Source organism: Penicillium canescens (genome assembly GCF_028828765.1).
Source record: "Penicillium canescens strain IBT 15451 chromosome Unknown utg000004l_segment0_segment0, whole genome shotgun sequence".
Classification (NCBI taxonomy): domain Eukaryota; kingdom Fungi; phylum Ascomycota; class Eurotiomycetes; order Eurotiales; family Aspergillaceae; genus Penicillium; species Penicillium canescens.
In genome coordinates, this window is record NW_026703966.1 from 1,849 (window position 1) to 62,796 (window position 60,948).

General features: G+C 47.6%; 14 protein-coding genes across 14 annotated transcripts; 6 read left to right on the top strand and 8 right to left on the bottom strand.

Moving 5' to 3' along the window:
* Positions 1–527: 527 nt before the first annotated feature.
* Positions 528–806, top strand: N7446_005396 (uncharacterized protein; the record flags this gene model as incomplete). Its single annotated transcript, XM_058514144.1, has 1 exon — positions 528–806. The coding sequence occupies one exon, from the start codon at positions 528–530 to the stop codon at positions 804–806; it is 279 nt and encodes a 92-aa protein (XP_058371322.1).
* A 14,851-nt stretch (positions 807–15,657) lies between these two features.
* Positions 15,658–19,440, bottom strand: N7446_005397 (uncharacterized protein; the record flags this gene model as incomplete). The annotated part of the gene is made up of 3 exons (XM_058514145.1): positions 15,658–15,673; positions 15,739–19,350; positions 19,400–19,440. The coding sequence occupies 3 exons, from the start codon at positions 19,438–19,440 to the stop codon at positions 15,658–15,660; spliced, it is 3,669 nt and encodes a 1,222-aa protein (XP_058371323.1).
* Positions 19,441–21,293: 1,853 nt separating this feature from the next.
* N7446_005398 (CAZyme family AA7) lies at positions 21,294–22,756 on the bottom strand (the record flags this gene model as incomplete). Its single annotated transcript, XM_058514146.1, has 3 exons — positions 21,294–21,931; positions 21,964–22,516; positions 22,583–22,756. The coding sequence occupies 3 exons, from the start codon at positions 22,754–22,756 to the stop codon at positions 21,294–21,296; spliced, it is 1,365 nt and encodes a 454-aa protein (XP_058371324.1).
* A 369-nt stretch (positions 22,757–23,125) lies between these two features.
* fgaDH (chanoclavine-I dehydrogenase easD) lies at positions 23,126–23,966 on the bottom strand (the record flags this gene model as incomplete). The annotated part of the gene is made up of 2 exons (XM_058514147.1): positions 23,126–23,319; positions 23,381–23,966. 2 exons carry the CDS (start codon positions 23,964–23,966, stop codon positions 23,126–23,128), a joined length of 780 nt encoding a protein of 259 aa, XP_058371325.1.
* A 177-nt stretch (positions 23,967–24,143) lies between these two features.
* N7446_005400 (CAZyme family AA7) lies at positions 24,144–27,205 on the bottom strand (the record flags this gene model as incomplete). Its single annotated transcript, XM_058514148.1, has 5 exons — positions 24,144–24,894; positions 24,960–25,190; positions 25,464–26,398; positions 26,481–27,007; positions 27,079–27,205. 5 exons carry the CDS (start codon positions 27,203–27,205, stop codon positions 24,144–24,146), a joined length of 2,571 nt encoding a protein of 856 aa, XP_058371326.1.
* A 598-nt stretch (positions 27,206–27,803) lies between these two features.
* dmaW (tryptophan dimethylallyltransferase fgaPT2) lies at positions 27,804–29,305 on the top strand (the record flags this gene model as incomplete). The annotated part of the gene is made up of 3 exons (XM_058514149.1): positions 27,804–28,960; positions 29,027–29,148; positions 29,220–29,305. 3 exons carry the CDS (start codon positions 27,804–27,806, stop codon positions 29,303–29,305), a joined length of 1,365 nt encoding a protein of 454 aa, XP_058371327.1.
* An 857-nt stretch (positions 29,306–30,162) lies between these two features.
* Positions 30,163–31,071, bottom strand: N7446_005402 (phytanoyl-CoA dioxygenase family protein; the record flags this gene model as incomplete). The annotated part of the gene is made up of 1 exon (XM_058514150.1): positions 30,163–31,071. One exon carries the CDS (start codon positions 31,069–31,071, stop codon positions 30,163–30,165), a length of 909 nt encoding a protein of 302 aa, XP_058371328.1.
* An 872-nt stretch (positions 31,072–31,943) lies between these two features.
* N7446_005403 (mitochondrial aldehyde dehydrogenase) lies at positions 31,944–33,554 on the bottom strand (the record flags this gene model as incomplete). The annotated part of the gene is made up of 3 exons (XM_058514151.1): positions 31,944–33,115; positions 33,172–33,371; positions 33,427–33,554. The coding sequence occupies 3 exons, from the start codon at positions 33,552–33,554 to the stop codon at positions 31,944–31,946; spliced, it is 1,500 nt and encodes a 499-aa protein (XP_058371329.1).
* Positions 33,555–35,168: 1,614 nt separating this feature from the next.
* On the top strand, positions 35,169–35,445 carry N7446_005404 (uncharacterized protein; the record flags this gene model as incomplete). Its single annotated transcript, XM_058514152.1, has 2 exons — positions 35,169–35,345; positions 35,392–35,445. 2 exons carry the CDS (start codon positions 35,169–35,171, stop codon positions 35,443–35,445), a joined length of 231 nt encoding a protein of 76 aa, XP_058371330.1.
* Positions 35,446–41,507: 6,062 nt separating this feature from the next.
* On the bottom strand, positions 41,508–43,602 carry N7446_005405 (catalase; the record flags this gene model as incomplete). Its single annotated transcript, XM_058514153.1, has 9 exons — positions 41,508–41,599; positions 41,670–42,074; positions 42,141–42,513; positions 42,578–42,701; positions 42,756–42,763; positions 42,818–42,910; positions 42,966–43,200; positions 43,261–43,387; positions 43,443–43,602. Coding segments are annotated over 9 exons (1,617 nt in total), but the record flags the coding sequence as incomplete, so codon positions are not given.
* A 567-nt stretch (positions 43,603–44,169) lies between these two features.
* N7446_005406 (uncharacterized protein) lies at positions 44,170–45,417 on the top strand (the record flags this gene model as incomplete). Its single annotated transcript, XM_058514154.1, has 2 exons — positions 44,170–44,457; positions 44,533–45,417. 2 exons carry the CDS (start codon positions 44,170–44,172, stop codon positions 45,415–45,417), a joined length of 1,173 nt encoding a protein of 390 aa, XP_058371332.1.
* Positions 45,418–49,458: 4,041 nt separating this feature from the next.
* On the top strand, positions 49,459–50,799 carry N7446_005407 (ferric reductase family protein; the record flags this gene model as incomplete). The annotated part of the gene is made up of 1 exon (XM_058514155.1): positions 49,459–50,799. One exon carries the CDS (start codon positions 49,459–49,461, stop codon positions 50,797–50,799), a length of 1,341 nt encoding a protein of 446 aa, XP_058371333.1.
* Positions 50,800–59,320: 8,521 nt separating this feature from the next.
* On the top strand, positions 59,321–59,533 carry N7446_005408 (uncharacterized protein; the record flags this gene model as incomplete). The annotated part of the gene is made up of 1 exon (XM_058514156.1): positions 59,321–59,533. The coding sequence occupies one exon, from the start codon at positions 59,321–59,323 to the stop codon at positions 59,531–59,533; it is 213 nt and encodes a 70-aa protein (XP_058371334.1).
* Positions 59,534–60,299: 766 nt separating this feature from the next.
* On the bottom strand, positions 60,300–60,665 carry N7446_005409 (uncharacterized protein; the record flags this gene model as incomplete). The annotated part of the gene is made up of 1 exon (XM_058514157.1): positions 60,300–60,665. The coding sequence occupies one exon, from the start codon at positions 60,663–60,665 to the stop codon at positions 60,300–60,302; it is 366 nt and encodes a 121-aa protein (XP_058371335.1).
* Between the last annotated feature and the right edge of the window lie 283 nt (positions 60,666–60,948).

Consider the following 60,948-nt stretch of genomic DNA (forward strand, 5'->3'; position numbering starts at 1 on the left):
TACATCCGACGCAACCAAACATACTCATGCGCTAACCGGGAATGCCTGGTGTCCACGGACTGCGCTAAATATGCTCGTACGGCGTCTAAATCCGTCACGCGGATATTGGCACTCTTCATCCGCTGGCGCCACCATTCGTACCCTCCCTGTCGCCCATCGGCCCATTGCCAATGGATTAACATCGCCATCATCGGATACAAAAACTGCCGGTATTCACATTGCTGCCCGGCCTCCCAACCGGGACAAATCGACTGCGGCATACCACACGAATAACAACAATAAAATCCTCCTGCTATATACTGTATCGAATCCCGAATCGCCCGCACCCATCGTCGACACTCTGCACTCTCGCCCGCGGGGCAACTCCACAAATCATGCTGGACATCATCCCGCTGCGCCTGCACGCATAACCAACATCGGTGGTTCCACTGCCGTGCCTCCTGCGCTAAAAACTCCTCGTCCGATAACTGCTGCGCTTGCAACGTCCGCACTCGCTCCGAAATCGCCGTCTGCACCATCTCCTGCTGATGGTACCGATGCTGCGCCTCAATGGGGACCCCGGCGTCCGACGCGCTGCTCGGGATGCTCGTATGGGGATCATCCATCTCGGTATCACTGTCCCTATCATCGGTCTCGGCCGCCTCCCAATCGGGGTCACATTGATCACACCGTTGCTCGACGAACCCGAACTGCCGGTCGTGGTCGCCGCACTGCTCGCGGGTATCTCCATCGATCTCCCCATCCAAATAACCATCCAACACCGCTCGACGACACTGATGATCACTGGCCATGTACTGCCGGACTAACTCGAACCCGCTTTGCTCGCGGGGCGTGTTCTGGTCAAACCATGCCGGGACCTCGTCAAACCCTTCCGGCTGGATGATAATGGCTTCACTGGGGAATTGATCCCGTCCGGCACGGCCACTTTCTTGTGCGTAATCCAACAACGACCGGGGAAACCCGATGTGAATGATGCATCGAATATCGGGAATATCCACGCCCATCCCTAATGCACTCGTGGCTGCAATCACCCCATTCGCCGTACGTCGGAACTGTTCCAATATCCCTAACTTACTGTCCTGGTCGCTGTAATATGCGGCACATCCTAATATCTGGGCCGCCTGCGTCACAATATTCCGGGTGCTGCCGTACACAATCACTCGTCCGGGCCGCGCGCGCCGTACGCGGTCACGAATGAACTGTTGGATACTGGGCTGCTCGATCCATTGCGTCTGGGATCGAAATGCCGATGCAATCACGGGCCGGTACACCCGGTATGCCACATGGTGACGGCTGGTTCGCTCGCGGTGGATACTGATGTCCTCCCGCTCCACTTGCATTCGCTTGAACAACCGGGTCTCCTCGCATGGGGGCAATGTCGCGGTCAAAAACACCATCTGCACGCCACACTGATGCAATCGACCTAATTGCTGTAACCGTGGGCGAAACGTCGTGGACTCGCTCAACATCATATGGCATTCATCGATAACAATCCGGTCCAACCGCATCAACTCGCGCTGGCGGTTCAAAAACGACTGGAACCCGTCCGTGAACACGGACTCGGGCGTGACGAACACAATGGCCGCATGATCGGGATGTCGATGGCTGGCCCACTCGACACATGGAATGCCGGCGGCCTGGCATCGCTGTTGCAAATCCGCCCGTAATGCCGTCAATGGCACTACTACAACGGTCAATCCGCCGCGCTGGGCCACCCACGCGGGCAACATAAACAACATACTTTTCCCACCGCCCGTGGGCATTACCACGACCACCCGGGAATGGCCCGCTTGAATCGACCGGATGGCGGCCCCCTGCACCCCGCGGAACTGTATCGTGGGCTGTCCGGTCATCCGCTGCAACGCCTCGGTCATATTGGTCTGCTCCACCAAATGCTGACGCTCGTCCCGCATTATAACCCCCTCGTCCTTCCACCGGGGCTGTGGCCGCTTACCCAATACGTGGCTCGGGATATCCTTGATGTTAAACCCTAAAAAATCATGCCAATGCACGCTGCTCGTCCGAAACCCGGCCTGCCGACCCGCTGTGGTCCCCTGCTGCTGGCTCATCATGCGTCCATACACCATCTCCGCTACGTGGGTCGTGTGCGCGGCTTGTAAATCGGCAATATGTCGGATCCATTGCTCGTCGTCCATGGCATCCTCGTTCTCCTCGTCGTCGGCTATAACCTCGGTTCCATCCTCGCGGACGTTGTGTGGGAACGGTTTGGCATTGCTGAAATACCGCCGGCTAATGGCAATGGCAATGTCCCGGTATGCGGCCAACGTCAATCCATGGTGTAACCGTATCTTACTTTCCCGGACCATCACATCCGTTACCCGCGCCGGCGTCCACTCCCGTCCACTACCGGCATCCACCCCCCACATCTTGGTGGCATGCGTGTCGGGAACGGCGTCTAAATGGCATGCCTCTTCATGGTATGCCTGCAACATCTCGACAAATGGCAACACTAACCATAAATACCACACCACCAACTCGCCCACTTCGCGGGGCACGTACCGATGAATCACCTTGGCATCCCCGCTGGCGTAAAACCCCTTGTGGTACCGGGTGATAAATGCCACCAATCCATCTTCAATAAACACATTGCGGTGTCCACCGGCGGCACTGTTGCGGTGACGGATACTCAATAACTCGGGGCCACGCGGGGGCTGCCCACTGGTGATATGCGAAACAATGGCTAACTTCTCCTTGAACTCATTGACGAACCCGAAAAACCGTTGAATCGCATCAATACTGAACCGATTGGTCCTGGCTTCCATAAACCACTGCTGCAATGGATGCTCCTCCCGTACCCGGTCCACCATCCACCGGGATCCATCGACGGGCCACGGCGTACGCTCGTCCTGCAAAAAACTCCACCCGGCCTTGGGTTGGTTGAAATCGTCGGCTATACGATCCCATGGGATGACGGGAATCTGGTCGGGTGGGCACCGCAAAATCTGGTTGACCATCAATTGTCGTGCGCTGGCCGTCAACCCATGAATGAACCCGCGGAATGCCCCCATGGTGAACCGCATCGTTTTGTACGACAATTCGTCCCCGTTGCCCCAACCGATATGCCCGACGGACGGGGTATTGTAATGGACCTTTAACCCATATCGGCGTAAATCCATCATCCATTCCATCGGACCGGCGGTACCGTGCACCATAAACCCGGTGACCATGATACGAATCCATTCGCGCCATGTCTTGGTGCCTTCTCGTGCCTGCTGGGTGAATGCAACGGGTGGTGGGGAACTGTTGGGCAAACTACCAAATGCGGGCGAACTGGATACTTCGGGCGTTGTGGCTCGGGTCTGGGGCGGACTGCGGCTATCCCGTTGATGTGAAAATATATAATCGACTGGACTGGGGTCATCCCACTCCCCCACTAACTTATTCTCCCCAACCTGTAATAACTCACGCGCATCCGGGTCTAACAAAAACGACTGATGCACAACGACGAACCGGGACACCTTGATTACGCTGGACAAAATCTGGGGGTAACTGTGGGGATCCTTCCATGGTCGACCGGTGTCATGGTCACTCACACCTAACACGGCCAATGCACACACCAACGCTAACTCGTACTCGGTCGATCGAATGCGCTGGTTTAACAATTCAATCATAAATTCCATACAATCGGCTTCCACGGGTTGTAATACGTCCGGGTTCGGGTCGGTACCGTCGGTGGGGATCGGCTCGGCCCGGTCCTTATAACACTCGGCGGAATGCCATAATGCGTCCCACGCCTTGCGTTGCCGTTTACTGAACCGGTACACCGGACTGTTCCAATCATGCTGAACTTGGGTGCGGGCGAAAAACATCAAAATGCGGCGCCATGGGTCGACATGGCGCTCCAACTCATCGTCCGTATTCATATATACCTGCAATGGCTTCGATGGGATCTTCTCTATGTCGGTACGGGCGGCTTCGATCCGTAACAAATGTCCTGTCCGTTTGGTGATACTCTGGCTTTTGCTGGCAACACGTAATATGGTATCCCAAATCACCCGTGTGGTACCCTCGTCACCCTCCGCATCTTCCGTCGGGCTTTCAATGCATATCCGTAATTCCCTGGGGTTACGCCCGCGTAAATATACCGCCCATCCCGTTCGGTCCAACCATGGATTGGCTTCGTCGATGGCGCCGGGCTGGATCTCGCTTTCTAACTGCATTTTCCGTGTAAACACCTCGCGTAACCGCTCCACGGCTTCGGCGACTTGCGTGGCCTGGGGTGGCGGTGCTTCGGGCTCGTACTGGGGACCGGGATGGCGTATGTGGATATAATGCGACCCTAACCCACGGGGAAAAAACCGCTGGCACACGACTCGCTTGGCTCGCTCCTCTTGGTTCTGCTTGCCTGCGGCGACCTCGGATGGTCGTGGCTTGCCCCCATGGCCGTACGCGGAAAACCGATGCTCCCTCGACCAATGCACTCGCAAACTGTCGCGACTGCGGTAAATCTGCTGGCAAAATTGGCACTGTAACCCATCTTGGTAAATGGGCAATACCGGAACGGGACGGTTTACGCTCGTGGGGAACCAACTGGTCTCTTCCTTGACGCTATCCCATTCATCGGCATGTCGGATAATATCCACTACCTGTTCTGCAACACCTTTGCGGACGCGGTGCTTGCCCTTGGGGTTGGTCAAATGACGGACTATCTCCTTGGGCTTCACTCCATGCTCGCACTGGCGACAAATGGCAACTCCCCACTGCTTATTGCAAATAAAATACCGGTCGGCAATGGTGGGTTCTGCCGGTTCACTCATACTAACCATGGATATATATCTCACAATGCGGATTGTCCACTGAATGTATGCTGGTGAAACCCTAACGCTGGGAACTGCTCGGATGTTGATAAAATTGAAACTGGGAACTGATCGGAACCCCTGAAATCCTCGACTGGGTTTTCAAACGAATCGAACCAATAATGCGTGTGTGATGAATCGCGCGGTGATGGGTGTTGGGGTTTCATGATATTGGTGATGGCGCGGCCGACCGTACCCCATCAAAATAATTCCCCAACTTTGAATCCCTGTAACAACCTCTCCAAAACGTTGCTTTGCCTGGTAACTCGGGATAATAAACAATTGACTGTTCAATTGGAATTGGTAAAAATTTGAACGGAAAAAAACCACGGGAACGTAACTGTAATGGCACCCTGAAACTAACTGTAATCTGCCCCCTCGGGAAACCCTAACCCTATATAAAAAAATGCTGACTAAACTGTAACGAGCCTCATTACAGTTCACCCCATGGGATAGTAATTATGGTCTAAACCTTAATCTCTACCCTCCTAAGCTTTTTATTACTAAAACCCTTACCCCTCTCACTATTAAAACCCTCACCCCTCCTATAATAACTATAACCCTTACCCCTCTTACGATTCTAGCCCTTACCCCTCTAATAATAATAAAAAATAACCTATTTACCTCTAAAACCCTACCCCCTTTGATAATTAAAACCCTTACCCCTTATACTACTACGAACCCTTACCCCTCTCACTATTAAAACCCTTACTCCTCTCCTTCTTCCTAAAACTAACCTCTTCTATAATTAAAACCTTCCCTCCTATCCCTACTAACCCTTACCCTTAAAATATTACTCCTATATCTATTATACTATCTCCCTATACCTTCGAACCCCCGTCCGAAATTACCTCTATTATCCTTACCCCTTTAACGACTAAAACCTACCCCCTTTCCTACTACCGACCCTACCCCTTCTACGATAATATCCTATACTATTCCTATAATACTAAGCACTATTATACCTATTATATTACCGATCATACTCACTAAACCTATCTCCTACTATGAATCTTCCCCCCGAGCCTAAACCCTTCTTACTATACAACTACTTCTCTATTATTGACCTTCTTATACCTCTCCCGATCTAAATATCTCTACTCTACTATACTATCTCTCTTAATGCCTACTAATATACCCGCCTCTTTTTGATATATCCCTTATATCCTACCCCTTTCCTACCTTCTTATACTTACCGTAATACTACCCACTACTTCGTAAACTATTCACTACCTTATATACCCTACTATAACTAATTACCCCCTTATACTACTCTATTATTGCTGTCCTACCCTTAGCTATATACGTCGGTCTATCTCTAATACCCTCTCTCCTATATAATACCTTAAATAATACCCCTATCCTTAAAATATACGACCCTATATTATCTACTAAAATTATGCTACTAAACCTTATACGTCTAATAATATCGTAATAAACAGCCCTATTCTCGACTACTAATAATATAACCCGGAAACATCGAGCCCTAACCCTTATAAATCATTAAAACCCTGACCCTTCCTATACCCTATGCTTACGTGTCTATAATATACTATAATAATATTATAAAACCTCCTCCGACTAGCTATTACTACTACCGATTATATAAAAATTATTGTGAAAAATCGCCCTATTTTTTATGAATAATGCTAATTCTATAAACCGAAAACATCGATCCCTAACCCCTTGAAATAATTGAAACCCTGACCCCTACGCTTCACTTATACTTCGATATATACAATACCTCTAATAATATTAAGCCACGTCCTACTACTACCGATTATATGGCCTATAATATAAAATACTAGCCTTCGTTTTCACTAATAATGCTAATTTTAAAACGAAAACCTCGAACCCTACCCCTTTATCTATTACACCTTACCTATGATATCTCTATATTATAATAACTATCTAATGCTATCCTGATACTTTGGTATATCTTATATAACCCCTATTACCTTATTTTAAACCTAGTAAATCGCTCCCTACCCCTCTATCCGTACGGGGGCATATATACCTTATACGGGCCGAAAACAACCTTTACGGGCTAAATCCTATTACTAATGCTAATAACCCTACGTTATACACGATATAATAATACTAAATATATATATCTAATAAAAATGTCAATAATTCAAATTTTCCTAATGCCTATTTCAAAATATATATCGTAACTTCGTCTAATGTCTTAATGACATATTTTCTCACTAAGCCCTTATAATCTATATTTTACCTTACAAAAATCCTAAAAAAATGAAATGTCTGACTCGCTAGTTAAATTACCTATATATTGGTCTATACCCCCCTTACGCTTATGCTTTATGCCTATACTACCCCCCTTACCCTTATGCTTCATACCTAAACCACCCCCCTTATAATGCTATACCCCCTAACTTACCTATAATAACCTATCTATTTCACCTTACCTCTCTTCGGCTATACTACCCCCCCCTCACCCCTACGCTTTATGCCTATACCACCCCCCCTCACCCTTACGCCCCCCGAACTTACCTATAATAACCTATCTATTACACCTCACCTCTCTCACTATACTTCACCTACCTATCTATTAAACTTCACCCTCTTATTATTAAAACCCTACCCCTAATATCATTTAAAACCCTTACCCCTTTCACTAATACTAACCCTCACCCTTTTATTAATACTAACCCTTACCGCTCTCACTAATATAACCCTCACCCTTTTATTAATACTAACCCTTACCGCTCTCACTAATATAACCCTTACCCCTTTCACTAATACTAACCCTCACCCTTTTATTACTATAATACTAGCTAATATATCTTATCTCTCTACCTATACTTTCTAACCTACGTCCGAATAAATGGCCCTTTCCTATATATAATAACCCTAACCCTAGCTTTCTAACGGACCTCGGAATTCATGGCTTCTCTACCTACTCCTATTATACCTATCGTACCCTACCCTATTTCTACGGCCCTCACAATTTATTGCTATTTCTACCTACTCTAATTACACCTATCATAAAATAACCTAATATTAACCTTCTACGGGCCGAATCCTACTCGCTATTATAATAAATATACGATATATACGATATAATAATGCTAAATATATATATCTACTAAAAATGTCAATAATTCAAATTTTTCTAATGCCTATTTCAAAATATATATCGTAACTTCGTGTAATGTCTTAATGATATATTTTCTAACTAAGCCCTTATAATCTAAATTTTACCTTCTAAAAAATCCTAAAAAAAATGAAATATCTGGCTAGCCAGTTGGATTACCTAAACATTGGTCTATACCCCCCTCACCCTTATGCTTCATGCCTAAACCACCCCCCTCACCCTTATGCTTCATGCCTATACCACCCCCCTTACAATGCTACCCCCCATACCTCACCTATACTAACCTGTCTATTACACCTCACCTCTCTATACTACCCCCGCACCCTTATGCTTCATGCCTAAACCACCCCCCTTACAATGCTACCCCTATACCTTACCTATAACAACCTACCTATTTCACCTCACCTCTCTTCGGCTATACCGCCCCCCCTCACCCTTATGATTCATGCCTAAACCACCCCCCTCACCCTTATGCTTCATGCCTATACCACCCCCCTTACAATGCTACCCCCTATACCTCACCTATACTAACCTGTCTATTACACCTCACCTCTCTTTAACTATACCCCCCTCACCCTTACGCTTCATGCCTAAACCCACCCCCCGCCTTACAATGCTATACCCCCCACCTCACCTATAATAACCTATCTATTACACCTCACCTACCTATTACACCTCACCTCTCAATTACACCTCACCTCTCTATTTCACCTCCTATCTCTTCGGCTATACCGCCCCCCTCACCCTTATGCTTTATGCCTATACCACCCCCCTTACAATGCTACCCCCTATACCTCACCTATAATAACCTATCTATTACACCTCACCTATAATATCCTATCTATTTGACCTCACCTCTCTTTAGCTATACTACCCCCCTCACCCGTATGCTTCATGCCTAAACCGCCCCCCTTCACCCTTATGCTTCATGCCTAAACCACCCCCCTTACAATGCTACCCCCTATACCTTACCTATAACAACCTACCTATTACACCTCACCTCTCTTCGGCTATACTACCCCCCTCACCCTTATGATTCATGCCTATACCCCCCCCCCCAATGCTGCACCCCCCTACCTCACCTAAAATAACCTATCTATTGCACCGCACCTCTCTTTGGCTATACTACCCCCCTCACCCTTATACTTCATGCCTATACCCACCCCCCTCTACCATATTATACCCCCCCACCTCACCTCTCTTCGGCTATACCACCCCCCTACCCTTATGCTTTATGCCTATACCACCCTCCCTTATAATACGACACCCCCCGCCGACCTTACCTATAATAACCTATCTATTACACCTCACCTCGCTATTACACCTCACCTACCTATTACACCTCACCTCGCTATTACACCTCACCTACCTATTACACCTTATCTCTCTATTACACCTCACCTATCTATTGTACCTCACCTATCTATTACACGTCAAATGACCTATTCCTAGCACCTAATCAATTAATGACGCTATTCAATACTCTCACTATATTACATCCTCTCACCATGCTCTATCCACATCCTTCGGACCCATATATACTCATGTACCAATTTCACCGTCTCACCATCATGCCGTGACCCTAAATATCGCACTAGCTCGCTCTCATTGCCGATTGATACCCCGAGCCCGTCTAATCTCCGAGCCCACGCCTCCTTTATCACCTCACTTCCCTCGCCGTATACCATAACTGCTAGCCCCGATAATAACAACCCTCGATACGTACAATACCCCTGGCTACCGGCATTCACGAATCGACTGCAAATGGACTGCGGCATTCCACACCCGTAACAACCACCGAATGGGTCATATTTGATCTGCCGGCGTACCCGTAGCCACCAGCCTTTCGGTGATTCATTGCCGTGCTGGGTCTGGGCCCCGCACTGGTATAAATCATGCTGGTCATCCAATCCACGCTGTGTACAAAACCAGCATCGTCCCATCCATAATTGGGCCTGTTGTTGTAAAAATTCGACCCCGGTGGCAATTTCTTGATGTCCTGCCTGAGCTACCTCTCGGACGACCTCTCTCTCACGGTCTAACCGCTGGAACTGGCTAATTGCATGCGTGGGGATCGATGGACGGGCCACGCGCGTTGGTAATGAATGGGTCAGCTGCCGTGCCGTCGAATTGGCCATTGGGGCTGGCATTGAATTGGCCATTGGGGCTGGCATTGAATTGGCCATTGGGGCTGGCATTGAATTGGCCATTGGGGCTGGCATTGAATTGGCCATTGGGGCTGGCATTGAATTGGCCATTGGGGCTGGCATTGAATTGGCCATTGGGGCTGGCATTGAATTGGCCATTGGTGCTGGCATTGAATTGGCCATTGGGGCTGGCATTGAATTGGCCATTGATCCTGGCAATGAATGGGCCATTGGTGCTGGCATTGAATTGGCAATTGGTGCTGGTATTGAATGGGCCATTGGTGCTGGCAATGAATTGGCCATTGGTGCTGGCAATGAATTAGCAATTGATCCTAGCAATGAATTGGTCAGTTGCCTTGGCATTGAAATTGAAATTGAAATTAAGCCATGGGGTGGTCTATTACCTGGTGGCTCAATACTATGACGATAAATCGGACTAATCGATCCGACCTGGGATCGAAATCCGACCGATTCACTCTCACTTCGCTGGGAAATCACTTCCGGTGGCCCCTGGCTATATTGAATACCCTCCATGGCTGAATCGACCGGGCTGTCGGCTGGCTGGTTCAAAACATGGGTTAAAACCATGGTATCGGACATCTGAAATGATGTATTGGAAACTCGGCCATTTCTCTCACTTCCTATCTCACTTCCTACCTCACTTCCTACCTCTTCATTTGCCTGCCAATGCTCGTCACACCTATCGCAGCGCTGCTCTGTCTCATCGGATTCTCCACAATATTGCCGTGGATAGCCATCTAAATACTCGTCTAGTATGACGCGTCGGCAGCTATCTCGAGACATATATCGGTCAAGCCTTGCTTGCTCAGCCTGTGCTTTCACGGGGTCTTCATGAATCGGGTCCCATTTTGGCCGTAAAAACCTAGCGGGTTGTATAATAATGGCCTCACTACGATGCCCGTCTCGGCCAGCACGGCCGCTCTCTTGCGCATAATCCAATAAGCTGCGTGGCAAGCTAATGTGAATTATACTGCGAATATTGGGTATATCAACACCCATGCCTAGCGCGCTAGTAGCTGCCACTACCCCGGTTATATCGGCCTGAAAACGGGCTAGTACGCCATTGCGATCGATGGTACGGCTGTGATATGCCTCACATTCGACTAACTCGGCTAGTTTCTCGACAGTCTTGGTGGTGGGCCCGTAAATGACCACCCGGCCGGTCTGAGCACGCGCGCGCGTAATACGATCTCTAATAAATCGTACGATCTCGGGGTTCTCTACCCAATCGTAGCTATTAGCGTATCGGCTTGGGTTCGGCACCGTAGGCTGCCATAGCCGGTAAGCGACATTCATGCGATGGGTGCGAGCTCGAAATAAATGGACCTTCTCTCGCGACGTACGTAGCCGTTGAAATAGCTGGTTTTCGGCCGTCGGTGGCAGCGTGGCAGTCAAATATATCATCTGAGCCTGAGCCACGAGCAATCGACCTAATTGAGCCATGGCGGGCCTAAAATGGGTCTGATCATTTAATACCACGTGGCATTCATCGATCACAATGCGATCTAGCCGATGACATAGCCGCTGGCGGTTCAAAAATGTCATGAAATCCTCCGTAATAGCTGATTCCGGCGTCACGAGTACAATCGATGCCTGGTCTGCCGGCCGACGGCTCTCCCACTCCACGCATGAAATGCCGAGCCGCCGGCATCGATATACCATGTCTCCCCGTAATGCAATTAATGGCACGACCACCACCGTCACCCCACGGGGGCTGATCCACGCGGGTAGCATGAAAAGTAAGCTTTTTCCACCCCCGGTGGGCATGACGGCCACCACCGGGCTCTGGCCTTGTTGAATCGCTGCTAACGCCGGTGCCTGCACCCCTCGGAGTTGAAGCTCGCTATTTCCTAGCATTCGCTGTATCTCGGGCTCTATAGCTGCCTGCGTCAATTGCCAGCGACGCTCCGTACGGCCGATCTCGGCTTCCTTCTGCCATGGTGAAAACTGGGCCATTCCTAACGCACTCTCGGCCCCGCCGTCATCCGTGGACATAAAGCCTAAAAATCGATGCCAGTCGGTGCTACTAAGCCGAAACATCTCACGCCGGTGGGCCGTCGTACCGGGCTGCTCGGTGATGCCACGGCCGTAGATCATGCCGGCCACGTGGGATGAATGGGCCGCCTGGAGGTCAGCAATATGCCCCATCCATTGCTCAGCATTCATGCCGTCTTCGTCATCCTCTTGTGAAGCATCGGCCCTTGCATCCTGCTGCGTATTATTGGGAAATACGCTAGATGGCCGCATAAAGCGACGGCTAATGCCGATAGCAATATCTCGGTAAGCATTCAAATTGATCGCTTGCCCATTAAGCCCAATGGTGGTCTCCCGTTTTAAGACCTCACGGAGTCTCTCAGATGACCAAGCTCGGCTAGTGCCAGGATCCGGACCCCAGAGGTAAGCCTGACGCTGCCTACTTGCCAAAATTAGTAAAAATCATGAAGAAATTGAAGAAATTGGAAATTGAGAAATTGGAAATTAAGAAATTGGAAATTAAGAAATTGAGAAATTGAGAAATTGAGAAATTGAAAAAACTCACCTCTTGATCTCTTCCACGCCGTCCGATCTCCGCACCTTCGCTACGTACGCTTCCAATCGTCGTATAAATGGCAATACTAGCCATAAATAATGGACCACAAGCTCGCCTACTTCCCGGGGTAAATAGCGATGAATCACCTTCGTATCATTAGATGCGTAAAACCCCTTGTGGTATTGTGAGACGAAGGTTACGAGCCCGTCCTCAATAAATATATTGCGACGGCCCCCGCTATCGGTATTGCAATGCCGAATGCTTAATAGCTCTGGCGCTCGAGCCGGCTGGCCACCACTCACGTGAATAGCAATAGCAAGCTTCTCACGGAAATGCGCTACCCGTTGAAGGTATACGTCAATTGCTGCCATCCGTAGCCGACCGGCACTACTCTCGATAAATCGCTGCCGTACGGGGCCGTGCTGCCGGACCCGAGAGATCAGCCATTGCTCACCGACCACGGGCCATGGCGTACGGGTGTCATTTAAAAAATTCCACCCGTGAGCTGTCTCCGTGGGATCGTCGTAAATTGCCTGCCATGGAATAGCTGGAACGGACCCATTTTCGACGAATAATAGCTCATTGTGAAGGATTTGGCGTGCCGAGGTTGTAAGCCCGTGGATGAACCCACGGAAGTCACCTATTGAGAAATTGAATTGCTGGTAAAGTAGCTGGTCCTGATTCATCCAGCCGACGTGGCCCGTAGTGGTGCTATTGTAATGGATCTTTAAGCCGTACGTCCGTAGATCTAATAGCCATTGAATTGGACTATTAGTTCCACGGACCATGAATTGGCTTACCATCTCAGCCACCCACTCTCGAAATGATCGCTGGGTCTGCCGAGCCTGGGTAAATTGAATGAATTGCGATGACTGCGTCGGTGGCAGAACTGGGCCATTTTCGAAATTGAAAAATGGATCATCTGATGTCTGAAATTCAGGCGTATCGAGTGGACTCTCGGTATCCCAATCCCCTGCCATTTGATGCTCCGCTAGCTGATATAGCATTGCCTCAGCCGTGGAATCCAATTTTAATGCCTTGTGGACTACCATGAATCGTGCAATTTTAATAAGCTTCGATAAAATCGGAGGATAGCTCTCTGCCGTACGCCAGCCTGTCTCACCGCGACCGAGCACTGCCGTGGCACAAATCAGCGCGCTCTCATAGTCCTCGACCTTAATTCGATGATTCAGAAGCTCAATACAAAAATTGAGACACGCTAGATCAATAGCAGCAAGCTGGAACGGAGAATCGGTGCTATTTTGCTGATTCGCTAGCGATTCGCTAGCAATTCGCTGCGTGGGATGATCCTCGGTGTCACTCTCTGAATGCTCGCTATTATCGCCTGAACTAGCCGTGGCTGAACTAGCCGTGGTTGAACTAGCCGTGGCCAGGCTAGCTGACCTAGCAATGCCTACGCTAGGTGATGCGCCCGGCTGAGCCAGTTTCCAAAGCGAGTTCCACGCGGCTCGCTGGCGCCTAGTGAATTTGTAATTTGGACTGGCCCATTCGTGCGAGGCCTGCGTACGAGTGAAAAACATCAAAATTTGCTGCCACGGTATGGTATGTCTCTCGATATTATCGGCATCCATGTAAGCTTGTAATGGCTGGTGCGGCAGTCGGTCACGCTCCGTCCGTACGGCCTCGGTGCGAATTGTATGGCTAGTTTTCGTACAAATCAACTGGCTAATTCTCGCGACGGCGGCCATTGCATCCCATATAGCGCTTGCCGCCATTTCCGTCGGATCGGATGAATCGACCTCGGGTGGTTGGACGCAGTCAATAAGGTGCTGTGGGTCGATTCCACGGAGGTAGACGGCCCACCGCGTACGACGGAGCCATGGATTCGCGTCATCGCGCTCGCCAGCTTCAATTAGCTGGGGTAGCTCACTTTCCTCTTTGAAAGCTAGTTCGATTTCATCAATAAGCCGGTCGCCGACCTCGGTCGCGGGCATTGAATCGGTCTCGGCAATGGCCTCCGCCCCGAGCGTACGCACCCGAATATAATGAGATCCTGGCCCCTGGATAAATGCGCGCTGGCATCTTACGACGCGGGTAAATTGCTGAATTTGCTGCTCGGCCGCCGATAAACCTTGCTGCCGCCGACGGCCGCTATAGTGAGCCGGTGCGACCCAACCATGCTGCTCACGCCAATGCTTACGTATAGTGCTAGCTTTCCTAGCGATAAATTGACAAAACTGACCCTTTTCGCATAAAATGCCATCCGAAAAAACTGGCAAATTAGCAATTGGGTCATTTACCGCGGTCGGAGCTTGCCATTCATCGCATTCTTGCGCGCGCTCGGAGGTCTGAACAGCTTTAGCAATTTGGCGTGCTTTCGGCATTGGAAAGCGATGGTTCGGAGATTGAAAGTGTCGAAAGACCTCTCTCGGTCTAACGACGTGCTCGCATGTCTTACACACGAAGACTGGGTCTGTCGAAGGTTGGTGAAAAAATTGGGTTTGCATAATAAAGGTGTAGATATATATCGTACAATAGTGAATTGCATGAAATTTGACGAATGTCTAATGCTAACTTTGGGGTGAAATAGTGTAAAAGAAAAGTGAGACAATAGCTAGGAAGCTTTCAAACCCCCTAAATTAATGGCTACCCCTCCTAATCATTATTGACTAGCATTATCGAGGTTGTTCTATTCGTCTAGAGTGCTGTGGTAGCGTCTTAGGTGCTAATCGTACACCGTAATGGTACACCCCAACAAAACATCTCTAATTTTTAATCGACATTTTCTCGATAACTAGTAGGCTGTGCATGCTCCGAAGCAAATGGGAGATATTTCACATAGTCTATTATAACTTATAAAAATTTGAGAACGATCGGAGTTCATTTGACCTCTGAACCCTGGCGAGGAAATTAACCTGAACTCAGGCGGGGCCCACTTTTTATGTCCCATAGTTAAGACAAAGCCCTAACCTGAACTCTGGCAGAGTTCACCCACCCCCGTGGGATAGGGGCCACCGGTACTGTTTTCGCTCCGCGGTAACTGCCACCCGCATTTTCGGTTCAAGCTCAAGGATGTTTGCCGCTAAGCGATCGCGTCGGTTGGCGATTGATTCTTCATCGGATGTGATCTCGTCTTCGGTGTCACACGCGGCCAACAGAACTTGTCGTCTGTGCCTCTTGCGGGGCCGGAGCATCCGTCCAGAATGTCGCAAGACCTCATATTCATCCAGGGCTTGGATCATTCGCATGCATAAGTCTTGCGCCACGGTGCCTTTAGCCTTGCGCTGGGCTTTCAACAACGACTCATCTCCAATTCTGATACCAAAGCGAAAGACAGTCTGCGGGGCTTTTCTCTTCCACGCTGGGGCATCGGGATTCTGGGAAAACTGATCGGCGATCTGTAACAATTTCTCATAGAATTCCCCTTCAGGCAGCCTAACCAGATCCATCTCCGGTTCCATGGCGTTCTCCATGTACTGAGATTCGCCAGACGAGCGGCCCCAGCCAGTCGTTGGATGGTGTTTGATATATTCGGCAGGGAAAGGGTCACCCCCTCGCGACACACCATACCATTGCCTGTAGTGTTCGTACAATCCGGCATTGAAGTTAGACCACCATACCTCCTGTCCTGTATCCTTAGACCTGCGCATAAATCCATTGCTATGTGGGTATGGAAGTAACCAGTGGCTTTGGAGGAATGAAGTCCTTAAGACTTTCTTCCACTCCCGCGCTCTATTCTTGCCCAGAATTTGGTGGAGAGCCTCGAAGCTTTGCTGGTATACCATACGATATGGCTTGTCCTTCCACCCCTTCCGATCAAAACGGCCATCTTTCCACTCCCATAGCCAAGCGAAGATAGTGTCCACGCTCTTTACCGCGATCCGACGCTGATCTAGAAGCTGTAACGGTTGGGCGCCCTCGATAAATACGCCGCTGATGCTGTCATAGCTAAGGGGAACCTCTCCTGCTAGAGCCCGAGAAGCATGGTCCGGGTGTAACAGTCGTTTGACCTGTAGAAACACGTCCTTACGAAACACACAAAGAGACAGTTGTCGTAGGAAGTCCGCGAGAAGATCGAGGCAAGGAGGAATGGAGCTAAATTCTTCCATCCAGCGGTGGGCCTGGTGCACCCGTAGGAAGTCTAGACGAACGTCTCGGATCTGCGCGTACCGTGCGTGGAACGCCGCCTGCATCGAAGGGCTGTTAAACATCATATATTGCGCGGACGGTTGTCGGAAGGTCATCGTATCCCAGTTGAGCTTATCCAGAAACCAGGCATATCCATATTTCTCCATGCTGCTTTGGAATCCGAGACCTTCACACCGGCGAAGGCCGTCCGTCCGCCGAGCATCAGGCTGGAACCAGACATCCCGCCAGCAGCCGGACACCCGCTGTAGAAGGCCACCCGCATAGGAAAATTGCAGGCAGCGCAGAAACATCATCATCACCCGAGTATGTTCCCACGTAACAAAATGGCGGTCATTGATGCTATAGACAGTCTCAAACCCCACGCAGAACTTGTTGATATTCCAGTGGAACCAGAAGAGGAGAGTGGAGGTAGGGAGGGAGTAAAAAGGCTCAACTTCAGACGAAATCCCTGGAAGTTGTGCCTGGTGAAGGTTGCGCTCTCGGAATTCCTGATCGATCATATAGAACAGACGGAGGGAGATGCGGTGCTCTTCGCGAAGACCAAATACTTTCATATAAGATCCTTGCAAGGCAGCGTGGCACCGCTGTTTCATGTTCAGATATGCCCGGATCAACGCGATTGGGTCATGGCTGAGACCGCCCCCGACATACTGCCAGGTCTTACGAAGCTGAGGATCTAGTGCCAAGGTTTCTAGGGCCGGATTAGAAAAGGGATAAGCATCCCCTGCCGCAAAGACCTCCTTAACACTGGAATAAAACTGCGTGTAGAGGAGACCGGCCTGCCGCTGCGGTGAGGATGGACGCGTTTCTAATGTGAGGCTGCCAGTATCGTGGAGCAGACTAATGGGATAAAACTGCTGCTTTGGACGTGAGGATCCAGGAGGATGCTGCTGCCCGATCCACTCGGTATACGACTCTAGGCAACATCGCCGCCAGAGGATGGTCTGTGGCACCACTGGGCTTGCACGGAGCTCCCCGTCCGAATGGAGCCTAGATGCGTGAAGTCCAACACCACCAACCCGTGAGGGCCCAGTAGGACAGGTCTCTTTCCCAATGTCGATGTAGAATTGATCGGAGAGATAAGACTCGTCGATCGTGTTACCCCAATGCTGGGCAAACTCCTGCATCATACCGTTCCACGTATTTGCTTTGGTCAATGTCTTTAGGTTTTTACCCTGGACCAGGATAGTCACGTCTAGGAAGTGCTGGAACCCAGCACGCTGAACAGTCTCTAAGATATTCGCCCATACAAGCGGGAGTGCATCTGGTGGTAGGAAATAAAATAGACGCTGCTCTCGAGCTACCGGATCCACTCGCCGGGAGCGCATCTCGACTCCCCGGGCCGTGGCATTGAACCGGCTGTGATCAAAGCTAGAAGGATAGTGCTGGACTAGAGATCCCTCGCAGTGCTGGTAGATCGCAGGCAGGAGGACTTGATCCATCCAGACCCGAAAGTCATCATCCCGGAGCCGGCTGGACTGCTGCTCCTCCCGGTATAGTCGCGGAAACAGAAAGTAGAGAGAAATATCTTCAAATCCAATCAACCGCCCGAAGGTATAATGCGGGATGTTATGTACTGGTTGTTGGACGTGGTGGGTGCGGCCATTGCTTCCAGTATGGTGTACACGAAGGGGATCAAGGTGGAGACTCGAGTGAAGATCAGAGACGGGCATCTGAGTTGGGTTCCACCGCACGCCAAGTTTCGCTACCGCGAGGCTCTCCGCAAACCCCACGATACTATCAATGTCAAAGGTGACCCCGGTCGGGCGTTCTCTTTGATGATCCACAGCGAGGCAAATATGGGCGGGAGGAGCGTCAGGCGTGACTGAACTAATCCCGGTATAAATCTCACGCTTTCGTTCTGCACTAGTCTGTCCTGCTAGGTTGTCCTCGCGTCTGGCAATGGTCGTATCGCTGAGAACATCCGGAAAGCCCCCGTCGACCTGAACCTGGTCTATATATTCTCCTAAGCTGATATGCTCGGCGTGCTTGAGTTCGTGCTCACTCTCCTGCTGCGTATGGCACTGGTAGCAGCAACCATGGTGTTGCTGGAGCTGATCAGCAAGTAGTCGGGCGAAGTCGCACATGACATTGGCCACGTTAGGTTCTAGTGTTTCCGGTTGTGCAGATGCCAAACGTTGTAGAGGCGGATCCACCTGCAACGAAGTCTCTGTGGTTTCTAACCTGGGGCTACGCTGATCAGGCCATGTTGGTTGGGTTTCCGGAGATATCGCCCGAAATGGCTCATCAGTTAGGTCAGTGGGCGGAGCTAACGGCCACTCATCGCTTGTAGGCGGGTTGTTATCTGTAGATAAGTCTAGTGGTCTAAGTCCTAGGCTGAGGGGCGGTAGGAGCTGCTCAATGTCCGTAGGAATCGTTAGTTCGCCGGGGGGAAAGTAGGTTGGCAAAGCTTCATCGACATAAACGGATGCTGGTATTGTAGTGGGATAATACCGGTCGAATTCTATCGCACGCTCCACAGCACGACCAGATTGTCGCTGGTTTCGCTGTGCTATGATCTTAGCCTCTTGTCTTTGCTCGGCGGATGCATACTTCCGAGGCCGCCCTCGTTTGCGCGTAGGGGCTCGAGGGGAGTCGGGCGCCATAATACTAAAGAAGAACTAGAGTAAGAGCGATGGTAAGCAGATATCGAGCTTACTAGAGTCGAGCCCCAAAATAAGGGGTCAATGACATAAGCATGGAGGGCGGTTCTGATCTATCGAGGCGGTTTATGATCCCTCATATAAATATTGCTTATGGTCCCAAATAGGCTTAGTTTTGAGGAAATAAATCAAAAAGGGTTTAGTTTTGAGGACAAAAACATGAAGCACGATTATGTAACCGTTTTCCCTTCAAAGCTCCAAAAATGGCCAACTTCGATGGGTTGTAACTCCGTGACCGTATAAGTTAAAAGAATTCTGATTGAAGAAATAAAGTGGACTAAGCCCACTGCTCCGTATTGGGGCTTTATTGAGTTAAAAAAGGGCTATGTGGTTGTTGGTCGACTTCCGTTTTCTGCTACTGGTGATTTTATCAATAAGCCGGTCGCCGACCTCGGTCGTAGGCATTGAATCGGCCTCGGCAATAGCATCCGCCCCGAGCGTACGCACCCGAATATAATGAGATCCTAGACCCTGGCTTAATGCGCGCTGGCATCGGACGACGCGCGTAAATTGCTGGATTTGCTGCTCGGCGACCGATAGACCCTAAGTGCGGCGACGGCCTCCGATATTGGTAGGTGCGACCCAGCCATGCTGTTTACGCCAATAGTAGCGTATCGTCGTAATAGAACGCGCGATGAATTGACAAATTGGGTCCTTTTCACAATAGATGCCATCCGAAAACACTGGTAAATTCGGAATTGGTTGGTCTACGACCGTCGGGGGCTGCTATTTATCGCATTCATGCGCGCGGTCGGAGGTTTGAACAACGTGCGCAATTTGACGTGCCACGCGCATTGGAAGTCGATGATTTGCTAATTGAAGGTGTCGTAAGACCTCTCTCGGTCTCACAACGTATTCGCATGTCTTACACACGAAAACTGGGTACGTCGAAGGTTAGTGAAAGAATTGGTTTTGCATAATTATGGCGAAGAGATATATATCTTACAATAATGAATTGCATGAAATTTGACGAATGTCGAATGCTAACTTTGGGTTAAAATGGTGTGGAAAAGAAGTGAGATAATAGCTAGGAAGCTTCAAAACCCCCTAAACTAATTTCTGCCCCTCTTAATCATTATAGACTAGCATTATCGAGGTTGTTCTATTCGTCTAGAGTGCTGTGGTGGCGTCTTTGGTAGTAAAGGTACGCCGTAAAGGTACAAAATGCCGTACCCCAACAAAACATCTCTAATATTGAATCGCCATTTTCTCGATAACTAGGAGGCTGCGCATGCTCCGAAGTGAATCGGAGATAAATTTGATTGTCCATTATAACTTGCCAAATTTTGAGAGCGATCAGAGGTCATTAGACCTCACCAGTCTAACGAGGAAATTAATTCCCAGTCTAACGGGACCCACTTTTTATGTCCTATAAACCCTAGTAGTTAAGAGGAAACCATAATTCCCAGTCTAGTAGACTGGGCCACCCCCCGTGGGATAGGGAAAACCCTAACCTGCAGTCTGCCAGACTGCAGCTACCCCCGTGGGATAGGTTCTCCACATAACCATAAGATAGCAAACACGCGATTTTGCAAGAAGTAGAAACAATAAGTAGATCTTGCCAAGACAAATATGCAGTACTATTTTACTTTCTACTTATCTACTAACGAAGGACTTGGATATATAAGGACCTAATATATCTAGTTTAGTTTTTCGTGTTCAATCGTACATTATTACTTATTTCTACCATTCAGAAACCTTTGGTGAACTCTTTAGTTGATCATAACTTTACTACGACTAGACCAATACTTATCTATAGATCTAATCGGCGCTCTACCTAGCATCGGTCCTCGATGACTGTTAGCAGGATCAGAAGTTGTCACAACTTGGTTCATCACTAGTTTCATAGCCTAGGAGAATGAACCTTCACGGCCAACTATACTATTGCAGCTACAACCTCGACTGTGTAACTTGTACCTTACTACTGTCATCAAATTTCTCAACCCCGTCCCTCACCCTGCGGGCCAACTCGGAGGACACAAGGGCGAAAGTGCGATACACCTTATCTCGGATTTCCTCTCTGGTCTGCGACACCGACGCAACAATCCTGTCCACCATTCGATCCTGGAAATCTTGACTCCGAAAGTCCGGAAGGACTTCGTAATACTCCCGGGCAAACTTGTAATCATCCTCGTGAGAGCCAGACCATTCATCCGAAGATACCTGTGCGACCCACTCGGCGAACTCCTGTCCCAGCTCGGCCTCCGACTTTAGGGCCGACGGCATGCGACTCGGTGGAGCTCGTGGGATAGCCCCTAGACGATACCGCTGCGCGTCGGGGTATGCAAACATGCGGGCCTGCAGGATCGGGTCTTCGGAGGCCTCGACGCCCGGAACCATGTGCGACGGTGAGAAGGCCAGCTGCTCGACCTCGGTGAAATAGTCCGTCACGTTACGGTTCAGGGTGAGCTTGCCGAAAGGTCGGCAGGGAATTTTTCCAGGCCCTGGGGATACGTGCCCAGGTTCCAGTGCTTGGTGACGTCCAAAATATTGAATCCTAAACGGGGCGCGTCTTTCGGATCCACCACCTGCACATTAGCCGTCCAGGATGGATAATCACCTCGCTCGATCGCCTCAAAGAGATCTTTACTTCCGAAGTCAGGGTCGCTAGGATCCATGGTCGCGCCGGCACCTTCCGTGAAGTTGGGCCCACGGTCCGACGCCAAAAAGAAATGGACGTACTTGAACGAGCCGTCGGGCATTGTCCATTTGAATGCATGTCCTGCGTAACTGCTCAACGTGCGCCAGGTGAACATTCGGCCAAAGTCACTGTACTGTAGCAACGTCATATGGATCGATTCGTGATTGTCCGTCACGAAGTCCCAGAACATATTAGGGTTCAGCCGGTTGGTTTGGGGGTCCCTTCTCTGCGAATGAATCATATCGGGGAACTTGGCGGGATCACGGATGAAAAAGAAAGGGAAATTGAGAAAAACCCAATCCCACTCCCCGTCTTTCGTAAAAAACTTAGTGGCCATGCCCTTAAGGTCTTGCACCCCATCTGAAGAGCCCCGTTCCAGACCAGTCGTGGAAAAGCGTGTCACCAGCGGCGTTTTTTTGCCGACCCCGAGGAGCATGTCAATGTTGCAAATATCCGAGATGTCGTGTGTCACCTGCTCAAGATTAGCATATAATAATGTACGCTTTGAGATTTCGAGTCAGTAGCAGAACCAACCTACCTCAAACTCCCCGTAAGCCCCGGATCCCAGAGCGTGAACGGCTCGTTCAGGTATCTTTTCTCGATTGAAATGGGACAATGCCTCCAGAGTGTAAATATCCTTGGGCCCGATGCTGGATTTTGACGAGAGTGCATGGCCCATGGCGGGGCATTTCTTTGCCTCGGTTCGGGTCATCTTTTGTTTGACAGATGAAAAGACTTGAAGTGGACTATATTAATGAGACCTTGTAAGGGCTAAGTTCTGATTGTATATGACATTTATAACCAACAATCCTGGACCGAGCCTGGGATTAGAGATGATTATCCCTTGGAGGTCCATTCAACCCCTTGCTTCGGTACGTAAGGGAGAAGAAGGTATCTTCAGGTCTCACCGTCTATTTTGACCACGAAAGATAGTATATGCATGGAATTCATTGCATTGCGTCCTGTGAACCAGTCTGAATCGGAGGATTGCCTCATCTTACACACCGAGTAATGCTCGGTACCTAACTCCACTCACAGAAATGTGGATGGAGCATTGAAAGCAACAAAAGAATGTGAAAGATTAAGGCATACAAGCACCTACGTTAATATTCGCTCCAAACACCGGACGGGAGTCTCCACTCAATAGCCAGACAATAGTTCGCGCAACATCCTCCGGTTCAATTATTGCGAAGCCTTCCTTTGTGTAGGCCTCTTCCACCTGATCCGAAGTCTTTGTGGGGGCAAATTTGGGTAACATCGGTGTTCTCGTAATTCCTGATTTTTGAAATTAACGTAAGGTTTCAAATATATTCATATAAGTAGACTAGAAACTCACCCGGAGAGACAGTGTTGACCCGGATTCCAAAGGGAATCACGTCCTGCGCCACACAGGTCGTGAAATAGGCACAAGCTCCCTTGGATGTCCCATAGGCAAAAACATCTGGCATGTGCGCCATCGATGCGATACTGGCAACATTGACGATGCTGCGATCCCCCGACATTGGCTTCATAGCCCTCACCTCGGCCTTGGTCGCGTAGAAAACTCCGTCCAGATTCACCTGGAGAATCCGCTTCCACTGCGTCTCGTCTTCTTCCAGGATGGTCGGGCAGTGGCGGATTCCGGCCCCTTGAGCCATTCCGGCAATGTTGGCGGCCCCATCCAGCCGCCCAAACTCGGCCGTAATGCTGTCAACCCACTCATTTATCGCAGCGGAGGACGAGACATCGAGGACAGTGCAGCGAACATCTGTAAGAGGGTATGTGGCTTGTATGGATTCCCTCAGCTCTGCCAGCCTTTCAGAAGAAATATCTCCCACGCAGATTGCCTCCGCTCCTCGCTGAGCAAGCAGATGGCAGGTGGCGGCGCCGATTCCGGATGCACCGCCCGTGATGGCAAAAACCTTGGAAAAATCTGATGCCATCATTTGGGCGCAATATCGAGTTGCAACGGAGTAGGATGGAGTGCTTCAGCAGGGCTCTTTAAAGGCATACGGTTATTGCCAAACGCAGCAACTCTACTACAACGCACCGTATTGTGTTGTCGTATCTCTTTACATAATGTGCAGGTAGAATTACAAGATAAGCAAGGGTCACATATCTCAATTTGGACATAGTCTGAGTTGGTAGAACGCAACATCACACCCCTCTAACGACCACTCGCCCACGTTATCCAATCCGGCCAACCTAAACAGATCTTCTCGTTCGCTCGCGTCGTACTTGTAGCTGCACCCGAACCTGACCTTCTCGTGCTTTTCCACAACTATGTGGTGCAAGGGAGAGCCCAACCTTATATCTCGCCCTTTGGTGATGAGGCTCGCCTCATGCCGCCCCAGAGCGTAGTTCCATTCGCTGAGGAAATGCCAGTCGTCAACTTGGAAGACTGGACGGTCCTCCCCAACTGAAGCAAACAGCGTGTTCCCGTACTTGAGCGACGCCAGCGCAAAGGGGACCACACCTTCGGCCGTATAGGCGCGCAGCACTTTCGTTGGGAATTTGCAACTGTCCAAACTTAGGAGGATAGAACTGTGAGCTGAGCTGGAGGCCAGCGCTCCCAATGCAATGTCCTGGAGGAATTTGGTGGCGTTGGGCCGCGAGAAGTTGCCCACCGTCAGCCCGAACAATAGGAGACAGTGTGGTAAGTCCTGCACTCCCGGGGTATTTTTCAACCACTGCACCCCGTCTTCGAATGTTCCATGCAGTGCACCAAATTGCACAGACTTAAACCGCTCTACGGGTAGAGCCTCTAGGGTAGACTTCAGCTCCGAAAAGTTCAGGTCGAGCGCGTAGAATGTGACGCTCTTCTTCGCTGCCTCTAACGCTTCCAGCAAAGGTAGAACTTTGTCCAAGCTTCTAATTTGCAGTTTTAGCGATCAATTGGAGCATTTTATGGTGATTCAGCGAGACTTTGTACTTACGCACTTCCGAGATCGACCACTACACTGTTGTTGGCAATCGATGCGGCCATTTCCGTCGCTCGGGCACGGAGTATGCGCAGTTCTTCATGTCGTGGGTAAAAGTCCGGGGCGGTAGAATGTCGAATCCAGTGTCGGATCCCCTCACTACTGTAGAACAGAAGAGCTGGGAGGGTTTTGCACGTCTTTGACAGCCCAGCTGTGACTTGATCGGGAATGGATTCCTCAAATTGGCTACAACGAATGTCAAGAATGCGCAAATCAACGGACGTCATCTTTCACTTCCTTTCTCGTCCGATATCATGAATGTAACGATATTTGATGTTGGACTAGACTATTTGATCCCTCAAGCTTATTTAACTCCTGGGGTGGCGGTCAGAGACTACGGCATATTCCCTCCATTATTCAGCTCTTCACCCGCTCCGGTTATATAAAAAATGGACCACATGAGCTAATTTTTGCAAACCATTTGCAGCCCAACGCATGAACGCAGGCTGGACCCTGCACATGCCCTCCGAATCCCATTCCTCACTCCCTACCCCTAATTTGCTGAACATCAGTCCATTCCGGTCCCACGTGCGTTTGACTTGTGAAAGACGGGCGTAATTCTTCCCCCAATAAACCTGCTGGAAATCTTTCTCGCTTGGATCTCCCACATTTCGATATGATAGCCGGAATCCTGGATCAATCGCGTAAAGTAAGGGCATGTGAATGTTGTTTAGGTTATGCAATGCATCCGCTCGTCCTTTACTGGACGGATCGACGGGCCGCACAAAGTTGATCAGTTGAGCCGAAGCCCTCCAAGCCGGATGCATGGATGTGTTGACGAGGTTTCCATTTTCCGTGGTCCGCCCTCCCAGGTTACTGGTAAACAGCAAATCACCCGAGGAAAGGGGGAGTCTCGCCAGAGCCTGTGCTACATGAGCGGGTCCCTCGGAAGCGTTAAATAGTTGATTGGAAATCGCAACCGTGGACCCAAGCACACCGTAGTCGTTATCGGTGTGAACGTCGGGGACTTGTCGATAGTTGCTGCTGAGCGTGGAGAATTCGGTTGATTTATACGTCGCTTGTCTCTCTATATGATTCAATTCGTTGACAAATGGCTGCATGCGCTGATCGACTTTCAAAGTCTCGGTCTGGTTGAGAAAGAACATCTTGAGGCTTGCCTGGATGGTCTGCTCAGGCAGGACAGCAATGACCAGCTGGCCACCAACATTTTCACGGTTTAGGGACTGCAAGATGGTAAAAAATAACGCAAGCGTTTGAGACCAATCCGCATGAGAATGGGGTCTCCGAAAACCGAGTTCGGCAACCACGACAGGGACATCAGTGAAAACCCGAACAGTGGCTCGAGTAACGACTCCAAATGTACCACCACCGCCTCCTCGCAGTGCCCAAAATAGATCCGGGTTTTGTATAGAATTGGCTAGAACAAGTTCACCCTGTCGTGGACGTCAGGAATGCTGGTCCCAGGACATGGCCTGTGATGGTGGGGGCCGAAGTGGTGGGCAGGGGCTAACTTACACTGGCGGTCACAACTTCAAATTCCAGAACATTATCAACTGCCAGTCCATGGTGCAGACTCAGAAAGTCGGAGACTCCTCCTCCTTGGAGAAACCCGCCTGCAGCTCCCACTGTGGGGCAGTCGCCGCCGACCGGAATATAGCCCTTAGCAGCTGCCCTAGCATAGAGGTCTCCCATCATCACACCGGCCCCAATACTCACCGCTGGTCCAAGGGATTTACGGGAACTGTGAAGTTGGAAATCCTTGTGGAACTGGGTGTCCTGCAGGAGATGGGTGTTGATCTGCAACGAGTTGGCGGAGCCAGATCGTCCGGCCAGATCATGACCCGTGTTACGAATGGTTAGGCGAAGGTTGTGCTGGTAGGCAAACAAAACCGCTTCTTGAACGTGCTTGGCTGAATTCACCATCGCCGAGTAGAGAGGAATGCGCCCCTGGTGACACGAAGTGTGGTTCGCCATTTGGGATCCTAATGGACATGCCTCTTCATCGGACTGGCCAGCCTCCCACACCCAATCCTGCAATGCACCTTTATGGTTGGTCGGTTTAGCTGGCGCAGGGATAACTCTCTGCCAATGTTTCGTCATGCTCAAGACTTACCGGGTTGGGCCGCCCTCCATCCACTGTCTTTCGAAAGGCGCATCACTTCCTCGCAGGCGAGGTGATTCAGATCTGGCTCGTAACAGACCGATCCAATAGGTTTTAATTGGATAAGATTAAAATCCATTGACTTATTCAACAAGTCCCACTGTTTCTCCGGCGGCCAACATGATTCCGATGGTCGACAACGACACTGGGACCAAGATTCTGACTTTGTGTATACCAACCAGCTGAGAACAATCCCCAGTCCCGTAGAACCCAAAATGTGCAACATCATTCCAGATTATGGTGCGAATGTCCAATTGGAAAGAAAAAGTAAACGAAAGCAAAAAATAAATCCCTAGAAACGTTAGTCGTGCGTTCCAGCCATTCTGGGGTCGTATAAATATGAAAAGCAGGGGTTATCTCGCCAATCACTACGTTATCTAGTCAAAGGCTTTAATGGGAATTACAGCGGCAACAGTGAGGTACAGTTACGGGCCTTGGACATACATACCTACAGCCAAACCCCTTGCTTGGTGGGTGTGATTTACTGGGAGAGCCACTTCACATAATGCATGAATGAGCGGTAACTACAGTAATCCTAAGTCGAGCATTCAGGACTGTCCAACATAATTGGGGTTTTTGAACGCGTACCTACCAGCCTTATCCCTTGATTATGGGCTCTGAATAAGTTATTTAACGACCAATTTGGCTTTGTTAGTCACAATAAAACAATAAGCACTATGAGCTCTACTGAAACTCTTAGTTGCTCTCACCTTGGCGTCTACAAGACGATAAGCGAGCTGAGCGGCCTTTCCTGCCATGATCAACTCCTATGGTGGCACAGTGTGGCGCCCATGTTCGCGGAAATGCTTAACTTGGTCGGGTATGATATTCACTCCCAGTATAAAATCCTTGGGATATTTTTGAAACACGTCATCCCCTTTCTCGGTGTCTACCCGACCCGTATGAATGACCGATGGTTCAGCGTCTTGACCCGATACGGTACACCATTTGAGCTGAGTTTAAACTGCTCCCACTCCACGGTGCGATACACATATGAGCCGATCAATGCCGCCACTGGCTCCCTGAAGGACCCATTCAACACGCATGCCATATGGGATGCGCTCGATCGCCTCGTCCCATTGCAGAATGGCATTGATTTGGAATTCTTCAGACATTTCAAGAATGATCTCACCGTCAACGATCAAGATGCAGCGTACCTGATGGAAAGGAAGTTGGTCAGGGGCCATATCCGGACCCAAAACAAACTTGCTTTAGATCTAAAGGGTGGCGATTTTATGCTTAAGGTCTACATTTATCCCGCCCTCAAGTCTTTAGCTACCGGTAAATCCATCCAAGACCTAATGTTCGATTCCGTTCATCGAATCTGTTGCCGGTATCCTACACTCACTGCTCCTCTCCGCACACTGGAAGATTACGTCAATTCTCGCGGGCCTAGCAGCACTGCCTCTCCCCGGCTCTTCTCCTGTGATCTCTGTGATCCACGCCAGTCTCGCATCAAAATATACCTGCTGGAGTTGAACGTTTCCCTGGAGGCAATGGAGGATCTGTGGACTTTGGGGGGCAGGCGCAGTGATAAATTTACGCTCACTGGGTTGGAAATGATCCGTGAGCTCTGGGACTTGATCCAGCTCCCCACGGGTCTACGCGGATACCCAGAGCCCTTTCTACAGCTGGGAAGCATCCCAAATGAGCAGCTTCCTCTGATGGCTAACTATACGCTACACCACGATGATCCGATGCCGGAACCACAGATCTATTTTACAACGTTCGGCATGAACGATAGTCGAGTGACCGATGGGCTAGTCGCCTTCTTCGATCGCCACGGCTACACCCGCATGGCGCAGACATACAGGGATAGTTTGCGTGCGTACTAGTAAGTCGAAGAATTCAACACTGAACGTTATATTATGACCACTAGCTCTATCTAACATGTCTCAAGCCCTCACTTGGATCATGACACTGTGAACTATCTGCACGCCTACATTTCCTTTTCTTACCGCAAAGGGTCCCCTTATTTGAGCGTCTACCTCCAAAGCTTTGAAACCGGAGACTGGCCAATCTGTATGTTTGCCCTCCAACAAATCCCAATGTAATACTTTCGTCTAACTCTTGTTCTTTTACTTCTTGTCTAGTGGACTTCGGTGTCCCAGTTTTCAAGCCACTCTCCAAGGACATGTGTCGCGACCACCCCGTCTCCTTCGAAATACCTTTGAAATAGATCTAGTGGATGAGTTAATTTGATGATTGAAATGGAGTATTTATTGTGATGAGCTTGCAGGCCCTGACATCAAGTACTCTTCAGATTTCTCTTGACATTCGGCAAACCTTTGGTGGAAACATTCCGTATACCTGACTTGGATAGGGAATAGGAGCTGAGGATGCAAGAACAATCATGTATTAAATTTGTCCTTTTTATTGGGGGGGGGGGGAATTGTATCTTGAATCATACCTGCTACTTAGCGTTATCCAGGGTAAGCCGGTACGTTGGAAATCAGGTGATCCCTTAGTCATCAGAACTCTATAACTTAGCTTTTTCCTCTCTCCTTCTCTCTTTCCCCAGTTTCCAGTTAGGCAGCACAGTCAGTTTGCCATTTCTTCTAGTTTCTAACCCACAATATGACCATATCTTTCGTTACCGCTTAAGAACACTTGCAACTTAGGGCATTTCAGTACTGACTTGCCAAGTGCTCCACCTGGCATTTTTCTCCGAAGGCCTTTATATCTACTAGGCCGTATAAGATGTATTAGTAACTATACGGTTGTGAGACTTATTGAGGAACACCTGATGCCAAAGACAGGTAGTGCTTTCATGGACTTGGCAATATGGCTTTTCCTTCCTTCTACTTTTCCCAGATCATTCAAATCATCCGAATACGTACACTTGTTCTGATTTCCTTTCTTAGTAAGGTAATACTTTGTCTCCTTCCTGGCGATTGGAAGAATTTCGACTTATGCATCAATAGTTTTGCCTTGAATAAAAGTGTTCGTTGACACTATGATATAATAAACAGGAGACAACCACTGTCCCTCAGCTTTGCCCTCTGACTCTTTGCGTTAGAGGTATGGCAGTTTGCTTCAGTAATGAGATAACCACTTTTTATCAACTTGATCCTCTGGTAACGGCTGATTTGATTTCAGCCCCAACTGCATTCCAAGTTCATTCATGTGCAATGACCACAATTCGATGCCCTGACATTTAACTGATCTCCAGCCCACCATTCTTTGCGCCAGAGGGGTCATACTCTCGATTACAGGACGAGGAAGAAATGCAGAGGCTTCAACTGGAGTGAAGTATCCCGACTGCATCACAATAGGCAGAGCACGGCGATTGAAATTTTCGGATCGATTTTTGCCCGCGCCGTGGAGCACCTTGCCATTGAACAGGACAGCATCTCCAGCATTCATTTCCACGGGTATGGAATCTTCAATCGAAGGCTGGTAACTATAGTCGTGCCACTTCTCGCTTCCTGGAATCACTCGGGTTGCTCCATTCTCATCGGTAAACGGAGTCAGGGCGATAAGAAAGTTGAACATCGCTTCTGGACAGTCCCTTCCCATAGCAGTGCAGATGGGGATTCCATCTTGTTCCCTATGCAGGGTTTGTCCTGCGTACCCCGGGCCAGTCTCTAGAACTGCTGACGTAGCCAACCAGTAGTCTCCAGACTCTTTCAGGAAGATCTTCTCGGAGATACCGTGTATGACCGGATGGTTCAAGACATCCTCCCGATACGTTTTGCTGAGTAGAGCCAGATGGCCCTGTCGTCTCATATTCAGCCAGTAGCCTTCTTGGTACGTCCCTCGTTTGGTGTGGATTTTGGTAATATGTGGATCCACATCTTTGTTGATGTCCATGACTTGATCGGGCGTGAGAAATTTCTCCACGATAACACAACCGTCTTCTTGCAACACTTTGTTGATTGATTCACATCCTGCAATGGCCGGAATGCGACGAATAGACAGGTTGTGGCAATTCGATTTCGTCATTCTGTTGATAAAGCTCGCGATAGAGCTTCTGAGGGTAGCAAGGGCCAGTCAGGGGAAAAGAGGGAAATTGAGTCAGAAGACAGCGATAATAGCGGGGGTTCCCAAGCTACTCCTTCTCAGACAATGTAAATGTCGGAGATTGGGGCACGAAGGACTGGTGTTGTGGAAGCGAGTATGCCACAGGAATGTTGCAAGTATATATACGTATTATCTATAGCACACCACTCGGTTATGAATAGAATGTGAGACAAAGCACTGTAGGCAGCTACAACGTTAGGCTTTCCTTGCATATTCCCATGCCTGTAAAGCCTCTGGGAGCGGCGAGAAAACAGCGTATTTGTGCATCACATGCAGACAATGTACACATCCTCCTTGCGCTTTGAGCTCATCCTGGTGCCGGTATGTTGTACGACAGTTGGGCATACCAGCTTCCCGTGTGGTGAATGAGATCCTTGCTTCATTGATCATATCGAGTCGTGCATTTTTCATCTACGCAATTGCTTTACATCACACCGCCACAGCAAGAGAGTATTGAAATTGAGAACAAAAGTACCAATAAGGTTAATGTGAAAGATGCGGGAATTTGCCTGGGGTAATACTAACAAGTCTTGGAACTTGGACGTAGCTAAAACCTGTTGACGTTAGCTAACAGTTAGCAGGTTGAGTTTTCTTTCGGTTGAATGGAACAGGCCATAGGTTGATTAGAGGTGCCACAAAAGAAAATCTGGATCTGCGTTCGATTTGAGTATTTGATTTGTAGAATCATTCATCTGTTTAGTATGCGACTACGGAACGCCTAGAAGAAATACAGGTGAGTCGAAAAGAATACTGAATCACTTTATGGGGCTAGATCGAGCATGACTTGTCATATCCTAGATTACGTTTCCAATGTTGATATGAACGGCCTTGGTCCGGTAGTAGGCCCTTAATCCTTCCTCGCCCAGTTCGCATCCTATTCCACTCTGTTTCATTCCACCAAAGGGAACTCGTACATCACCATCATTGCTGCTGTTGATCCAGATTGTCCCTGATACTATTTCACCAGCAATGCGGTGGGCTCGTTGAATGTCCTTCGTGAAAACTGCCGCCCCAAGCCCATAAATACTATTGTTCGCCGACTTGACCGCTTCATGTTCACTGGTAAAGCTCTTTACCACAACAACAGGGCCAAATATCTCATCCTTCCAAATGGACATATTTTCGTCGACGTTGGTGAAGATTGTAGGCTCAATATAGAGTCCTTTACCAGGAATGGCGGCCCCACCAGCCACCACGGTAGCGCCATCCGCCTTTCCAGTCTCGATGTAATTAAGCACCCGATCGAATTGTTCCTTGCTATTCTGGGGTCCTTGAAAGGTGTCGTCGCGAAAAGGGTCGCCCACCTTGATTGCACCCACAGCTTGCTTTAGAAGATCAATGAAACGGCCCATTATTCCCTCCTGCACGAGGATCCGAGACGTGGCTGTGCAAATCTGTCCTTGGTTGTACATGGAACCAAAGCAAGCCCATTTGGCGGCCTGCGCAAGATCTGCATCTTCAAAGACTATCAGTGGAGATTTCCCCCCGGTTTCAAGGAGAATACGCTTCATGTCTCCGGCTGCTAGACGCATAATCTCCTTGCCCGTGGCAGTCGAGCCTGTGAAAGAAATCATATCCACATGCGGGTGAGTTACTAGGCTAGAACCAGTCACCCCACCAGGACCATTCAGAATGTTGATAACCCCCGGGGGGAACCCTGCCTTCTGAATCAGAGTTGCCAGGTATAGAATACTCAGCGGAGTTTGTTCTGCGGCTTTAATAACAATTGTGTTGCCGCAGGCGAGGGCAGGCGCTAGTTTCATTGCTGCCATAGCCAGAGGGAAGTTCCAGGGGACAATTTGGCCCACGACACCAACCGGCTCACGGACGGTGTAAGCCAACTTTTGGCTTGACACAGGGCCACTTGTCGTCTCTCCGTGTATCTTATCAGCCCAGCCAGCGTAATAGCGGAAACTGCCGATAACCTCCCCCAGGTCGTCATTAAAAGCAGCCATAAACGGTTTTCCTTCAAATGTACAAGTCAACAACACATCTCAATTACGCAGGAGTAGGAAATAGTACCATTATCCCAAGATTCAATAACCGCCAAAACCTCCTTGTCCTGGTCGATCAAATTGGCTAGCTCGTTCATCAGCTTTCCTCGATCTGACGAAGACATGGACTTCCATAAAGGATCACTGAGCGCTGTCCGAGCTGCTTGAACAGCTATATCAACGTCATCCGCGCTGGCAGCGGAAACCGATACAATATTTTCTTGGTTACTATTTTATTGTCGCTGATCAGCCCTAAATTCTGATTTCTTCGGAATTTACTTACACTGGATTGATGCTGCTAATCATTTCTCCGGATTTAGAAGGGACGAACGCATTATTGATGAAGAGACCAGTTGGCTGAGTGTAAAGGAGCCCATTTGGGGCAGTCAAATCAATAAACGTATCAGACATATCGAAGCGATCTTTAAGTGATGCTTTCGCACTGCAATTTCAAGATAACTAAATTGGAGAACTTGAACTGAGACAAGATGTTGAAACCTTCGGGATCCTTGAATACACTGGTGCGCAATATTCTACGTCACACCGCCAATAGATTTCAAAGCACTTTACTGCAATCTTTTTAGCTTTGTCCTGACTAAAATTAGAAAAGCGTCAGCATATTCTGTGATGCATATTTCGAAGGGGGAAAGATCCTGCCAAGAAAAACCTCCGTCTAGAACATGAAATTCACTCCTTGCGTAGTCGAATTAGCTTAGCCAAGCCTTTGACCTGTCGTTACAAGCAAGGTGCCGGAAGTCTGGCCGAGGAAAAGATGTGTCTCATAATTGTTGGGGGTTCAAACTTGGTAGTCTGTCACCATAGAGAATGTACTGTAGGATTAAATGAATCAACCTTTGAATGTTGGAAGCTTTCGATGCGAGCTTTGCACTGCATATTTGGTTGCGTTGCTTCGAGGTGACTAATTTTAAGCAGAGCACAGAGTATGGCCCATACAACCATGATACAATACCGATTTTTATACCCAATTTTTATTACGGTACTGTTATACTGCCAAGACTTTGGGTCAGGGTTTAGTAATCCATAAATAGTATAGCATCATGCAGAACAAAGCTCCACAGAGAATTAGAGAGAGTAAGGTGAAACTGATTTCGAACGCCTCTGTATGTGCAAAACTGGGATCCTTCTGCTGCATTTCGGGAGCTGTATCAGAACTGGTAAGGTGAACCCGGCTGTTCTCGACCACGCTAACGTGAGATAGGAAGGACGCCATCTTAGAACATTCCGAGTTAACCTGCCTCTATTTCCAGCCGTACTACGAAGATAAATGTGGCTGCGTGTCGATTATCGTACCAGACCCTAAGGAACCGCATTAGCGCCGTCGGGCCTTGGGATATATCAAATACGAGAAAAAGGTAGGTCGAGTCACCTTCGCAAACTCTTGTGCTCAAATTCAGCCTAAGGCTTTGAAGCTTAGACACACGTCTAAGCAAGGCAAAGCCAACCTTGTAGGATGTCATAGGGAAGGGCTTAAGCTAGCAGCTTTGGTGATAGGCCCGAAATGGCTATAACGTGAAGATTGCTAGAAGCAACTGCCACTAGAGGTTTTTTTTGTAGGGTCAATCCGGATCACGCTTTTGTTGCGTCATATGTCCGTCGAAGAAAGCTGATGCTAGCTCCTAGACAGACGCGGCCGACGACATGGCTCGGTTGCGTTCTCGTATTAACAGGGATGTTACCATTGAAATCGGCACAATACGCGACAAAAATGCATAGCTAGTTGCCTTGATGCTTTTTATGAAATAGATAGAAACAACGATAGACATCCTCGGGCTCTCTTATCCCCCAAACATTATCAAAACCGAACACGGAGACCTTGTTCTAGACCCGAGAACCTAGGGCAAGGGAATGCTTCTTCCCGCGTCTGCTTCTAGGACGTTCAAGTTTGGTTGCAATTTCGCAACGGGAAAATTTGGTCGGGATAGATAGAGTCTGCTTGACAGGTGTGAATAAGCCAACATTGTGCGACGTATATGGGAGACTGCCATTCGAAAGCACCAGACGACCATGCTCCCGTTCTATATCAATCTCCTCCGAAACTTCCCTCAAACGGCCGATGTTAAGTCAGCCGACCAGCTGTTAGAAGAATCCACGAGGAAACTTATATGGCAGCACCTGCTGGGTGAAGCCAATAAAAAGAAGTTCTACTACAGTACAGCGGGAAATGTCACGTTAAGGTTGGTGGTAAAGATTGCTAGAGTCGGAGTTGCGGTTAACTGACATTGTACAGGGTATTACCATGATCTCCAAAATCCTAAAAGAAGGAACCAACGGTGCTCCCTAGAACGCTTGCATCGGCAATATTCGTGCAGAGATTCCGGCGAAGCGGCAGCGCAGAACGCTGTGGTTTTTTGCGATCATATATTGAAAACATCCTAAGTATCTTAGCGGCGACGGTCGTCTCGACCGCGCCCACCTCCTACCGCAGCAAAATGCAAACGGCACAACATGTCGGGCACACACTTCGGTTGATGCCACAGAGATTCATTCAGAAGCAGTCTCGACCGGGGAGGCTGATGGTTAGCTGGGAAGACAGCGAGACAGAATTATTTTGGAAACATGGCCGACAAGTGACATATCATGTGGTTCTTCGCGAGGAAAAGTGCATGGACTTGAGCTCAGAGCTTTTACGTGGGAACAGAGGTAAGTTGTCAGCCATCCTTCGAGCTCATTCCAAGCATCTTACTCCCTTTTTTTTAAGTCATCTGTCCAGGCGGACATGCTCCATGTGGCTGCGCTCAGCGGCTCATAAGCCAAGGTAATAAACCGATGGAGTTCACCCACTTGGATTGTTCGTCACGATACTCTCCTATGGTCGCTGAGCACACAAGTTCAGCCATCTAGGGGTTCCTCCCAAGCCAATCTTTCCTAGGGGCAGGTTGAAAAGCGACAGAATGTCTCTCTTGCTTGCACAGAGTGTCGCCAAAAGTGAACTAAGGTTAGTACCTAAAGAATCTTTCATATCTCAGTGCTAACAGGAATCTCAGTGCTAACAGGATCTAGTGTTCTATTACGACTCCATGTGCGAACTGCACCGCGAAAGATTTTCAATACACATATTGCATTGATCGCAGGCGCAAATCTCATAGGATAGAGTCGTCTATGTTGCATCAAGCACTGCTCTACACCGCGGGTAGACTTCGCTCTAGAAACCAAGACAACGTGATATCATTCATTTCATAGATCCGGGGTTTGCAAAGCGACCAAGATGCAGATATTTTTCTCCTTCGTGAGAGCAGACTGAAAGACCAGCGTGCCTAATGTCGCATGATATCTGGACGAAGATGAAAGGAAGACGAAGGATTTGGCAGCGGTACACGAGTCATATGTTGCTTATAGCAACCTCCGTGTATTTAGTAAATCCCGAAGCTATGCTAAAGAAGGGCTAGTCGATCTTGGCATTAAGGTTGAAGATACAGTCAAAGCGCAGGTGATGACACCAGTTTCGGAAAGTATTTTAGACATTACTTTCTTTTATCACTTCCTTTTGTCCATCTCTTTCAGTAAATGATTTGTCACAATTGAGAGTACAACACTTAGAAACTAGCCGAGAATCGAGTGACTTCGGTCGCGGTTGATGTACATATTGTGTCTTAGGCCTCACGCCGTAATGCCTCAACCCCTACCAGCTACTCGTGAGTCCCAATGACCACGCCTGCGAGTTGGAAATGACTTAGAACACTCTGCTTTCGAGATCCAACAACCTCAATACACCAGTCAAGGAAAGTTTGGAAACCCTTGCTCTAGGAGTCTTCTTTATCCACACCTAGTTCCGTCTAATGAATGCTTTCAATTGAGAAGAACTCCTCGATAGGATTCACGTCAAGTGAGTAAGGCGGCAGATACACTAGCTTTACTCCTGCTTTAGTGCACATTTCTTCGATGCGATCAGAACGTAGAAAGATACGTTATCTATGACTAGAACGGACTTTGGCTCGGGCCATCTTCCACGATGCCGAAGAAGCTGATCAATAAAGTCCTTAAAGACTATAGCATCCGTGGAGCCCTAAAATATACGAGAGAGTACAATTCTATCTTAGCAATATACGGGTAGTATCTAGTACCGCTAGTCCCGATAGAAGTTGGCTACCTACAATAGCGCCGTGCCTAACGGAGACTAGCCTATCCGTCTAAACCTAATTCGTTTATTACATCTAGACTTATCTATATAGACTAAGTGATACGACTGAAAGTCCGACAGGTTATATATATAAAATCTCGTAACTCCGCATTCTGTTCCTTTGCTCTCTATTGAGCTACCTTCTTCGACCAACCTACCGAAGCAAGAGCTCGTTTAAGGCTTGAATTTATGATATAGACACGGAACTCGTCCCATAAAAAGATTGCCATCTCGTACACGCATAGGCCGGTCTTTTTCGAGGAGGCGATCGCGATCGCATAGTGCTTCTATCATCGGAGGTATTACGGTCCATCGTCGACCTACTCGGGTTTAGGGTGCTCTGACATTTCCGAACCGGCAAAGCTTGTTGCTGATATTGATATAGTAATGGAACGCTTACTACATTCAGCAGCTTTAGCGATTTGCGAGGCAGTCAATGATTTGCTCAGTATCATATGCTTGATCATTTCGAGCTTTGAGAGAGGGAGTCGGCGCGCTATGGTGTGAAGAGACGGTGGGAGAATGAGGACGTTGGTCGAGGGTTTTAGCGGGGGGCGATGGGAGACCACCAAAATGTGATGGAAAGCAAATCCATCTGCTCACCTTTGCTCATCCCTCTTCTCAGTGGGCAGATGAAAATTTATTTTGGACATAAGGTCTGGGGTATGCTGGGTATTAGGAAATGCACGTGGTTTGGTGATCTCGCAGTTCGTAGGAGCTTGGTGGCCCGTCTGAAAGTTGAGGACCTCAAAACATGGCGGCTGCAAGGGCCGGAGCATCCTGTGCTAGCTCGACCATAGCAACAACCAGATTTTGATCTTGTATTGCTTATACTGTGCATATAAGACAGCTGCTGTAGAGTGATAATGTCAAAGCGCGCTCTTATCTAAAGGGATCTGGGTGGTTACCGCGTGCTACGCTTGATCTGGGTTCCTGGCTCGGGTCGATCCGATTCCTGGGAAGAGGGCCACACCACATAGGACCAACAGAAGGCTCGATGTGGGCTGTCCGCCAATCTGATTCCCTGTCCTAGCACCCGGAGTCACCTGATGGTGAGCCCAAGGACGTAGGAATCTATTGGCTAGCATGCTAAAGCAATTGATTTGCTTCGAACCTACGTGATTAAGTAACACCGAGTTTGAGGCCTAGCTCATCCTTATGCTATGTCGAATGACAACACGCTACTGGAATAGGAAACTGCGCATCTTACTATAAAGGCATAAACCGTTTATCCTTCCTCTGTTTTTCTCGCATTGAGTTCCTCTCGCTATACAATATTTCATTGTCTAATTTGTTTACGGTTCACTACAATTCTCCCTAGTAAATATTGATTTGACAATCCATTGTTTCTTATAAGTGTTAAATACACTGGTTGTAACGGTGTTTTAAAACAACAGTACTGCGTAAATTTGACGTGACAGCCCCTATATTGATACTATTCGCGTTAGGACTAGCGTGTTTGGGTTTAGGGTTCCAGAAACAATCTTCTTGCGCAAAGCATGGAAACCAATTTCAAATATAGCTGTATATTGCACTTCTGCTGAGCAATACGAGTTGCTCTCTCTAATTCAGCTTGTTGAATCTAATCACATATTTCTTGGACTGTTATCTCAGGTAAGACTTTGGCAAATTTGCGATGAAAGCCTCGACAAGGAGTCTGTTCCCATCGGTTGGGGAACTGGCACAGTGTACTTAAATGGGCGCTGAATCCAGTTACGCATTTCAGCCGCTACCAATGAGTCCACACCGAGCTGAGTGAGAGACTTTGATGGAGTGACATCTTCGGGTGGGATCATACACAATGCTGCTATCTTCTCCCTCATTTCTGTCGAAAGTGTTTCCATTGCGTCTGAGAATCCCAAGGACCTGATATTTGGTGCGTCATCGGGAGAATCTATCATAACCTCTCGATTATTGCTTTCAGTCAAGTACTTGAAATGGGCGAACATCGGTCGTTCGAGTTATGGTCATCGAAGGGGATGAGAAGCGGTTGTTCCTAAATTTTATCTCGAGACTAATGCAATGGCGTCCAGAGGATCGGGGAACTGCACAGGACCTCCTTTCTGATCCCTGGCTAAAATCTTAGAGATTCACTGGGAAGGGCAGAGGAAACTGTATGTATATGTCAAGAAAAGTGGTCCTTACATTACTAGCTTGCTCAAGTTTTACAGTACCCATTTTTGCTTACTCATTTGGAACAGTATAGATGGCTACTTTGCCAAGCCATACACCGCTTGCTGAGCACATACCGGGATAAATAGTCGCTGCATTAGCTTGTTCTAGGAATTACACTCATTCTACAATAGACCAATGGTCAGCCTAAAATATAGAATGAGTGTAATTTCTAGAACAAGCTGGTGTAGCGACTATTTATCCCAGTGTGTGCTTACAAGAGGTTTCTTATGTAGGCTGAAGCCCAGAGAATTGTATTCTATCATGTATGGTTCACCTCATACGAAGTTGGTCGCCTGCGAAAGGACAGTTCATCTTTGGCAAGGGGAAAAAAAGATAGCTAGTGCCTTATTAGCAGACTTGAACAGAGCCTACGCAATTTGATAGTATGTAGGAATGAACTATCGAAGTGGTTAGGAAGTGGTTAGGAAGTGGTTAGGAAGTGGTTAGGAAGTGGTTAGGAAGTGGTCAAGAAGTGGCTAAGAAGAGAGGCCAGACATTCAGCAGCGGCAGTCCTAAAGATCAAGATTAGGGTTACAGTACTGTAGCTAGTCAAAGTATCTACACAAACATATCTCTCTCCCTCATAGCAGCAGATTCACTGTCCGGCCCCTGAATAAACGTATCGCTGATGCAAAAGGGCTGTTCATACAGGTATGTAAACCTCAACGAGACTCTGTCCGATGCTGGACTGACTTCAAAAATGATGCGATACAAAGATCCGTGCATTCTGCCGAATATAGGCCGGTGCAAAAACTACGGAGATCTTTCTTATGTCTTCTTCTCTTGACCTTCAAAAATTGTAAGTTATGGAATACTTCTTTGATCTAAAAGCGAATGATGATCAAGAAACGGTTGACAGCGCACCAGAGTGAGTCTGAACGACCACTCCCGTCAGTACTCCGCAAAACCATGGCTTATATACCATTTCTGGTCATGCCGCTTCTTATCATGTAGCGTTATTTATGTGGACGATTGTAAACCAAGCTCGTTGGCCAAAAGCAGGACGCATAAGCTCCAGACGTTCGTTGTCCACGATAAATTGGGTGGAATATCGCGCCTTTTGCTGCGCCGGGTCCGATGATTGGTGACAAATCTGTGTCCCAGACACCAACACCACTAACATTCCATGCCGTTGTACGAGTAGCCCACTGGTAACTGCGAAACTCTTGAGGCGAGGAACCTATTCACGCCGAATTATATAAGACCGAAAGGCAGACGCGCCATCACGTCTTCCGTCCTCCTCACCACCTTCACCCCATGAACAGCGGAGTACCTAGATATTCAAATAGCCAGTACTCAGACAAATTATGCAACAGAAGTGCTTTGCTGTAATCATATCCTTCGAACCTTCTCATACTCAGGCAAAACCCATTTGACCATCCATTCACATTCGAGAATCTGCTTCGTAGTCAAGCGATTCTCAGGCCTGAATTTGAGCATCGACTTAAGCATCTTAAAGATAGCATCCCTCTCGGCCGGCCCAATGCGCGGCATCCATTTCCTCTGTCGAGGCTCCTGTATATTGTGTTCGAATCTGTCCTCCCACGACTGGTAAGGGTCCCGATTGATCGGTTTCCCATCTTCCGTGAATCTACTATGTCGCCCCTCCCATTTGTACCACCATTCTGGGGGCAGTATACCAAGTGCATCGACTTGCTCGCAAGTTACGAGGCGATTGTGGGTATCGTGGTAGGAGGTACGATATTAATCACTTCCATATACCCAAAGCAGTCACTAGTACTTTACGGGGCCTTGATGAAGATAGATAGATTGATTCTAGATGCCCCATTAATGTTACGGCCCCGCAACTGTTGGTAGCTAGCATATCCGTAACAGGGCATTGGACTGGACTTGGGTCGAATGGCCTCTATTGGATGGAACTGGCAGTATAGAATTTTTTTAAAAAAAGGAAATAATTCATTCTCATTGTAGTCATTCCAATCTCTCTCATCAAGATCCATTTTTAGTGATAATCTCATCCTTTCGTGTTACCTCCGTCGTCATATCAACCATAACATGGGAAGAGAAGAATTATCCATCTGTCCGTACGTAGCTTTTGTAGCCTGGCACTTTTTGAGGACAAGACCTTCTGTTCGATTTTGCACAGCACTGGCAAGATCGCCATTGATTTTCCTGAAGAGCGCTGGAAAGGGAGATAAAACATCCTAAGTCAATTGTCGTATCTTATTTATCAAAAGGAGGTTTCAACATACCATAAGTCTCCTGCCTGACTCCCTTATTCGCACCAGACAGGGAAGAAGCAACATTATAGATAAAATTACCCTGCTGGTCTGGTCCCATATCAGCCAATTGATTCCAGTAATCACGCGGCTGGTCAAAGTCCGAATCGGTGACTTGACTCTGGAAGTTGGTCACATTTCCAATCCATTGCATGTGCTGCTCGGCAGTCTGCCGATACTGAGCTGGCTGCACAATCTGGGGTCCGTTATAGTTGGGGAAGTAGTTGGGCAGATTGCCCAAATTGATGATGTTGTTGGCTCCGTCACGACGAGTGGGGTTGTATGAGTAGAATGGCCGGTTGATGGGGAGTTGAGGGAAGTTGATTCCAAGTCTATATCGTTGGGTGTCACCGTAAGGGAATAAGCGGACTTGGATGACTGGTTGAACAATTAATAAGATGGATGGATTCCACTTCATATTTTCACTTCAGTTGGACAACATACTAGGGTCCGCAGAGACATCCCAGCCAGGAACAAGATTAGCGACTTGAAACGCGGATTGCTCAACCTCTGTAAAGTAATTTTTCGGATTGCGATTCAAGGTTATCTTGCCGAACGGAACAAGAGGATAATCACTCTCGGGCAACTCTCGGGTTGCATCGAATATATTTACTGGGGAACTTTCTGCATCCTCGGGATTGATAATCTGTGCATACACCGTCCACGAGGGATAGTCTCCCTTGTCAATGGCCGCGTATAAGTCGCGAGTTGAAAAGTCAGCATCCATTCCTACAAGAGTCGTCATCTGATCGTGAGTGAGATTCCGCACGCCTTGATCGGTTTTGAGAACGATTCGAACGTATTTAAATTCACCGGTCTTCATTCATCCTAAGTTGTTAGTGCAGAACCTGGGTATAGAAGAAAGGAGTGAGGATATTGACCGGTTTTGTGAATTTGTACGTGTTGATGCTATGGATATCAGTGTAGCGGTACGACAGTGGAGTTCCCTGATCACTGAACAGCCGCATAAGGAAATTAATCCCTTCTGCATTGTGGTTAAAGAAGCTGGACGGTCACCATATCAGTATTTAGTCAGGAAAGCATGATGCATTAACATACTCCCAGAACTACATAGAAGTCAGAATAATAATATATAGCAAAGTGAAAGAGGTGATACAAACTGCAGTTTCATTTTTCAAATTACTCGAGGGGTCTCGCTTTTGCGCGTGGACGAGAGATGGGAATTTTGCAGGATCCCGGATTTGAAACATCGGCTAGAAGTGGAATAGTCAGAGTTGCATTTTCAGAGACAAACCATGGACGACCAACCGCTCCGAAAAATAACCAATCCAGATTGCCTTCTTCTGTATAGAACTTGAATGCAAATCCTCTAGCATCGCGAACATTGTCTGCAGAGCCCTTCTCGCCAGCAACTGTAGAGAACCGGGCAAACAGCGGCGTGGCCTTGCCCACCTGATTAAGAAATGCTAAACTGGTGTAATTGGAAATGTCATGGGTTGCTTCGAAGACTCCATATGCACCAGCGCCTTTGGCATGGACAATTCTGGATACAGTTAGTTTAGAGCGCACAAAAAGGATATCCTCTACCTTAAGCTTTCCTCACCTTTCTGGGATTCTCTCATGCGTGATATGGGTCAAAACATCAATCAAATTAATATCTTGAAGAAGGAGATTGCCCTTGAGCTGATTCCCCAATCGCAAGGTGCCGAGTGGATTTTCAATTGGACATCCTATAAATCATTAGTCAGGAAGTCTCACAACTTGCATTCGGCTTTTGCTACCCACCATTGGGAAGAGTATAATAATCTGCTCCGGGAGGAGGCAATTTTTGTGGGTTACTACCAGCGGGGGTGAAGAACGCATCTGGGGAGCCATCGGAAGTGTCGATGGCATTAGTAAGGTGAACAGTTGTAAGAATAATACATAAAAGATAGCTGCAAAGCATGATGAAGACTGTCAACTTGACTTAACTTGAACTGATTGCGATTGAGATTGACCTGAGCCCCTTTGCCGGCTCTTCTTGTGTTATTATCTCGGTTCTTTATACAACCTCGCCCTTGGAGTTGAGACTTCTCGTGCCACTTCCAATGTCACCTTATGCTAACGCTGCAGAACATGTTACCTCTCCAGTGCAAGGGATCCAATTCATGTAGACCCTCTATAAACCGGTCCCCTTGCATCTATACCGTTGCAACGCGTTCTTGAAAGTTTTCAAATCTATCCAACCTCAAGAAAACCGTGTCTCTGCTGTAAAACGACTCTCGCACGAAAATTACAGCGGACTTTCTGCATGATACCTCCTTCATTCTCACCGCTGCCCCGCCGAAATCTGTAAGGTAAGGGCTCTATGTCACATAGTCTGGCACCCAATTCATTGGGGCGGACTTTAAAAGGCAACTTTCCGCTTGGAGTTCTGTTTCCTTTTAGCTTTCAAGTAATCATTCCTACGGAGTACTGCCTTCGACTGATTTTGATATCTCATCTCTTCTTATTGCAACTTGAGTACCGCAGTATGCTCCTCTCTTTCCCATTCCTAACCAGCGCAATTGCGCTCATTTCCTTTGCCTATGGAGCTGCCTTCGATCTCCAGATAAATTCTGGGGATGCCAAAGCAGTCTACACAATGACCAATGAATCACCAAACCAGGTTGTTGCATTTCCGGTATTGTCTGGCTACCAGCTGGGCCCCTCACAGTCATTTCCCACTGGTGGGAATGGCGCAGTGGCCGTGGTAACCAATGGGACTCAGAATTTTCCCGATTCACTAGCCAGCTCCCACAGCGTCCTGGTGTATGGAAATGTGAGTTGAGGGCATGTTCCCGTTCATATTCTTCATTGACCGAGCTTTATTTTAATCTCTTTTTACGCACCGCAGTATCTCTTCAATGTTAATTCAGGTTCCAATTCAATCTCCATGTTTGAGATATCACCTTCAGACCCGACCAGTCTCCATCGTGTGGGTGTTTACAACACTCCAGGAGACTTTCCAAACTCCCTTGCAGTGCACAACGATACCATCTGCGTGGGCCACTCTGGAACACGGACTGGAGTGAGTTGTGCGAACTGGAAGGCAGATAACATTGGATCCTTTGATGGTCTACGCATCTTGCCACCTCATACGAACCAGACTGTTCCTCCTAATGTTAGCTTTGACATTTCTGTTTTAACCGAGATTGTCTTCACCTGGAGTGGATCTTCCCTGGTCGGCATGTCCACTGGCGATGCTTCCAATTTACAAGGTATGATAGGAATATGGTCTGTGGACTCAGATGGAAAGGTCGCGCAGGATGGAACCCTAGCCGCACCCAACGGGATGACCATACCTTTCGGCGCAGATCAAGTCCCAGGTACCTCCAAGCTCTTTGTCTCAGACGCGATGCTTGGCGCCTTTGTGATTGATGTAGAGTCCCCAGGCTCACTCCTGTCAAAATCAAAAGTCGATGACAAATTTGCGACTTGCTGGGCACAATTTTATCCGAGAACAGGCCATGGATATGTCACCGACGTGCAGCGAAATACGATTTCTAAGGTGGATCTGGGGACAGGGGCAGTTTTGCAGGCGATTGAGCCAGTTAACAACTTTGATGGTTATATGGACTTTAGGATCGCGGGGAATGCTCTTTATGCTCTGGCTGTTCAGGTCGATCCTCATGCACACTTTATCACGGTATTTAATCTGACCTCGGATATTTTCGACGGACAGAATGTGACGATTGGGGGAAGCAATGGGCATGTTCAAGGGCTGGCTGTTTTTGTTTGATATCTTCTTGAATGTCGGGCTTCATCCGCCTAGTTCCTGTCGCCCGGTTGATGCAGCAGTCCTTTCGTTCTGGTCGGCTGATTTGATGGACTCGTTCATAATGCTCCATATATAACATCATTGTGAGACCTAGTCAGTTTCCTATCGATTTGCATCTTTGATTCATGCTTCCTGTATACGTAGTCAATATCAGAGCCGTGGGATTAGTTAATAGCTGTTAACTCAACTTCCCGTATAAGATATACCCTTTCCATTATTTCCTTGTATCACAATGAGTCTTTAAGATGTTATCTCCAATAATCTGTTCCACGGGCGGGAAATAAGCAATAATCGAATCCGCTTCTTGTCGGGTATTTCTGCCCTATTAGAAACGCTTGATGATCTCATACCAGCGTTTTACTGTATGTAATAGCAACGACATATCAATCATCATGGGCGTTGCTCTCTTCCATATATTCGGGCTGCCTTCATTTTTAAGTGTCAACACCCCAACTGTATATAATTGTGTAATTACTTCTCGTATTTGGAAATCTTTGCAAATTTAAAGCATGCTACATCAATTTGACGGAAGTCAACTAAAACTTACCCCTTACGTAAGTTATCTAATGGTCACAGCAGCTTCATGGGTGCAGCAAACTGAACAACTGCGCATTTCCCAATAAGCAAGGGAGTGTGATGGAAACGAGGTGGCATTTGCAGTTATACATGTAAATAACCAGGCAAAGATACTGCGAACGACCAGGTATATCATTGGATGTGGCACTGGCTTCCCTTTTCTCTCTCTTCTTTCCCCTGTCAATAATAGACCGCACTTATTCCTTTTCAGTCAGCTACACTGTATTCACCCCCGATAGATGACACAAAGCTACGACAATGGACAATACCTTTCAACCAGAGGATAGTGGTAACCCTCGAAACTGGCCTATATGGAAAAAGACAATAATTTCCATTATTGTTATGTTCACCGCATTTTCTATGTGAGCTGACCCTTCTGTTTTTACCCTGTATGTGGTACCTGTTAACCCATGGTCCAAGGTCTGTGTCCAACTCGATATATATTCCGACTGTTCCATATATCATGGAGCAGTTTCATGTCACGAACTCAGTGGCATTGCTCCCTATGACAGTCTATAATGTTGGACTTGCGCTGGGTCCAATATTTGGTGCGCTTTCCGAGTCATATGGTCGACGAATCATGTACATTGCCTCCATAACGGGGGCGCTCGTGTTCACGGTTGTTGGGGCATCGACCACGACCTTCTACGTAATCGTGCTTACGCGATTTTTAGCCAGTTTGTGCGGAGCTCCAATGACTACAGTCGCCATGGGCACATTGAATGATGTATGGGATGCGAAGATTAGCCGTGTTGGGGCAATACTCAATTTTCTCTTGACGAGTATAGCCATCTGGGGTACGGAGATCGGTTCCCCGATTGGTGAATTCATTCTCACTCAGGTCCACGATTGGAGGTGGATATTCCGAAGCATTGCAATCTTGTTTTCAATCTGCGGTTTGGTCTGGCTGTGTCCAGAGACGCACGGATCAGAGATCATCCGCCGTAGAAGACGAAAATACCGATTGCCGGGAGAAAGGGAAGACGGACGAACCAGGAGACTAGGTTCAAATCTTTGTCTAGCAATCAGTCAACCACTTCATATGGCCTTGGTAGAGCCACTGATTCTCTCGACTTCACTTGTCTCCTCGTTTGCTCTATCAGTTGTCTTCTTCTTCTATGTGGGTTTTCCCCTTACATATTCGGCAACTTATCCCTTCTCGCCGTACCAAACTTCCCTCGCCTATCTGTCCATGTTCATTGGCAGCCTTGTTGCATTCTTTGCAAATATCCTCATATACGAGGTGTTCTACCCTAATGCAAATATTGAAGCGGAGCGTAGTGGGCAACTTATAGATCCTGATCGGCTGCTATATCCAGTCATAGCTGGAGGGATATTGATGCCTTTGGGATTGTTCTGGTGAGTTTTTCCATCATGGCTGCATTTGGACACATAATCTAACAAGCCATTTATCTAGGTTTGCTTGGACTATCAACCGAACGATACATTGGATTGTTCCTCTCTTGGCTAGATTGCCTTTAGGTGCTGCGTATTTTATGATCTCGGTCAGTGGTATTTATTTTCCGTTGTTTATTTATTATTACTCGAAGACATAATACTCCTATTTGTGAAAGCCATGTGCTAACTGGAGCTTCATATTAGTTTGGGTGGCCTAGATATAAGAACGAAATCTACGGCCCCGAATTCGGAGCCTCATCCTTTGCAGTAGAGAACTTTTTGCGCTTCATTCTATCCAGTTGCATGCCACTGATATCTTCACCGTTAATTCAAAAGGTTGGACCCCATTGGGCAGTTTCTTTACTTGCATTTATCTCCCTGGTTTCTGTGCCCATTCCCTGGGTCATTTATAAATATGGTGCTTTGCTCAGAAGTCAAAGTCATTATACTAGGAGCCTGAGGACTCCGGGACTACAAACGAATCAGCTTTCTCAGTGATTCTATATTCATTAACTTTTTTCTTCTTTCTGAAGAGTTCTATTAGGTAGTGTAGCGATATATGTTCACATATATAGAAACTATCCACACAAATAATACCATAAACCTGTTATATAGACCGACGAGAAAAGACAATAAGGAAACCCCTTATCTAGTGAATCTTTTGAACCTGATCCATGCTGGAAAGCACTTCCAAACGTAACCGCTAGATTCAAGGAATCAGGGCGGGGCGAATAACTCCAACCAGGGTCATTCTACGGTCCGATTACCCTTCTTGCTTGAACAGTGCGACACCTGTTATAGGAGGAAATTGGTTGGTATTCAGTTTTTCAAAAAGGGCTCCTTGCTCCTGAAGCTGCTGAGGATAATAATGGGTCTGGACCCTCTGCAAAACTCCCTTCTACCCCCTTGCACAATATTGACGCCCCATTGGAACAAACAAAAGAAGAACAAGCAAAAGAAATGGAATAAAAATAAATGCGTGGTTGCATTTAAACTCATAACGTTAGATACTACCTCACTATATACAACACTAGGCAAGGAGGTTCTCTGTTTCGGAGCATTGGATGGGCTACACATTTTACAGGCATGCAATATTCAGCGGCATGATAAGCGTGAAGAAACTTGTGCTACGCAGACACATACCTGAGGACCCTTGCGTAGATCAGTTATTGGTCGAGAGATGCACTCTGAAAAGTCTGGGAGCATGTCTACTAACACCATCTAAGATTCTTGCCCGATGACACTCCATTTTGGCATTTACAAATACGATGGAAGAATGGCTCATTTTCATTCTCCGGATTAAATTACCTAGATCTCTTGAATTTCCATCATACTGTTCCCTACCCTGTTTTTCACATCGCTATACTGCAGTGCACACAAACTTGCCAACCGACCTAGCTGGCAAGGGTTGAGCCTGCGTCGCGCCATCTGTCCTCCGATTTCATTCAGTGAGAACAGAATAACAAAGAAACAACCATCTGATTGCTGTTCATTTTCTCCTTTGTCATTGCAATGCCAGTCGCTGAACGTCGTAATCTGCGGGGTTACTCTCGACGGCCATATAGCACCAATGCCTCATATATTGATGAATACTCTAGAGGTCTTGCAGGAGTTGACATACCAAGAGACGTTTTATTGTCACGGGTTATGGGGCTAGTATTTCTCTCTGTGTGCTTATGTGCGCTTTGTGTGCGTACCGCCCAGTGGATTCATGCCTATCTTCGAAGAGCCACCTCTGTTGTATTCTCAGCGCACCAGAACTTCTGGAGTGTGGAATCGTCCGCTCTATGGCCCAGAGTTAAGAGACATGTACTCTACGCTCCATTGATTGGAAAACGACATAATAGGGAAATAAAATTGGGAGGACTCAATGTGGCTACGATACCATCCAGGCTACACACAATCTTCATCCTGTCCTATCTTGCGAGTCAAGTGATATATTGCACCTATTTGAACTACCAGGATAATGAAAGGGCCGCTCTGGTTGCCGAATTACGAGGCCGATCCGGAACACTGGCAGTCCTGAACATGATTCCTCTCTTCCTTCTCGCGTGTCGAAACAACCCTTTGATCCCTCTTTTACAAATCAACTTCAACACGTACAACCTCTTACATCGTTGGCTCGGCCGCGTTGTGGTCTTCGAGGTCATAACGCATGTGATTGCCTGGGGATTTAATGCCACCCATGAGGGAGGGCTCAATTACACGCTCTGGCGGATTCGAACGACATCATTCTTTCAATGGGGTTGTGTCGGAGCCTTTTCATTTGTCTTCCTACTGACCCATTCCGTTTTTCCCATTCGACATGCATTCTACGAGACCTTTCTCCACCTTCATCAACTCGCCGCCTTACTGGCGTTTATCGGGGTGTATATGCACCTGAACCTGGATACTCTTCCTCAATTGGCATGGCTCAAGGTGATTGCCGCCCTTTGGGGTTTGGAACGCACCATTCGGATCGCTCGCTTGGTGTATCTCAACTATTCGCTCCGAAATGGCCAAACCAAGGTGATTATTCAGGCCTTGTCTTCCGAAGCATGTCTTGTCACTTTTCGTCTCCCAAAGTCTATTCAGATTAGCCCCGGTTGTCATGTGTATGTCTATATCCCTAAGGTCTCGTTATGGATGTCTCACCCCTTTTCCGTCGCGTGGGCCGAACCTCAAAACCACAAGTCGACAACCAATCAATCATTGTTCTCAACCCCGCAGACTGAGTACAGTTTAGAACCAGTGGTCCAAAATGCGACCACAGACGGATTTACGACTCTCTCATTGATCATCGTTTCCCGCCAGGGTATGACTCGTCGACTGTACCAAAAAGCCCGCGCATCTCCAGGTCAAGTTCTCCATGGAACCGGCTTTGTCGAAGGGCCCTACCCTTCTAGTCCTCCCAGTATGGGGAGTTACGGAACTGTCGTTCTCTTCTCAGGTGGTGCGGGTGTTACACATCATCTCATGTACGTGCGCGAGCTAATCCAACAGGCGTCGAACGGTCAGGCTGCCACTCAAAAGTTATACCTGATCTGGTGTGTTCGAAGCTCGGAGCACCTCTGCTGGATACAAAGTTTCTTAGGCCCGCTCCTGGAGCTGTCTCACAGCCGGCAGATTCTGAATATTAAGCTCTTTGTTTCCCAGCAGTTCGAGATCCACCATACCAACTTCATCTGTCCAACGACAAGTGTTATAGAAGTTTCCCCCACTCGCTGCCGGCCTGCTATTGTGTTGAATCAAATTCTATCGCACCGAGTTGGTGCTACTATTGTATCAGTTTGTGGGTCCGGCCGTTTCTCGGATGACGTTCGTGATGCTGTGAGGAGGACTGGACAATCCGCTGTGGTGGACTTTGTTGAAGAAGCCTTTAATTGGTAATCAAAATTTTCAATTTTTTTTCCTTTGTCAAAAAAGACATCTATTCCTTCAATGGGATGATGTCATATATAGGGGTCGGCACGAATAACGAATATATTCGTATTCGTTACGAATATTCGCAATTCGCATTCGTATTCGCAGACATTTTGCACGACGAATGCGAATGCGAATAAATTTTCTATTCGCCGCGAATATTCGCAAGTTCGGTCACGTGGCAAAAGAATAACTAGTGAGCAGTCACAGCCCAAGTGACAAGACTTCACTTGATGTTCCGTGCCTTGCGAACAATGATCCACAGAGGCTTTATACTACTATATCCTTCGAAGCAAAGCAGCGGCTGGTTGGGAATACCAGCAAGACGCTCTAGGATTTTTCACTGGGTGTTCTCTGAACTATATATATCTCTCAACAGCATCACTTTCCGCATTGTCTCACCTTTTAGAGAATGTCGACGTACCCCTAACAGATCCCTACCACGGCTAAACAACCTCTCTACTGCGACTTCAGCCGCCGGAATGGCAAGGTAATCCCTGGCTGCAGCTGCCATCCGCGGATACTCATCCTTGTGCGTCCTCCACCAGCCAAATAACCAATCTTCATCCTTTGTTACAGATTCATCAACAGTCACCACACCTTCCTCAAAGTAGCGGTCAATATCTGAACGCTGGATCACTTGTGGTTGCAGCTTCTGCAGAACACGAGCCTCCAGACTTTGCCGCTTGTTGTCCTGATTAATCTGTGACGTTGATTGCTCCAGTGATGATTTCGATGGGTATTGCTCATGCAAGGTATCCTTGATGGATCGAATAACCTTTGGCGCCGTCACCTGCCCAAGCTCCTTATCCAATAAGAGGGTTTTGAAGCGTGGGTCAAGGACAAGAGCTATATAATAAGCATCTTGGGCGTCCATCAGTTCATAATATTTCTTGTATTTCTTCATCCCCGCGGAGATGGCGGAGGTAATGTCAGAGCTAAGCCCCGAAAAGTCGCCTTGTGCAGAAGCTGCATCTTCGAGCATGTCATTCAGTTCGTAATAGATGGGAATGGCTAAGCTGATCTGGGATTTCCGCCGGGAAACCAGTTGAGTGAACTCATCGAACTTGGAGAGGATCATTTCGAGCTGTTGCAGCTGCAACCAGTCGTCAGCTGAAAATGGCGGAAACTGGTTCTGATGCTCTATCCACATCCGGATCTGTGCTTTGGCTTGCAAGGCTCCCTGGACCATACGGTATGTGGAGTTCCAGCGGGTTTCCACGTCATACTCGATGAACTTGTCGTTCAAGCCATTTGCTTGGCAAGTCACTTTCCACTGCTGTCGTCGTTGAGGTGTCCTCAATATCCAGAGAGTCATGATCCGAATCCGGGCCAACGCAGACTGCCGTCCGATTTTCTTATTTCCCTGTAAGAGATCACAGGCTTCAATGGCAGACTTGTGATCTCCAGATTTCATCCTCGAGAGGATGTCGCGGACAATGAGATTGAGGACATGTGCAAGACACCGGATGTAGCTGTCAATACCTTGAAATCGGAGACGTCCTTTATCGGGCAATTTGGAATCCTCCGAGTTGTACTTTTCCAACAGGTGAAAATACAGCTCAGACACCAGCGTTTCATTATTCGACGCATTATCAGCTGTGATTGTGAGCAGCTTCTCCTCAATCCGAAGCTCGACAAGCATCTTCTGCAGAGTCTCCGCCATATTTTCTCCACTGTGGGATCCAGCAAGTTCGCTGAACTCCAGGACTCGTTCTTGATATTTGAAGTCGGTGGACACCCAGTGACCGATAACTCCCAGAATGGCTTTATGGTTCTTGCTTGTCCAGACATCCAAGGAAAGCGCAATTGTGGAGCATGTCCGTGCTAGTTCATCGATCAACTGGATCCGACAGCGATCAAAATCTGCGTCAATGCGGCGGGCAACTGTTCGAGAAGAGAAAGGAAGAGGAGCGTCCGGCAAGTCCTTGAATATCTGTTGGAACGCAGGGGACTCAATTGCCGTAAATGCCACATCATCTGTCACAACCCATCGAAGTATGTTCTGTTCCAACAGGGCTCTAGTATCATGCTCGGCTCGGGACTGGAATATTGAAGCAATTGAGAGCTGTTTCGTCTCGCTGGAACCCTCGCCCAGGTCCTCTGGACCGGACTTTTCGAAAATGTTGTGTTTGGCTAGGTGCGTCTTCATGTTGGTCGTAGATGTTGCCCTTGCCGAATCTGTGGTTTTCCAGCCACAATGAATGCATTGAATCTCTCGATCCTCAAGCAGCTGTCGGCTTCGCCTGGGCCGCCATTGCTTGCCCGGAAGAGGACTAACTCGAAATTGATTCCAAAGCCATTGATTCAGTGGCTTAATGCGGGCTTTTCTGTGCGATTTGTATGGCCGTATGGCCTCTGTAAAGCATCTAGAGCCCCCTGGTGGAACAGATTCCGAAGGAGTAGGTAGATTGAGATGCAGCTGGCTGGCGGAGTCTTCAGGACCAATCGATTCTAAGCGACCAGGTGGCGAATCCAGTCGGGGTTTCTTTCTGATATGATCTTCAATATCGTCTTCGTCACTTCCACCATTTAAGAAGTGGTAGTCTATTCTCTGAGACCGTTGGGGGCGTGGTGGCAATTCGACAGATGAGCTGCCGGAGCCATCATAGTTTGAAGCTTGCAATTCAGCACCAGACATTCTGAGCTCTATTTCCGTCATCGAAACACGTCCTTGAAATAAACTTGTCAGATTCGGACGCGACTTGTCACTTGGATAAACAAACTGCACGTGATATACTTTTTCCTATTGGGTGGGAGTTGGTTTTGGTGACGGGGCAATATTTGTACGAATATTCGTACGAATATTGGCCTTGCGAATACGAATATTCGTAGAGGTCTGTGATCTACGAATGCGAATGCGAATATCTCAAAATGTTACGAATATGTATTCGTGCCGACCCCTAGTCATATAACCATATGCCGCGAGTACAAGAGACCTTTGACCACACAAATATCGACGTTTATATATTTGAGGGAAAGGGCGAAACACTCGCAGAGATTAAACATGACAAAACAAAGAATAACCGCGAAGAACTAAAGGGAATACTTGTATTGCTAAATAACATGAACCGGGAGAAGAAGAGAAGACACAAAGAGGCAGCTATCTCAAGTCCTTGAGAACTCAGTCACATGACCCTATAGTACCACGCCACGGCGCCTATGAAGGAGGCTGTCCGAAACGAAATATATAGGCCAATCAACGCGTATTAGCAACTCCGTGATTCTCATTCCCTATTTCTGACAATTTATCAGGGCTCTATTGTTAAGGTTACAACTATAGCAAAACATAGAAACGAGATAAATTTATGTGGATGCATATGCTGACTTTGTTCCCATAAATGCCTAGGGCCTCTGGCACTCAGATCTCAACAGACTTGCTCTGTAAAAAGGCTGTATTGTTCGTAGGCTTAAAATGCTAGGAAGGCCTATAGGCATATCAAGTGTATTTGAGATGGGTTTCTTCGTAAGACACTTTCTGACCACTGTTTGCTTTCCCCATATGAAATATCTATTCACGTCCTCTGTTACTAAAGTAAAGAGTCGGAAAAAGCAGATTAGTACTAACTCGGAGTTCACAAAAAGGGTGAGTCGAGCCGTATGCCAGCAATGATGCCTGAGGCACCTACACATTGTCACAAATATCGTACGAATACTGCATGAAATCGGGTATAACGTAATTCCCGGTCGAGCGGCCACCCCGGCCAAGCGGCCACCCTCACGTAAAACGCGTCAATTAATTAGACCTTCCTTCTTCAAACACCCACTACGCCACCAATTCGTACTCAATCCTCTCGAAATTTAATTGAGCAAGAAGGTAGGGTCTTACTAGCTATTCAGGCTATTTAAAAGAAAGAAATCTCTATATTTTAAGAAGCAGCGCGTCTTTTTAATATACCCCGTACGACGCTCCGCCGCCGCCTCGCTAGTACTATAATGTTACGCACGACTAGCGGGTCGTCGCTAAGTTAGAAGATTCTGGGTTATACTTGCCTAATGCTTCTCTGCTTCCAACGTCAACGATCTGTCTCTCAACTGTACCGTTGCCTAACAGGCCTTATACGGGCTAAGTCCTTTTGAGGGTATCGAGGAGCGATGCCAGGTAGAGCGCCGAACAGATCTATACCGAAGTATTGGTCTGGTCGTAGTGTTGTCAAGTTATAATCAAGTAAAGTGTCACCAAGGTTTCTGAATCGTAGACATAAGTAACAATGTAGGATTGAACACGAAGAACTAAACTAGATACATGAATGAGTGTCCTTATATATCCTGAGTCCTTCCTTAAGTCGTGTCCTACGTGTAGCGCATTTTGTTATAAATTCAAGTACCAAATCCCTGACAGAAAAGTCTTCGCATAGCTATATCATTTTGATGAATGTCATTATCAGATCAGGTATTGAAAGTAAACCTAGTTTCCCTAATCGTTCCTCCAACATCTGAGTCATTAACCAATACCATCATAGGGAGTTGCTTCTAGAGGGATAGGATAGTGCGGTGTCGTTATTAGAAGAACTTCTCTTCGTTCTCCAGCTATAAGGGGTCTGGGGGCTCAGCTGCCTGGTCATGCGCTGACAACTGTAGCTCATAGAAAGTATCTGAGCCATTGAAAATCAACCACAACACCTACATTCTTTCAAATTTCCCTAAACCCCTATTCCACGGACCTCTATCCTTATCAAAAATAGACCACGAAAAGCAATATCACTAATGTAACTTAGTCCAGATGTGTATATTTGTGGTTTTCGATGCATATGGTGGTCCCTGGTATAACTTATTGCCTTGTGGTACTTTCCAGTGTTGATGTTCGTTGACGGTCTTGTCATAGCCGCCCTGGATGGATGGCTATCTATGCTGATTTTGGGCGTAAAAGTGGCTTGGAGAACAACCACAGTCGTGTAGCAGATTCAGAAGAGGTCAATGGAATCTCGATAGTGATGGAGTCTTTCCTATCGGGAGAAATGGAGTGGAAAAATACTAAATGGTCAAGGGAGACGGCCGTCCCCAAGGGAATCTTGCCGCATAGTTCTAGTACACTGCACAACGGCACAGTCTGCTGAGACTGGAACTGCTTAACAGCCTATTTATACTAGTGGGGTTCCTACTACCATGGGGGTTCAGATGTTCTTACCCACTCCACTTTTTCGGGTCCCCATGCAAAATATATACAGTCAACTCTCGCTTATACCACGGTGGGATATTGCACATTCTTGATAATAACACATCCCTTGCTTGGATGGCCCCTTCATTCCAGTTTTTTCCATATAAATTGACAGAATATAACACATTTTGTTTTACCACACTTTCTTCCTCTCAAATCTGCTTAGTCAGCGCAATCAACCAATCAGAATGCCTCAATCTACAAGCTCTCCTACCCTCCCGACCCCACCCAAGCGCGTCAGAATGGGACCAAAGCGTACCAAATTGGGTATATCAGACGCGCAGAAACAGGCACTACGGGCATTTTGGTCTAATACTAGCCCAAAGCCCACGCAGACTGCATGTGCTAAGTGGTTTGAGGACCAATTCAAACAAGTGATTGACCGGTCAACCATATCAAGGATCCTTTCATCCAAATACAATTATCTTGATACGGGCCCTGCAGGGGCAAACAAACGATCTTCATCCTCTCATTGGCCATTATTGGACCAAAAGCTATATGACTGGGCAGATAACCATATTGGCAATGGAATACCAATAAATGGCCCTTTGATCCAAACTAAAGCAGCTGAGCTTTGGAGACAAATACCGGAATACAAAGATCGGACCAAACCTCAATTCTCTGAGGGTTGGTTAACTCGCTTCAAACAACGCCACTCTCTTCAATATCATACTTTCCACGGAGAAGCTGCCTCAGTCCCATCCTCGGTACATGATCAGATCAAAAGCACCAAATCGATTTGCAATCAATTCAAACCGTCCGAAATCTACAATATGGATGAAACTGGCCTATTTTGGCGACGTATGCCAAATGGTGGTCTTTCAAAGGGAAAAATTGCTGGCAAAAAGCTTGATAAAACACGAATCACTATTGTTGTTGCATCAAATGCGGATGGTTCCGATCGAGTCCCTTTATGGTTGATTGGCACAGCAAAAACCCCTCGCGCACTCCGGGGGGTTAATTTCCGAGCTCTGGGATGTGTTTGGCGTCACAACAAGGCAGCATGGATGCGTCATGACATTATGGAGGACTGGTTGCGATCTTTCTATGGGCGTATTCCCTTAGATAAGAAAGCTTTGCTCCTTTTAGACAATGCTTCACCACATGTTATTGGACTCCAGCGAGCGCCACCACCACCCCGGATTACGGTTGTTTTTTTGCCAGCAAACGCAACTTCAATTTATCAACCCTTGGACCAAGGTATTATCCAAAACTTGAAGCACCATTATCGGAAGAAATGGATGCGCTATATGATTGCTTTTCTTGATCGTGGGATAGACCCAAAACAAAGAATGAGCATTTATTATACTGTTACCTGGGTAACGCAAGTTTGGAGAACAAGTGTATCAGACCAAACGATTATCAATTGCTTTAAACAAAGTACTTTGATTAGTCCAAAGTCTATACCTATACCTGAGTCCGCGCCCGAGTCCGCACCTGAGTCTGCACTATTTTCCGAGCCCGGATTGAGTGATGAGATTGAAAGTCTATATAATCAAGCAATTGATAAGCTTGGTGATAAAGATATTGTGCCATTTGACGAGTTTTTGAACCCTTCGGACGAAGACATGTTAGAAGATGGGACTGAAGGGCGAGATGAGACCAATGAGCAAGATATATATATTGCCCCAACAACCTCAGAAATTCAGGATATTGACATTGATGGGCCCCCACCTGAGCTTCTGTCTAATTCTGCTATATTGGACAGCCTCCAGGATATCCTACTATGGGTTTGTAGCAAAGAAAAGGGTACCTCGGACCATATTAGACAAATTGAGAGCTTAATCAGCGACTTTGGCAGGATTCAGATTGATGAGAAACGTCAGGTGACTTTGGATCAGATGATGGGATGGAAGACTAAATAGGTATTAGGGCTTAGAGTTAGCTTGTCAAATATTATGTCATCCTCTCACCAAAACACAACTCAATTATACCACGTAATTTGGCTTGGATAGTATGCTGTGGTATAAGCGAGAGTTGACTGTATATTACTTTCATAGTATATAGCACAACCATTCCATGGTCTATAATAATATAATTAAATTTTAGGGTTGCTTAACAATAGCACATTCGAAAATTCGCTTAATATTTTGTAATACCCCTTAGCCTTCCTCACTGCCTTCAAACGTCTTCCCATGCTTAATATCAGCGTATCTATCTTTGCCTAATCTAATCCCTTCCAAGCTTCCACTAGGCATTTTTTAAAATAAAGCTAGTCTACTTCCGACTTTCCCATGCCAATAATCTCTGGAAACATCGCAAAAAGCTTTAATTTTAACCAGCACTATACCGGTTTAATTGGGTTCAAATCGGGTGAGTGTGCGGGCCAGTCCTCGACGTAAATTCTATGCATTTCAAACACTTTTACGTCGCCACCGCTAGATGAATCTTTGCGTTATCTTGCTAAAATACTAAATTAGGGGTATAGATTGGCATTAGACCTTTTTCAAGCGTTTTAATATACGATTTTGAAGTATAACCCCTCCCCGAAACCGATTCTTCGTCCCGTTCTATGATAATTAATTCTGTCCGACTACTTAGCTAGATTCTAGCCTAAACCATTTGCGAAATATCTTTAACGTGTACTTTAGCATTCACAAGGTCGCGACGAAGACCTTCGGAGTCGGTACGAAAGCACTATTGTGGTCTAAAGTTCGAGGTTCGCTGCACTAAACACTCGTCCGAGAAGATCCACGATTGGAAGCTTTCACGCCGCTATTTTCGCGCAAATCTTAGCTATTTCCTTGTAAGAGAGGGCTTAATTGGTATCTTTCTTTTCGAACGCCGTTTTCCGACACCGAATCGCTTTAAAATCCGCTGTATAGTGGACCGAGAGGGATAGCCGGGTGTCGCAGCACTTAGCTATTTATAGGTCCAAAACGGGTGCCGACGGGCTTGAAGATATAGGCAGTGTGAAGCGCGCTAGCAATAATAGGCGTACGGCCAGCTTTTTCACGATTCTCGAGGGTGTCTTCTTCGTGGTAGCGCTTAAGCGTATTGTAGATTGTCTTGCGAGAACAGCCGAAATCATTAGTTAATTTCACTTGCGAAATACCAGACTTATGAGCAGATACAATAGCTGACCTTTGTATAGAAGTAAGCTGCGCCGTTTTGCTAATTTTTGCATCAATTTTCATTGCAATCGGAGCAATGGGGGAGGTGTAGGAAGAAAAATAAAAAGATGAGTTGGTTGCCGGGTCAAATTGTAGTGGGGCAGTGGGTAAGAACATATGACTAGTATCTGTAGGTTTACAATCCTGACTATTCTGTGGTATGCTCCTCGTCGCCTAAGCTGCAACCCTATAGCTGAACTAATTTTGAACAACCTCCATGATCACAATTATTGCCTCTAGAAGTCAGCTGAACCGTCCTCCGCTCGCCTTTGGCTTTGTCGCTAGCATGTACCTCGCTGGACATATGACTTTTGGCGGAGGTCCCGTTGTCATCCCGCTTCTACGCCCTTATGCCGTAGGTCCTGGCTGGGGTTCCAGTAGTGACTTTCTAGTCGGTCTGGCTATCATTCAAGCCTTCCCCTGGTCCTAACTTCAACTTCGCAGTCTTTCTGAGTGCACTAGTACTGCAACAATCCCACTTTCCAATTGTTTTTGGCGCGTTCCTGGGCTGGCTAGGCATTTTTGTTCCTGGAATTATCTTGGTTGTTGTAATTCACTTCGCCAGAGATACCTCCATGTAGAGGGCTAAGAATCCGTGAATGATAAAGACCGTCAGAGATATATTTTTTTGTGGTGGACGAAACGGGCGCTAATATCGATACGAGGACTTCCGTAATACAGTGACTTAGGCTAGGCTTCGGGTACGGGAAGCCCGTTCCTCATAATTAGGGAAAGCCGTGACAATGCGCCCAAATTGGTAGCCACCGCTCTACACCCCATCATAATCTTGTCCTCTAGCCTTAGCCCACGGCCCCCGGGAATACTATCTTCCGTCGGCCGATAAAACGGTCTGTCGAACGGCCCGACCAAGCGTAGGGGCACTTCGACCTAGACGGCGGTCGGGAATACGGTGCAGGCATACGACCAACTCTACTTGATATCTGCCGAAATCCAGTCTAAAGAAACAATCTTGGAACACTACCACAAGGAAATCTATGCTACCCTAGGAGCGCCACTAAGATCGGATCAAAAGAAAAGTATCAAAATAAAATATATCCTCGGCAATAAATACATAATTTCAGTCTTGCATCGCAACTTAAACAAGTGACCGCCTCCATATTGCTTCTAAAGCATATGGGGAAGCACTAGAGGGTACGATACGCCCATTGACTCAACCGGCGAGTTTCACATAGCGTTTAATCGCTCTTGCCGTTCTTGTAGGTGCCAGAGTGCTGGGCCTTCTTGCACCAGCCATAGTGGTTACCGTTGTCGCCCTCGGACTCAACGTCGCAGGTGGGGGTCGAGCTGGCGGAGGCGGACGAAGGCTTGGAGGTAGTCGACGAAGCATGGCTAGTCGAGGGAGTGGGCGTGACCGAGGAAGTGGGCGTGACCGAGGAAGTGGGCGTGACCGAGGAAGTGGGCGTGACCGAGGAAGTGGGCGTGACCGAGGAAGTCGAGTAGGTAGAGAGAGAGGTAGCGAAAGTGTGAGGCTTCTCACCCTCCTGGACAGGGAAGGCGAGGACAGAGCCGATAATGGCCAGAGTGGCGAGGAAGTACTTCATCTTGACGGAGGCTGTTTGACTTGCAAAGGTATGGCAATTGAGAGTTAAGCAAACGAGATTGGCGGCTGATCAGGTCGTCTGGAGGAAGAGAGGGACATTTATAGCTGGCGATGCTTAAGGAATTCGGAGCAGACGCATCTGCCTCGTTGTGATGAATAATGAGACAAGATGCTGGAAAAAGTTGGCAAAGCACATTGTGATCGACCAATGCGACTAAATGCGGGTCTTGTTGGACGCCACAAGTTGCAGAAACGTTAATTGTGGGGCAGGATCGGGCTATTGT